The following is a 65514-nucleotide window of genomic DNA, read 5'->3' as shown; positions in this document are numbered from 1 at the left end:
TCCATGTGAATACTTAGCACTTTACTGAAAAATCTATCTTTCTCCAGTGACCTATAATGGTGTCTTATCAAATTTCCAAATATGCATGGATCTAACTCTGGGTTCTCCATTCTGTTTTATTAGTTTATTTGTTTGTTTTGTGCCAATACCATACCATGTTCATTACTGTGGTTTTATGGTAAGTCATGCTGTTACATTTTAGAATCAACTAGTCAAGTTCTATAAAACTACTTGAGATCTTCATAGGAATTTCATTTAATCTTTAGGTCGTTTTAAGGAAATTGACATGTTTACAATATTGAATCTTCCTATCAATGAATATGATATCTCTCCATTTATTTTTCAATGAAGCTTTATAGTTTTTTACATACCACTCTTGAATGTTCTTTAAAAAGAGTTATTCCTAGGTAACTAATGATTTTTACTATTCATTTAAATAGTATCTTTAAAAAAGTTACTTTCTAACTTTGTTATACAGGTATACAATTGCTTTTTTACTTCTTTTCCTTCTCTCTCTCTCTCTTTTTTTTTTTTAGGCTGCTCCATGTGGCTTGTGGGATCTTAGTTCCCTGACCAGGGATTGAACCTGGGGCCAAGACAGTGAAAGCACCAAGGCCTAACCACTGGACTGCCAGAGAATTCCCAACTTCTTTTCTCTCTTAACTTTAATTTTTACATAATTATAGATTCACAGGAAGTTGTAAAAATAGTAGAGAGAGTTCCATGTACTCTTCACCCAGTTTCCCAATGGTTCTATCTTACATAGGTATAGTACAATATCAAAACCAGGAAATGGACATTGGTACAATGCATTTATATAGTTCTATGCCATTTTATCAAATGTGCAGATTCCTATAACCATCACTGCAATCAAGATACAGAACTATTCCATTACCGCAAAGCTCTCCCTCATGCTACCCCTTTATAAAAGTATCTACCTAGCATTCCACTATTATTTCTAGACCCTGGTAATTAGTAATCTGTTCTCCATATCTGTAACTTTATCATTTCGAGGAATTTATCTAAATGAACTCATACAGTATGTGGTCTCTTTCTTTTTAATATCTTTATTGGAGGATAATTGCTTTACAATGGTGCGTTAGTTTCTGCTTTATAACGAAGTGATTCAGCTATACATATACATATATCCCCATATCTCCGCCCTCTTGCATCTCCCTCCCACCCTCCCTATCCCACCCCTCTAGGTGGTCACAAAGCACCGAGCTGATCTCCCTGTGCTATGTGGCTGCTTCCCACTAGCTATCTATTTTCCATTTGGTAGTATATATAAGTCCATGCCACTCTCTCACTTTGTCCCAGCTTACCCTTCCCTCTCCCTGTGTCCTCAAGTCCATTCTCTATGTCTGAGTCTTTATTCCTGTCCTGCCCCTGGGTTCTTCAGAACCTTTTTTTTTTTTTTTTTTTTTAGATTCCATATATATGTGTTAACATACAGTATTTGTTTTTCTCTTTCTGACTTACTTCACTCTGTATGACAGTCTTTAGGTCCATCCACCTTACTACAAATAACTCAATTTCGTTTCTTTTTATGGCTGAGTAATATTCCATTGTATATATGTACCACATCTTTATCCATTCATCTGTCGATGGACACTTAGGTTGCTTCCATGTCCTGGCTATTGTAAATAGAGCTGCAATGAACATTGTGGTACATGACTCTTTTTGAATTATGGTTTTCTCAGGGTATATGCCCAGTAGTGGGATTGCTGGGTCGTACGGTAGTTCTATTTTTAGTTTTTTATGGAACCTCCATTCTGTTTTCCGTAGTGGCTGTGTCAATTTACATTCCCACCACAGTGTGTGGTCTTTTGAGAATAGTTTTTTTTTTTTCCACTCAGTATAATGCCCTGAGATCCATCCAAATTTTTGCATGTGTCAGTAGGTCATTCCTTGTTTATTGCTGAGTAGTAGTCCATTTTCTCTATGTGATACAGTTTGTTTAGCCATTCAGCTATTGAAGGAGCAATTGCTTTTTTTTTTTTTTTTTTTTTTTTTGGTGGCCTCTCCCGTTGTGGTGTACAGGCTCCAGACACGCAGGCTCAGCGGCCATGGCTCATGGGCCCAGCCACTCCACGGCATGTGGGATCTTCCCGGACCGGGGCACGAACCCGCGTCCCCTGCATCGGCAGGTGGACTCTCAACCACTGCACCACCAGGGAAGCCCAGGAGCAATTGCTTTTTAATAAAAAGGCAAATGCCCACTTTAATCATAATTCTGAATTGCTTTTTTTGTGTTAACACCTATGTTTTTACAAAGCACAATAAACTAGGCTAGGTATTTTTAATTTTTAATGGTTAACAAGGTTTGAGACATATATAACTGATGTCTATATATGATATAAATTATAGTTATAACTAGCAGATGATTAAAATTCACACCTTTACGTAAAATACTTGTAACTCTATTTATTCATGATAAATTTATATCTAACCAAAAAAGATATTACCTGGCATTATAGTAGGGCTAACTAAGTACCTGAGAAGCACTTGCTATATTATTGATTTAATACAAAGTGATTGTTTAAACAGACACATGCACACATAGGCATTCACATAGCTTTCCTCCACGCCTTAAATAGAAGTGCTGATCTCTCAATTTCACTGTATTTCTGTTTCAGCAGATGTTGTGTTCTATAGGAATATGCTTGGAATTGTTGTAAAACATTGTACCATTTATCAAGACTTAATACAAACATTCACAAGTAGTCTGCTGCTCTTGCCACTACTTCCTGATGCTGCTGGTGGAATCTTTTGACCTCTTGCTTTTAGCTGCAGGGCTGAATATTTGTAATGGTTTCCTTATAGGCTCTGAAGTGAGAGAAACACTTTTTGGTGTGAGTTGATTATTTTATTGGCTGCTACAGCAGCCCCATCTACTGGTATCCTCAAAGTATTACATTTTAATTTAGGTGGGTTCTTTTTTACTGGGGCTTTTCCTTCACTTAAAACAAACTTTCCTTCATTTTTACTCATAGTGAGTTCTTCATCATTTCCTCACTCTCACTGAAGTCGGATCACTAATACTGGGTCTAGTGCTTCCTCTCAAAAGAATGTTCCTCTGTTTTACTCAAGCATTAACCATCATGCAAATCATCTTCAGTAATTTCATCCAAATTCAAATAATCACTAATTGTGTTACAATTAGAGAAATGGGAAAGCTTATTCACTGTTTTTGTTTTAGTACTGCCACATTTTTCAATTCCTTTACCGTGAAACCCCTGCACACCAGTGCAGTCTGTTGATGGTGCCTTCACTGGTAATACGGATGTAACTTCTAAGTCTCTCTGGTAGAGCTTGTTTAAGGATGGAGTTTTCACTTGAAGTGGAGCATCTTCAGATTTTAAATTTTGAACTTTGTTTTTGTTTCTAGCTCCAGATTATGTTTGGATTTTTTAAGGTACAGTTAAACAATATCATTATCATGGTCTCGGTTAGAGTGCCCAAACTTTAGTAAGTGTCTGGCCTAGGTTGCTTTTTCTGGTGCTCCTTGCCAGTGGAGTAAGATAAGAAAAATAAATTAGGAAATTCCCTGGCGGTCCAGTGGTTAGGACTCGGCACTTTCACTGCTGCGGCCTGGGTTCCATTCCTGGTTGGGGAACTAAGATCCCATAAGCCACGAGGCTTGGCAAAAAAAAAAAAAAAAAAAAAAGTATAAGGATTGGAAAGGAAAAAAGAAATGTCATTGTTCATAGATGATAGAGTTCTCTACCTAAAAAAGCCCAGACAGGTTTTCAGGAATATGGGAATTTAGCAAGATGACTGAATATAAGATTGATATATAAAAAAATAAGTTGGCTTTAAATGGGTGAGTTGTATGGTATGTGGATTGTATCTCTCTACATCTGCTATATTTTTAAAAATCTGGTATTTTCCTTTAGATGGGAAGTGGAGCCATCCCTGCTGTCAGTACAAGCCTGGGAACTGCAGATGCTCAGTCGCACAGTCCCCACTCACCAAAACTCACCAACCCTAATTGATTTTAAAAAATACAAGAGCTGGGCTTCCCTGGTGGCACAGTGGTTGAGAGTCCACCTGCCAATGCAGGGGACGCGGGTTCGTGCCCCGGTCTGGGAAGATCCCACATGCTGCGGAGCAGCTGGGCCCATGAGCCACGGCTGCTGAGCCTGCATGTCCGGAGCCTGTGCTCCGCAATGGGAGAGGCCACAACAGTGAGAGGCCCGCGTACCGTAAAAAAAAAAAAAAAAAAGAGCTGTGTTGAGATATAATTCACACAGTATACAATTTTCTCATTTAAAGCCAATTAATTTTTATTATTTATTTATTTATTTGGCTGTGCCTTGTCTTAGTTGCGGCACGCAGATCTTCGTTGTGGTATGCAGAATCTTTAGTTGCAGCATGTGGGCCTCTTAGTTGTGGCATGTGAACTCTTAGTTGCAGACTTCTTAGGTGCAGCGTGCATGTGGGATCTAGTTCCCTGACAAGGGATCGAACCTGGGCCTCCTGCATTGGGAGTGCGGAGTCTTACCCACTGGACCTCTAGGGAAGTCCCTCTGACTGCTATCCTTTGGAAAGCCTGCTTACAAGGTTGGCCCTGGCTGGCATCTGGAAACTAAGAATCTGGGGAGGGTTTCAACCACCCTAACTGATAGAAATACCTCACTGTGCCTAAACTGTTTATATAAACAATGTGGTTTATGCTAAACACCAGCTTTCCTCCTGGGAGTCTGGAATTTTGGTACTGCTAGACCAAGGGTGCCTACGTGACCAGGCCCAAATAAAAACCTTGGGAGCAGGGTCTCTAATGAGCTTCTCTGGTAGAGAACATTTCACACGTGTTGTCACAACTTGTTACTGGGGGAATTAAGTGTGTCCTGGTGACTCCACTAGGAGAGGACTCTTGGCATCTTGTGTCTGGTTTTCTGTGGACTTTGCCCATTTGCCTTTTTCCTTTGCTTATTTTGCTTTGTACCCTTTCACTGTAATAAATCATAGCCATGTACGTGACTACACGCTGAGTCCTGTGAGTCCTCCTAATGAATCACTGAAACTGGGGGTGGTCTTGGGAACCTCTCCCCTGACCAAATTATTATTTTTTTTAATAGACTGAATTTTTTTTTTTTTTTTTTTTTTTTTTTTTTTTTTTTTTTTTTGCGGTACGCGGGCCTCTCACTGTTGTGGCCTCTCCCGTTGCGGAGCACAGGCTCCGGACGCGCAGGCTCAGCGGCCATGGCTCACGGGCCCAGCCGCTCCGCGGCATATGGGATCCTCCCGGACCGGGGCACGAACCCGTATCCCCTGCATCGGCAGGCGGACTCTCAACCACTGCGCCACCAGGGAGGCCCCTAGACTGAATTTTTTAAGAGCAGTTTTAGTTTCAAATTAGTGTTTTTGTTGTTGTTGTTGTTGTTGTTTTTGTGGTACACAGGTCTCTCACTGCTGTGGCCTCTCCCTTTGCGGAGCACAGGCTCCGGACGTGCAGGGTCAGCGGCCATGGCTCACGGGCCTAACCGCTCCGCGGCATGTGGGATCTTCCCGGACCGGGGCACGAACCCGTGTCCCATGCATCGGCAGGCGGACTCTCAACCACTGCGCCACCAGGGAAGCCCTCAAATTATAGTTTTTATATGTCGCTGGAGTTGTTTTGAATATTTTAATGTTTTTATAGCTTTATTAAAGTATAAACATATACAATAAAATGCATATTAAAATGTACAGTTTTATTAATTTTGACATATGTATATACCCATGAAACCATCACCACAGTCAAGATATTGAGCATATCTATCACCCTGATAGTTATCTCATGCCCCTTGGTAATCCATCTCTTCCTCTGCACCCTGTCACCCCAGATAACCACTGATCTATCACTATAATTTGCATTTTCCATAAATTTATATAAATAGAATCATGCAGTATATACTCTTTGCATGACCTCAGTCACTCAGACTACTTATTTGGAGATTCATCCATGTTGTTGCATCTTATAGATAGTTGCTCCTTTTTATTGCTGAGTAGTATTCTATTGTGTGAACTTCATATGGATTATACTACAATTTGTCACCTGTTGATAGACATTTGGGTTGTTTCCAATTATTGGCCATTACAAATAACATCGCTATAAATGTTCATATACATGTCTTTGTAGGGGCACATGCCTTCATTTCTCTTTGGTAAACATTTTGGAGTAGGATGGTTAGGTTGTGTGGTTGGTATATGTATCACTTTTTGAGAAACTTCCAAACTATTTTCAAAAGTGATGGCAACACTTTGCATTCCTACCAGCGGTGTATTTGAGTTCCAACTGGTGCACATCAACAACATTTGGTATAGTCTGTCTTTTTATTTTTTAAGTCTGTCTTTTTTTTGGCTGCAGCTCATGGCTTGTGGGATCTTAGCTCCCCCACCAGGACCAGGGATTGAAACTGGGGCCATAGCAGGCAGTGAAAGTGCCACATCCTAACCACTGGGTCACCAGGGAAGTCCCTAGTCTGTTTTTTTAATTGTAGCCATTCAATTGGGTGAGTAGAGATTTCTCATTATGGTTTCAATTTGCATTTCCCTATTAACTAATTGATGTTGATCACCTTTTCTTATGCTTATTTGCCATCTTTGGTGAACTGTCTATTTTAAAATTGGGTCTACTTTGTTGGGTATGTATTTTGCAAATATTTTGTCTCAGTCTGTGGCTTGCCTTTTCATTTTAGTTAACAGAGCAAAAGTTTTACATTTTGATGAGGTCCAACTTATCAGTGTTTTCTTTTTGTGTCATATTTAAGAAATCTTTGCAAAACCCAAGGTCACTGAGATTTTCTATTTTCCTCTACAAGTTTTTTTTTTTTTTTTTTTTTTTTGGCTGCGCTGGGCCTTCGTTGTGGGCTTCTCTCTAGTTGTGCCGTGTGGGCTTCTCTAGTTGTGGTGCACGGGCTCTAGAGTGCACGAACTCAGTAGTTGTGGCTCCAGGCGTAGGTTTAGTTGCCCCACGGCACGTGGGATCTTAGTTCCCTGACCAGGGATCGAGCGGCGTCCCCTGCATTGGAAGGCGGATTCTTAACCACTGGACCACCAGGGAAGTCCCTTCATGTACAAGTTTTATACTTTAGGGACTTTCCTGGTGGTCCAGTGATTAAGACTCCACTCCTCTACTGCGGGGGGCACAGGTTCGATACCTGGTTGGGAAACTAAGATCCCACGTGCCGTGCAGCACATCCAAAAATAATAAAAGTACAAGTTTTACACTTTAAGTTCCTACATTCAGGTCTGTGATCCGTCTTAAGTCAGTTTTTGTATGTGATGTGGGATAAAGGTTGAGTGTTTTTTTGGTTTTTTTTTTTTGTATATAGCTACCCAATAGTGTTCCTGCACCATTTGTTGAAAAGATTATCCTTCCCATTGAATTGCCTTGGGACCTTTGTTGAAAATGAAATGATCATATATGTGTAGGTCTGTTTCTTGACTCTATTCTGTTTCATTGAAATATAGGTCTATATGCTAATACCACATTGTCTTAATTACTATAGCTTTATAATAAGCTTTGAAATCAGGTAGTATAATCCCTCTAGTTTTGTTATTTTTAAAGTTGTTTCGGCTATCCTAGGCCCTTTGTATTTCTATATAAATTTTAGAATCAGATTGTCAATTTTAATTTTTCTACCTGTGTTCTCAAGTGATGTTGTCCAGTACTTGTCCTTTCTTAGCCGTTCTTATCTGTTTCTAGGATCAAGGTTATATCCCGTCATAGAACAAGGTGGGGAGAACTCTATTTCTCTGTGCTCTGAAAGATTTTATATAAGATTGTGATGATTTGTTCTTTCAAATTTGGTTTAACTCACCTGTAGACATGCAAACCTTCAGGTCCCACTCCAGGCCATGGGGGGTGGGACCCAGCCATCTTTTTTTTTTCCTAAATAATTAATTTATTTATTTTTGGGTGCATTGGGTCTTTGTTGCTGTGCGTCGTCTTTCTCTAGCTGCGGCGAGCAGGGGCTACTCTGTTGCGGTGTGCGGGCTTCTCATTGCAGTGGCCTGTCCTGTTGCAGAGCATGGGCTCCAGGCACGCAGACTTCAGTAGTTGTGGCATGCAGGCTCAGTAGTTGTGGCTCGAGGCCATACTTGCTCCACAGCACATGGGATCCGCCCTGACCAGGGATCAAACCCATGTCCCCTGCACTGGCAGCTGGACTCCCAACCAATGTGCCACCAGGGAAGCCCCCAGCCATCTTTTTAACAAACCTTCCAGGTGATTCTGATGTGCTCTGAAGTTTGAGAACCACTATGAAGGACTGTTTATTATTGTTTTTATTTAAGTCTTTAAGCCATTTTGAGTTTATTTTTGTGTATGCTGTGAGGCTGTGTAATAACTTCTCTTTTTAAAAAAAATTTATTTATTTGGTTGCACCAGGTCTTACTTGCAGCATGTGGGCTCCTTAGTTGGGGCCAGTGGGCTCCTTACTGTGGCATGCGAACTCTTAGTTGCGGCTTGCACGTGGGATCTGGTTCCCTGACCAGGGATTGAACCCGGACCCCCTGCATTGGGAATGTGGACTCCTCTCCACTGTGCCACCAGGGAAGTCCCTGTTTTTCTTAAGACAAGGAAAAAACAAGCCAGAGAACATTTGAACATTTATCCTAATAGGTACTTGCTACTATCTTTCCCCTGCTTTTGGTCCCTGTTTTTGGTCAGGTGGGGTGTGTTGCTGTTACTTCTAGGACCGGAACAACCCCAGCCCAAACACACTCATGGTGTGGAATTTTGGCTTTGGGCTTATCAATGCCAGCCATGGCCTGCTTGTTTTTTTCTCTTGATCTTATTTCTCAGCCAGGGCTGAGGGCTAGCTGTATCACAAGGCTGTGGGAGTGGTTTCGGAATTTGAGAATCTGCAGTGTTGCTTCACCTACAGTGGGATTGTGAAGGTCATTGGCAAATACTTACAGATGATTCATCTGTACAGGGGATGGAAATACCTTGAGCTAAGGCCAGGGTTGGTGTTGGGAGCTGGGGGTGGGGCAGATTGTAAGAATCACAGATCCAAGGACTGGGGAGGACATTTTAAAGGCCTGATCTGGGGTGCTTGGGGTCTAGGATCAGGTGCGTTCACAATCATATCTATCAATCTTTTTTTTTTTTTTTTTACTAGTCCTGCTTTTGGGATTATGCCTAGGACACATTCTCCCTTTTCTCCCCACTTATACATCTTTTATCTGTTTTTTATTTTTCAAGTATCTCATTGGTCCACTTGGAATTTATTTTGGCTTTAAATTGTATTTAATGTGTAAATTTGGAGGACACTAACATTTCATAATATAGTGTTTCCCATCTACTACATCTCTTCATTGTTAAAATCTTTTGGTTTTGGGGACTTCCCTGGTGGTCCAGTGGCTAAGACTCTGCGCTCCCAATGCAGGGGAACCGGGTTCCATCTAGATCCCACATGCTGCAACCAAGAGATCACATGCTGTGACTAAAGATCCTGCATGCTGCGACTAAATATCCTGCATGCTGCAACTAAGACTTGGCTCAGCCAGATAACTAACTAAATAAATATTTTTAAAAAATCTTTCGGTTTTTGTAACTTTGTAAAATTTACCACACATTTTCAAAGTTTACTCCTAGGTATTTTTTTTTTTTTTTTTTTTTTTTTTGCATTACGCGGGCCTCTCATTGTTGTGGCCTCTCCCTTTGCGGAGCACAGGCTCTAGACGCGCAGGCTCAGCGGCCATGGCTCATGGGCCCAGCCGCTTAGCGGCATGTGGGATCCTCCCAGACCGGGGCACGAACCCGTGTCCCCTGCATCGGCAGGCGGACTCTCAACCACTGCGCCACCAGGGAAACCCTGCTCTCCTAGGTATTTTTGTTTTTGTTTTTACTATTGCAAATTGTATCTTTTGTCCATTATATTTTCTAACAGGTAATAGTTGGAGGAAAGCCATTGATTGTTGTAAGCAATTGCTGTATTTTATAACTCACTACTGCGCTGAACTTAGGGTTCTGATAGTTCTTCAGGTGACTTTCTTGGGTTTTCCTCCTCTCAACTGCAGGCGGTCCTTCTCCATTGCTGTGCAGGATATTGTACTGCCCTGTTCCTCTGTGAACACACTCTGTCTTTGTTGCCTGTTTACTTCTTTTCCTCTAGACCTTTTCATTCTCCAAGTTTCAGTCCTTCAACCATTCAGTGCATAGTCTCTTCCTTAGAAAGTTCATCCACTTTTTAAAAAGTTTCAGTCTCAATGTTAATGATTCCCAAGTCTATTTTGAGCCTTGACTGTAATTCTGAATGTCTGGAAGCACACTGGATTTTCCTAGGACCTTGCAAAATCTGCTTATCTAAAACTGAACAGGGACTTCCCTGGCGGTCCAGTGGTTAAGACTCCAAGCTTCCACTGCAAGGGGCTCAGGTTCGATCCCTGGTCGGGGTACTAAGATCCTGTATGCCACACAGGACATGGCCAAAGGAAAAAAAAAAACCCGAAAACCCAAAAACTGAAAAAATTGTCTACTCTAGGATTCCTTTATGCCTGTTGTGGTATCCACTTCCTAGCTGTGTAGGCTTAAAATTGAAATTTTTTCTTTGTTTCCCACTTCCACTTAGTTATCGAGTCTTTTTTGGTTTTTTTCCATCTTCCTTTCAAATGTCCCCTACTTATCTATCATTTTCCTCTAGTCACACTGAGTCCAGGTCATTTCCATCCCTTTTGGACCATTACAACCACCTGCCAACTGGTTTTCTTGCTCCCAGTCTCCCCTTCATTCATTAGTTCATCAGCATTAACTGAGCTCCTCTCTGCCTGGGATTGTGTCAGGTGCTAGGAATTTACAGACAGGGGCCTGCTCTCACCGAGTTGAGATGACTTGAGATGAGTGGTGAAAACAGGTAAGCAAACAATCACAATATTGTGTGTTGTTGGCCATGGCACAAATGTAACACCAGGTGCCACCAGAGTATAGAAAAGGAAGGACTCGGGACAGCTCTGGAGAGGAGGAAATGTTTGAGGTGAGTCTTACACGATTGGTATGAATTGGCCAGGAATTCAGCCCTCTGAGGTTTTTTTTGTTTTTGTTTTTTTTTTTTGTGGTACGTGGGCTTCTCACTGTTGTGGTCTCTCCCGTTGCGGAGCACAGGCTCCGGACGCGCAGGCTCAGCGGCCATGGCTCACGGGCCCAGCTGCTCCGCGGCATGTGGGATCTTCCCAGACCGGGGCACGAACCTGCGTCCCCTGCATCGGCAGGCGGACTCTCAACCACTGCGCCACCAGGGAAGCCCCTTCTGAGGTTTTAACTCTTTGTTAGGTCAAACTCTTCTTTGGGAAAGTTTTTTCTCTGAATGCAAACTTTCCATATATCTTATTTATTTATTTATTTATTTGTAGTAGACTTTAAGACTCTTTAAGTGCAGTCATCACATTTCAATCATTGTAATTCAAGCGTGGAATCAAATTTCAAGCTAACAAATGGGTAGATGTACTAAGAAACTAAACCTCAGGTACAAATCCTTCCCTCTGCCACAGCTGTATAGTCATATCACAAATACTATCTAGATTGTTACTATAGGATTCTGGAAATCAACAAGGCTCTCATAGATTATGATGCTGTCTTAGCCCATCCACAGACGAGTAATGTGACAAAGTCAGGTTTATTAACCCATTACAGTGAGGGAGGCTACTCACCAGAGGACCAAACAAAGTATAGAGTTAATACAGGACCTGAGGGACTTCCCTGGTGGTCCAGTGTTTAAGACTCCACGCTCCAAATGCAGGGGGCTGGGGTTCGATCCCTGATCAGGGAACTAGATTCCGCATATCACAACCAAGACCCCTCATGCCACAACTAAGACCTAGAGCAGATAAATAAATAAAAATTGTTTAAAAATACAAGATTTGAGGGAATGGTGGAGATAAAATTTAAAAGAAGCAGTGACAGGCTGAAAGCAAAACAGGGCTCATGTGGTCAGTGTCAGGTTTAAACTGTGAACTGAGCTCAGAGTGATGTTTCCTTGGAAAGTAAAAGTTTAGGTGTGGAATATTGTGTCCACAACTCCTTTTCTGAAGCTTTACACCTGGGTTGTAAATCAAGGCTGCTTCTCTGTGTCAAAGTGACTTGGATTCTCAATCAGGAATGGAATGTTTCTTTTTTTTTTTTTTTGCGGTAAGTGGGCCTCTCACTGTTGTGGCCTCTCCCGTTGCGGAGCACAGGCTCTGGACGCGCAGGCTCAGCGGCCATGGCTCACGGGCCCAGCCGTTCCGCGCCATGTGGGAACTTCCCGGACTGGGGCACTAACCCGTGTCCCCTGCATCGGCAGGTGGACTCTCAACCACTGTGCCACCAGGGAAGCCCGGAATGTTTCATTTTTATGGATATAATTTCAAATAGGAAAGTTTCTGATAATCTATGATTTTAGAGAACAAATGCTTTCAGTGAGTTAAGAAAGCAGGAGTCATGCAAAGAAGGGTGTTATTTTGATACTTTACAGCTGTAATGTGTCACGGGGAGAGACGCTTTTCTTGTTATTTTGCAGCTGCCTTTAACTGTGTCTGTTATCCTAGCCTGGGTAATGGCAAGGCAGATTTTAAATTTTCTCAGTCCTACCAAATTTTGACTTTTTCAGTGCTCACATTACAGTAAGGCAGGATCTGTCGACAAAAGGCAGAGAGGGGTCTGATGAAGACGGGTGTTCCTCTGTGAAGCCTGTGGTTGATAGGCCTCCATGCTCCCGGCCTCAGCTGCTTACCGCTGCAAAAAAATGGTATGTAATCATCTGTTATGAATCTGGGCTGTGAGCTTCTTGAGTACCGGGACTTTCAAAGATTCCCTTTGTCCTCTCAGTTCTGGCACACAATGTTGAATGAACTCACAGATGAGTCATCAGGGTTGCTCACCCCTAAGTTTTTACTGATCTGCCACTCTTTCAACACATCCAAGGTGGAGGTAGTAAGCAACAGCAGTCACCTAAGCGGTGTGTCCCTAGAGTCCCAAGGACTGTAAAAGTGCTTTTGACTCCTGGTGTTGCTTGATCAGTGGAGGATGGCAGGGGAAGTTATTTGCGTATGTGTCAAAATCCGATGACTTCACACAGAGCCTTAAGTCATGTTCTGAGCTTCTTGCAGAATCCCTGGCCCAGCCTTTACAAACAAGGTCTCTTCTTTAGCTGTGCAGGTGTAGTACCGAAACTCCCTCCAGGCATAGGCTGTCATGGGAAAGTGAGATGATGCTTTTCTGGAAGATCCTTAAAAAAAAAAATGCAAACAGGTGTGCAACACTCATGGATTTTTCAACTCAGAGTTTAAAAGGAGCCATCTCATATTTAAATGAACTCTTAGCCTCAAACTAACTTCATTGGTGTGTAATCCATCTGTGTTGTCATAGGAGTAGCTCACATGAATCTCTTTAAAGGCTTTCAAGTTAAATCATTGTTTCTTGGGTTTTCAGTTGCCTGGTGCTTGACCTGGGATTCCTATGCATGTGCAGGAATGTCAGCTTTTACAGGATCTCTAGGTGCTAGGGCCACAGTGATTTCCTTTCTCCTTTTACTGTAGTAAGCTGCTTTCTAAAGTAACTTCAGCTTCTGGTTTAGAATTATTTTATTGAATCAAATATAGCAGTCGCTGCTTATTAACCATCTGTATCCACAATGTAACCATGATATACCAGTTGCCAGGTAGTTTTCCACTATATAAAAATATGATAAATAATTCATAGGGAGAATCATTATCAAAATATAGCTTGTGCCTTCAGTAGCTTTTACCTGGAGATCTCAAGAGAACTCTACACAGATGATCCAGACTAGCACAGAAGGTACCTTTTGCCAATGTGTCTTGAATAAAAGAATGGTCTTCATCTTTAGGTAATGCATAAAGCTTTGTTCTTTATCACTGCAAATCTTGGAATTTTTTAATTTTAATTTTTATCAAGCTAATATATAACTGTTTTTTTTTTTTTTTTTTTTTTTTTTTTTTGCTGTATGCAGGCCTCTCACTGTTGTGGGCTCTCCCGTTGCGGAGCACAGGCTCCGGACGTGCAGGCTCAGCGGCCATGGCTCACGGGCCCAGCCGCTCCGTGGCATGTGAGATCTTCCCGGACCGGGGCACCAACCCATGTCCCCTGCATCAGCAGGCGGACTCTCAACCACTGCACCATCAGGGAAGCCCTATATAACTGTTTTAAGAATAAAATAGTATTAAAATGCAACAAAATCAGTGTTTCCCTCCCCTAGCCATGTTGCTATGATGCAGAGTCATCTCCTTATAATGTAATTGTTTTTTCTGGTGTCCACCTCTATCTAACTAACATGCTTATACCATGGATTCTTGACTCATCAACCTTAGATCACGGTGTTTACTTTCTCTCTGGTCAGCAAGGACCTAGAGCTCTCTCATATCCTACCATCTCTCAATAAGAATGTAGTGCAGCCTTTCTTTTTAAAGTCAATATTAGGGCCTCCCTGGTGGCGCAGTGGTTGAGAGTCCGCCTGCCGATGCAGGGGATACGGGTTCGTGCCCCGGTCTGGGAGGATCCCATATGCCGCGGAGCGGCTGGGCCCGTGAGCCATGGCTGCTGAGCCTGCGCATCCGGAGCCTGTGCTCCGCAACGGGAGAGGCCACAACAGTGAGAGGCCCGCGTACCACAAAAAAAAAAAAAAAAATAAAGTCAATATTAAATGATTACATTATTATGTCTAAACTAAGCAGTGTAGGATGGTTACATTTCCTTTCTTCTACATTGTATTTTTCCTGGAGGTATAATTTGTCTTTACTTCCTGTTTCCTGCAGTGTTGGGAGAAAGGGAAAGTCGCTTGGCTTTCCGGGGTGGTGATGACACCTGGTGCCAAACAGCTTCTTTTTTTTTTTTTAATAAATTTATTTATTTATTTTTGGCTGTGTGGGGTCTTTATTGCTGCATGTGGGCTTTCTCTAGTTGCGGCGAGCGGGGGCTACTCTTCGTGGTGGTCCACAGGCTTCTCACTGCGGTGGCTTCTCTTGTTGCGGAACACGAGCTCTACGCGCACGGGCTTCAGTAGTTGTGGCACACGGGCTTCCGTAGTTGTGGCTCGCGGGCTCTAGATTGCAGGCTCAGTAGTTGTGGCACACGGGCTTAGTTGCTTCGCGGCATGTGGGATCTTCCTGAACCAGAGATAGAACCCATGTCCCCTGCACTGGCAGGCGGATTCTTAACCACTGCGCCACCAGGGAAGCCCCCCAAACAGCTTCTTAACCAGCCTTTTAACCAATTCTCTTGTCCCCAGCCTCTCCTGTCACTCCCTCAGCCCTCCAGCAGAACCCAGGATCCCCAGTTCCTGACGCGGCCCCAAATTCTCATCTTTGGCTTTTCCTGTGTACAGGATACAAAGAGAAATGACTGAACTGAGGAAATCATCGTATTGGAAATATTTCAAGATTTTAAATACTGAATACAGGACTGATTGCTATATCTTATATTGCTATATCCTAGTTCAGAACCTCATCATCTACTACCTGAACTACATTTCACAAGTTATACCCTGTTTAACCCTAGGGTCTTACTGAGTATTAATAGATGTTCTACAACCACCATCACAGAAAGATGCTTTGGTCAGATGAGTTTGGGATACACTGGGTTGTGCAAAGTTAGGTTTTTACTGCAGGACATCTAAGAGCACCTAATACGCTAATATGCATTATGACTCCCCAGGAAGACTGTCCTCCCCCGCCTTTCTTTTTTTTTTTTTTTTTTTTGCGGTATGCGGGCCTCCCACTGTTGTGGCCTCTCCCGTTGCGGAGCACAGGCTCCGGACACGCAGGCTCAGCAGCCATGGCTCATAGGCCCAGCCGCTCTGCGGCATGTGGGATCTTCCCGGACCGGGACACTAACCCGCATCGGCAGGCGGACTCTCAACCACTGCGCCACCAGGGAAGCCCCTGCCTTTCTTTTGAGAATACCAGTGTTCCTTGGAACATGTTGGGCAACCCTCAACTTGGCCATTTCAATAAGTGCCTAAAGGGGTTTTCCCTGTCTCCAGTCTCTTTTATCCTAAACCCGTGACTTACATTGTTGCCACACTTTTCTTTCTAACTCACAAAGCCAATCTTGGCACTTCAGTTCTCAGAAAGCTTCCCCATTTTCATGAAAAATACAGTCCATCCTCAAGATCCTCAAGATCCTTCATGTTTCAGCCCCAACAGATTTTCCTACCCACTCTTCCAACCTTTCCTCACGCACCTGCACGTTTCAGCCAAATCAACCAAGAGTTTTACCTCAGGCTCACAGAGCAACTGCAAAGTCCTGTTCCTGCTCTTCCTTCACCCAGAATGTTCTGTCGTTACTTCTCATCATCCTCCACGAAGGCCTTCCTGATCCACTTCCTTCCCTGGGCGCCACACACATTGGAATGTAAGTCATTCCCTCCCCTGTGCTCCACCGTTTTGTCTGTGATTCTGATAGACTTAGTGCATTCAGCCTTGTAGCTTGTCTCACTGGTGAAATCTAAGACCCCTCAGGACAAGACAATGCCTTTTTTTTTTTTTTTTTTTTTTGCGGTACGCGGGCCTCTCACCGCTGTGACCTCGCCTGCTGCAGAGCACAGGCTCCGGACGCGCAGGCCCAGCGGCCACGGCTCACGGGTCTAGCCGCTCCGCGACATGTGGGATCTTCCCGGACCAGGGCATGAACCCACGTCCCCTGCATCGGCAGGCGGACTCTCAACCACTGCTCCACCAGGGAAGGCCCAAGACAATGTCTTTTTTATTTCATAATTCTAGCATGTGTCTTGTATTGGGTAAATATTCAATGAAAGCTTGTTAAAAAAAAATTAGAAACAGAAGCACTCTTTGGAGACCTAACCTGAAACAGTAAGAGATAGCTATATTAATATTATTGAGGAGTGGATTTCTCAATTTCTAGGTTATCTGGCACGTTATCAATTTCCCCCCATCTTTTCAGCAGCTTCATCTCTTCCAGATCAGGGTAAAAGGAAACTGACAGTGAGATTACTGTAAGATTTTCTGTATTTATTTAGTAATTTAAAAAGTAAATATCTAATTGGAAAAAAGGTTGAACTTGGGGTTTTAGGTTCCATTAATTTTATTCATGTATTCCTACCCCTCACTGGCAAAAGTAATCAAGATCTAATTTCATGTTACTAGATCTTTTGTTTATTAAGCCACTGAAATCCTAGCTCCAGACTCTTCCCTCTGATACTCTAAACTGGGAGAGCATTGTGACACTGAGGCCTAAAATGAAACTGAGATTAGGTAGAGTTTATCTTTTAAAATCTGAGTGTCGGGGGCTTCCCTGGTGGCGCAGTGGTTGAGAGTCCGCCTGCCGGTGCAGGGGACACGGGTTCGTGCCCCGGTCCGGGAAGTTCCCACATGCTGCTGAGCGGCTGGGCCCGTGAGCCATGGCCACTGAGCCTGCGCGTCCGGAGCCTGTGCTCCGCAACGGGAGAGGCTACGATGGTGAGAGGCCCGCGTACCGCAAAAAAAAAAGAAAAAAAAAAGCAAATACAGATGTTCATTTGTCACATTCAACTAAGAACTATTCACTTTCATACAAATCTAAATAGATAGGAAGGGACTAGATCTTTAATAAATGCTGGTTGAATTAAGTTACTTTCATTATATGTCAGTCAGGCATTGATCTTACTCATGAATACAGCTACACGGCTGTACGTGGATGTGTGTATGTGTGTTTCTTGTACATATGCTGCAGTGTACATTGTTTTCTTTCACACTTAGACCTAATTGTGCCGCTCACTTTTTACCTAGGACTCCTCTTTGCAGAAGCTGGAAGCCCTGAACTGTTATGTTTCCCCCTCCCCTTCCCCTGTCTGGGCAGGAGCCTGAGGTGGGCAGTTTGCACGGGCTATTGGTCACTTGTGTCAACTGCATGACCTGCTACCCCAGGACTGAGCTTTGCTGAGGCCTAAAATGACTTCTTACTAACATGAAATTGAAAGACAGGCTGCGAATGAGCAAAGGTCCTGGTTGCTGATTGGACTGCAGTCAGTGGTCGCCCCTTAGCCCTGGACACCAGTTGGGGCCTGCCGTGTCCACAGTGATGTTTCTGGAAGCCAGATCTGGAGGTCAGCCTAGCCCATCTTGTCATTAGCACTACCTCTCTAAGGTACCAATGTCCCACCTTCCCATTCTGCTCTGGCATTTCCTTCGTCTAGACACATCCTTGCACCGAGCCCTCCCTGCCGACCCTCTCTTGGGCCAGACTCTCCTTTCCCATATAAACAAAGTCTCCTCTACTGTTGAACTCAAACTCATGGTGGACGCTCTGCATACCCCCTGTCCCCTGAGGAAGGGCCCACCCCCTCCCACCATGGCGCTGTGGGCAAGGCAGGTTGGCCTTCTTCTTGTCCCCATTACTGCATCCTAAGCAAGACCACATGCCACCGGGCTTTGCCCCCTCCGTTCCACTTCTCTCTGGAGCTTTCTCAGTGCTCCCTGAAGACTTTGACATTTGGTCTGCGGACTTTTCCTCTCAACTAGTCCTGCCACCATCCTAGTTAACTTCAACTTTCATGTGGCCAGCCCTGCCAACACCATTGGCAACGACAGTCCCTTACTTCTCCACCCCACTCTGGCTGCCTGTCCCATGGTCACAACCTGTGCCCGTCCTTGCCTTGGACTGGCCCGTCTTTGTGATCTCAAGCTTTGGCAGCATATCTGTGGTTATTCTCCTCCAGGACAGAAGCTCTCCCACTCATGTACTCCTGCAGTTCCCAACCTTGCACAGCTTTTTTTTTTTTTTTAAATTTATTTTTGGCTGTGTTGGGTCTTCGTTGCTGCGCATGGGCTTTCTCTAGTTGCAGCAAGCGGGGGCTACACTTCATTGTGGTGTGCGGACTTCTCACTGTGGTGGCTTCTCTTGTTGCAAAGCATGGGCTCTAGGTGCACAGGCTTCAGTAGTTGTGGCATGCGGGCTCAGTTGTTGTGGTTCGCGGGCTCTAGAGCACAGGCTCAGTAGTTGTGGCGCACAGGCTTAGTTGTTCCACGGCATGTGGGATCTTCCCGGACCAGGGCTCGAACCTATGTCCCCTGCATTGGCAGGCAGATTCTTAACCACTGCGCCACCAGGGGAGTCCTTGCACAGCTCTTGACGATTCCATTTTTACTTTTCTGCATTTACTTCCATCTCTGATCCAATTCTCACAGCTGTTATTTCAATGATTCTCTTCCCACCAACCTTCTTGCTTCCTTGTCTCTCCCTTGTACTCAGCCAGCAAGACTCCACCCTGGAGCAAGCCTCCTAATTCGTCCTCTCCAGTTCCATACATGGGTCCTGTGGATTGCTGGTGAAATTGATATGCTTTTTCTGCCTGATGATCTCTACCCAGCTTTAGGCAGTCTCTCCCACTCCCCCTTTTCCTTTTCCAACTGTCCACGTCAACATCTTGCTCAACTCTCAACAGAAGGCCTTACTTCCTTACAGAGACTGAGGCTGTAAAGTAGGGAGTGGCTTAACTTACTCTTCCATGTTTATGTCCATCTGGCTCCCATCTTCTTACCCTTCCCCTCTTAGGAAAAGAGCTACAGATGATTCCTGTTTATTAAGGCTTTAGATCTGGCCTCCCCATCCCACCATTTGCACCTGTATTTTTACTCTAAGCTCATAAACTTGCTCACACTTTCCCCATCTGAAAATCAAACCAAACAAAAAACTCTTGTTATCATCCCCACCCCCCACTTCCTGCAAAGATAAGGCTGATCAGCTCTCTTCTTTTCTTACCTCCCTCTCCCTCTCTAATCCGGTTTCTGCCCTTATCACTCCACAGTGAATGAATCATCAGTTGAACCCCATGTGGACAAAACAAACTGACACTTCCCTTCCTCCTTTCCCTGGCCTCCCTGAGCCATTTGATTTACAGGCTGTCCCTTCCTCCCTTGGCTTTGCCCATTTGTCTAATCCTCCTTGCTGTCAAATCCGTTAGTTCCTTCTGAGTGCCGTTTATTGGCTCCCTTTGGACTCTCATCCCCTAAATGCAGCGTTGCTGGGTTTATTCTGTGCTCTGCTTTCCCCACTCTGGCTGCTTTCCCTGGCTGACCCCGTCTGCAGTCATGGCTTCAATTACCAATGCTGATTGAAAATTCACATGCCTCTAGCTCCTGTTCAGGCTTCTCTGAAGTTCCAGACCCTCATGCCCAACTGCCCCCTGGACACCTCCACTTAAATGTCCCTCAGGTACCTCAGACTCAACCTCTTCCTAACAGAATTCATATCTTTTCCGCCAGACTTCTTCTCGTGGATTCTTTGTGAATATTGTCGTTATCCAGGATCCCGGCCTCTTTTCACCATTCCTAGTCAGTCATCAACTTTAGAGAGATGGAGGGATTTATGTTCACTGGAATCCCGGGGAAGCTGAGGGATGGAGATTGGCTTGGCAGGGCTGCTTTCCTGAAGAGATGCAGTGGATTGGGGGGCTACATACAGCAGGGAGGACTACATGGTAGGAATGGCACTTAGAGAGCTGGCCCAGTGAGGGAAGGGTAGCTATGGGTGATGCTTCCAACCTTGTGTAAACTTCACCAAGCATCACCGAGGGCAGAGGTATTTGGAATTCTTGAAGAGAAAGGAACAAGGGAGCTTGCCTGTGCCCAAACAGATCTGAAGAGAGATAGCTCAAAGAGGATCAGGGACAGAGAGAAGCCCAACACAGTAAGATTCAGAAGTGGGAGGGCCAAGAGTACTTGGATCTCTCAGGGATAAGGAGGCCCCAAGTGAGTGTGGTTTATATATGTCCCATTTACAGTTTCTACCTCTGTAAGGTCTCCAACTGGACACTCTTTTCCTCCAGGCTATTGCTCACTCCCATGTCTTGTCCAAAAAGTGAATCTTATTAAGACGTTGGCTCTTTTTTAAAAAAATTAATTTATTTATTTATTTATTACTTTATTTATTTTTGGGTGCATTGGGTCTTCATTGCTGCGCACAGGCTTTCTCTAGTTGCGGTGAGTGGGGGCTACTCTTTGTTGTGGTGAGTGGTCTTCTCACTGCGGTGGCTTCTCTTGTTGCAGGGCACGGGCTCTAGAGCTCAGGCTCAGTAGTTGTGGCGCACGTGCCTAGTTGTTCCGTGGCATGTGGGATCTTCCTGGACCATGGCTTTAACCTGTGTCCCCTGCATTGGCAGGCAGATTCTTAACCACTGCACCACCAGGGAAGTCCAAGCCATTGGCTCTTTTAACTTTTGGACAGTAAGTTAAAAATTCCTTAGCTCCTCACACAAGGTCCTTCAGGATATGATCCCTGGTTACTATCTAGCCCTATCTCTTGCTGCTGCCTACACATTCTTTTTGCTTTAGCCACGTGAAATTCTTCCAGCTCTTTAAAAGCACCAGGCCTTCATATAGGGGTTCCATACTCCTGTGTTTGTAATATACTCCCCACCCTAACCCCATTCATTCTGCCATTTCTGCTTTTCCTTCAATACTCAGCTCAAGCACCATTTCCCAGAAGACTTTTACAACCCCAATCTGATTTTCTCTGGGCTATCAAGGCATCCTACACATAACATAAAAATACCCTTTACCGCATCTCACTATAATCAGTTAACTTGCTTCTCTTCCCTGGTAGACTGGGTACATTATGAAGGAAGATCTCAGTCTATCTGGATTTCTATCCCCAATGTTTTGCTCATGAACAGTACTTGATATTTCTAAATAAATAAATAGTGATCAACCATCAAAGTTTTAAAGTTTATGCAGAAGGCTACTTAACCTAGAAACCTTTTTAACATTTAAATAGCAGGCCATTAATTGTGTCATTTCACATGCTAATCGTGCATCTTCATTCCTGAAGGTGAGTGTAATGTTGCTGGCCCATTTGCCAGTGGGAAAATCTGGACTTTTAAGAGTGCATCTCCAGGAGGTATCTGTCCCACAGACGGATCTCAAGCAGCCTGTCATCTGCAGAACCGACCAGATCAGCGTCCTTCTCCCAGTCTTGACCTACACGGCACCTTTTGCCACTAAGAGAGGTGGGCAGATTGACATATTTATGGTAATCTCTCTCTTGTCTTTAGGTTAAGGAGTGCACGGGGTATGTTGGTTTATGTGGGTGTGCTTCTGTGTGTGTGAGTCCGCGTGTGGGTGGGGAAGGAGGAAGAGGGCAGTGTGTGCATCACTTCTTCACAGATGCCTTTCCTGACCTGCTTGACTGGGCGATGCTCGCCTCCCCACCCTCTCCGAGCACCTTACTCTCCCCCTCTGCACCGATCACAGCTTTTCTGGCATTTGTGTGATGAATGCCTGTCTCCTCCCCTAGATCGTAAACTGCAAGAGGTAAGGATCCTAATATGCTCCTGTTCACCCTGTAATCTCCCAGCCCAGTAGGACGCCTAAGGCGTCACTGGTATTCCACAAATATTTCTTCGCCTGGCGTTTCTGGGCCCGACTCGGGGGACCCATCGCGTAAGGGAGCCACGGCCGACCCCTGCGGCAGGACCCCAGCGGGCACTACCGCCCCCCCCCCCAACCAACGGCCGGGCGAGGCGGGGCCGGGCGGAGCGCTCTCGCGGGGACAGTTCTCGGGCTCGCGTGGGCGCAGCCCCGTGAGGGGGAACCGCGGGTAGGGAGAAGGCGCGGCGCGAGGCCGAGGCCTGGCCAATAAACGCCGGCCGGGCGGGGCTCGCGGCCGGCTGCCCGGGAGCGCGCGGGGCTGGGCGTGCCCACGGGTGACGCTCCGGGCCGGGCCGGCCAATGGGCGCGGGGCAGGCGGGCCTGGCGGCCAGGGGCTCTAGGACGCGAACGGGAGGCCGGCCGGACAGACTGACGTTTGGCTGCAACGCGGGAGGCGCGTGGCAGGGATGGCGCTGGCGCGGGCCTGGAAACAGATGTCCTGGTTCTACTACCAGTACCTGCTGGTCACGGCGCTCTACATGCTGGAGCCCTGGGAGCGGACTGTGTTCAGTATCCTGCCCGGGCCGCGGGCGCGGGGCCGAGTCGGGGCGCGGGGGCCCGGGCGGCATCCTCCCGGGCCCAGGGCCTGGCGGGCGCGGGGCGGCGGGAGGGCGGAGAGGCGGCCCCGCGGGAACTGCGCGCGCGGACTCGCCTTTTCGCGGCGGGCACGCCGGGCCGAGGTCTCGGGGCCGAGGGTGGCGCTCCCGCGGTTGGGGGGGTGGGGGACGAGAAGTCTTTTGAGATCTGAGGTCGCCGGTGAGTCACTGGACCGAGGTAGAAGCGTCTTTATTGCTGGAGGAGATCCCCTAGGGCGATGTCTGCCCTCGCCTGCACTTCGGCCGTGCCAGCCTTTGATTCAATCTCCTGTTCCCGTGGGAGGCAGGGACCGTGTAAGTGGAGCAAATCGCTCCCGGCTTGGACGCTTTTGACCTTTAACTGTCCCTGATTTAGCTGGCTTTGGTCCTAATAAGAATGCTAACCAGTTTATCGGCTTTTAAGTCAGGTTGTGAATTTGTGCTTATGGCATCCCAGTACAGTTTTTGAAAGCAGTTCGTGAATCGTACCTTTTTGGTCTTCAAGATGGTTTAAAAAGTCTGTTCTACTCATTAATTTGCTGTTTGCACAGTCCGTAACAGTCGAGCCCGAAAAGGAATATGTGGTTAGTTGTAGATAGTGTTTGAAGCTGTGTTTTCGTAGATGGCTAATAACTACTCGTTAACGACTATAGAGCATTTACTACCAGCCAAGCAACTGTGCTAAGTGCTTTGCCTGTATCTTAACTCATCTAACTTTCATAAGCTCAATTAATAACTCAAGGTTGTGAAGAGGGGCTTCCTGAAGTCTGTCTTCATTTGTCTATGTTGACATCCCTTGATATTATTCTTGCAGAATAAATACTAATGAGAGAGAACTTTTAAAAAAAACTTGAGGTCCAATATGAAACAAAATATTTTATATAGCATACTTGCTTGGCCTCTCGTCTTCAGTGTGGTTTAGTTTGGAGTAGCTTCAGAACAACTTTGCAAATACGTGGTAGAGTGACTGAGGTAATTTCATTCCAAGCCTTAATAAGTGTGTTTATTTGTCTTGAACAAATAGGATTGAACAAATAACAATAGGATTGTACTCAAAGCTGAGTCTTTTGTCTCAATACTTTTGAGGCATCTTAGCTGCTTTACAAGGAAATTTAGTTTTATTATTATTGGCATTTCTTTCCAAACCTGGAGTTTAAGAACCAGAATGCAGAGTTTGGATTTAGAGTCTGAATGTAAAGTATGCCCTAATTTCCTGCACCATTTACTTGTAGCTGCAGTTTAGTTTCACTCTAAGTTCTATAGGTTGGAGCTCATGAGGTCATCCTTGTAAAATGTATACTAAAATATAGACCACCTCTTGACTCAGTTAAAGTTATTAAAAAGTGAATTTAAACATAAACAATGTTGTGCTAAATTGAAACTCTTTAAATCAGAAGTTGAATGTAGGGCCCCACTATCAGAGTCTACACTCTAATTTTACTCTTAAAGGCTTTTGTTGGCACATAGATAAATGCTATGGTGTCAGTGGTGTTAAGGTTTTTCTGTATTATATTGCAATAGTAGTAGTGTCATAAATACCTCCGTGTTTTTCTTGGGGGGGATGGAGAAATAAATTATGAATAAATTATGATGATATGTAGTACCTCTGTGGGTTTTTGCCTTTGAAGCATTTGACTTCTCATTGGTTTATGGGACCACATGATTTCATTAAAAAAAAAAACCACACACACTAGTGAGATTGCAACCAACCTGAAAGAGACCTGCTGGGACCTGTTGACATCCACCTCTGGAGGGGAAGTTTTAACATGTTTCGAAAGTCCCCTTTCCCTATTGGCAGCCATCAGTGGGAAAGGAAAAGACCAGGTTTTGTAACCAAGACATGTTTTGTAACCAGCGAGACACTCCCTGTAGTGCCTTACTGGGTAACATTGTAATCATGCTGTTGAGGGGAGCTAGAAAATTAAAAATCTTTGTTAAAATAATTGGAAGCATAAGTAAAAGTTATTTTAGCCTTGTTCTTTTAATTAAAAAAACAAAGGTTTATTCTGTAATGGCTTCATATGTTTCCATGACATTTTATATTTGTATTTATTTTAAGCAAAATGCAGGCAGTTTGTTTTTTTTTTTTTTTTTTTTTTTTTTTTTTGCGTTACGCGGGCTTCTCACTGCTGTGGCCTCTCCCATTGCGGAGCACAGGCTCCTGGATGCGCAGGCTCAGCGGCCATGGCGCACGGACCCAGCCGCTCCGCGGCATGTGGGATCTTCCCAGACCGGGGCACGAACCCGCATCCCCTGCATCGGCAGGCGGACTCTCAACCACTGCGCCACCAGGGAAGCCCCGCAGGCAGTTTTTTTGGTTTATGCTTGGAATTAGATTCCCCCTGAAAGACAGTCCATGTTTCTTCAAGGAAAGAGTTTTTTTTTTTTTTTTCAACCACAGTGCTGGGCACACAAATAATGCTTGACAAACATTTTTTTTTTTTTTGACAAACATTTGTTTATATGTTGATTTGTCATTTCAGAGAAATTGCAGAAGCACTGATTTTAAGCCACTTTTAGAGAAGCTTTGGAACTTGACTGTTCCTGATGAACAACATTCAGTTGTAGAGAATTCAAACTTAAAGAAGTAGAAAAGGCTATAGATTGAAAGAACTTCTTTGATTTATTTTGGAGATGTTAACAACATTTGCATTGCTCTGTCTACTCATTTGTAAAACATGTACATTTGCTGAGTTCTGTATTCCACAAGTATTGTATACTTTCTAATTGCCAGATACTATTCTAGATAGTAGGGATTTACCTGTGAATAAAACAGATAAAAATATTTATTCTAATCCCACTAGATAAATAAGTAAAAAAATAGATTATTAGATTGTTATAGCTGTTACGGAGAAAAATAAAATGGAGAGGAAGATAGGAACTAAGAAAGAGTCCATGTTCTTTGATTCTTAGTTAGAGTGGTCAGGGAGGGGACATTTAGAAAGATTTAAGCAGGGGAAAAATTCCAGAGGATCTGAGCATTCCAGGCAGAAGGAACAGTAACTAGGAATGCCCTGAAGCACCAGCGTATCTGGCTTGTTTCTGGGATAGCTGAGTGGCTGGTGTGTCTGGGGTGGAATTAGTGGGGGTGAGTAGTAGGAAAGAGGGTCATATCTGTTCCAGGACAGCCTCCTAGGCATGGAGTGAGAGTTCTGGAGATGAAGGGAGGTGCTCATACCTTTTGAGTAGAGTCACTCAAATCCAGTAACAGTTTTCTCACTGACATTTTTCTCACTGACATTTAAATACAATAAGTCCCCTACATACAGACGAGTTCCGAGAGCGTGTTCGGTTAAGTCCAATTTGTTCATTAAGTCCAACAAAGTTAGCCTAGGTACCCAACTAACACAATTGGCTACATAGTACTGTACTAGAAAACAAATAAAAAAAATAAAGAGAACATTTTTACTCTTACAATACAGTACCTTGAAAAGTACAGTAGTATAGTACAACAACTGGCATACAGGGGCTGGCATGGAGTGAACAGCCAAGAAGAATTACTCACTGGAGAAGGGAGAGGAGGTGGGAGATGGTAGAACTGAAGGGGACTAACTGTATTTAATAAAGTAGGAAAATAAACCACAGGAATATACATTTTTCCTTTCCTCATGAGACTCAAAGCTCTTTTCATTTTGAATGGGAAAAAAAATCCTAGGAACAGGGTTTTAAAGTTTATTTTAATTAAAAAAAATTTCAACATCCTGAGTTCTGTTCTAAGTGTCCAAGAAGATGGACTTCATTTCTTCCAGGAAATTAGATCCAAGTTCAGGAAAAATTAGAATTGACACATGTTCTCAGGTGGATCCCTGCCCCACCCCTTGTTATTCCGCTGAAAGAGCTGGGCAGTGAGTGCTTTGGGATGCAGGGCAGGAAGAGCATGGTGGACTCAGAGAACTTTCAGGGAGGTATTTGAGTTCTTTGCTTTATTTTCTCCCAGGTGGGGAGAAGGTGTGGACTGGGGTGCAGAGATGTGTTGGGATGGTGAGTACGCCAGGCTGACTTGGCTGGAGCAGGGATTCTTTAAGGCAGAGTGGGTGGGAAATAAAGTTGAAAAAGTAGGTTGAGACTGTTTTTTAATTGAACAGACACTTCTGTGTGCGTACCTTGTGCCAGATGCTGGCCTAGATGCTTGTGATGTATCAGTGAGCACATGAGACAGAGATCCCTGTCCTTGGGAAACTTTGATAATGAGTGAAATATATAGTGGGAATTCCCTGGCAGTCCAGTGGTTAGGACTCTGTGCTTCCACTGCAGGGGGCATGGGTTCGATCCCTGGTCAGGGAACTAAGATCCTGCAGGCAGCGAGATGTTACCCAAAAAAAAAAAAAAAAAAAAAGAAAAGTGAAATATATAGTATGTTAGGTGGTAAGCATTATGGAAAACAGAAATGTAGGTCGGGGGATAAGAAATGTGTGGATGGGATGGAGTTACTGTTTTTAAAGAGGATATCAGGAGAGGCTTCATTGCAAAAGCATATTTGAGTAAAAAGATAAAGGAGGTGAGGGAGTTAGCAGGGTAGAAATCTGAGGGAAGAGCAGAGCTGGCAGAGGGACTAGCCATTGCCAAGTCCCTGAGTCCAGAGCCTGCCTGGCATGGATGAAGGCCATCACTGAGGCAGGTATGGCCAGTGCAGAGTGAGTGTGCGGGAGAGTCCTAGGCAGTGAGGTCAGACTCTTTGGAGGTCCTGGAGGTCTTTGTAAGGACTTTGATTTTTAATTTTGGTAAAAAAGGGTACTCTTGGGCGTCCCTGGTGGTGCAGTGGTTGGGAACCGGCCTGCCAATGCAGGGCACACAGGTTCGAGCCTTGGTCTGGGAAGTTCCCACATGCCGTGGAGCAACTAAGCCCGTGTGCCACAACTACTGAGCCTGCGCTCTAGAGTCCACAAGCCACAACTACTGAGCCCGCACAGCGCAATGAAGAGTAGCCCCCGCTCGCTGCAACTAGAGGAAGCCTGCGCGCAGCAACGAAGGCCCAATGCAGCCATAAATAAATAAATAAATTTATATATATATATATAAAAAAAGGTACTCTTGAAAGGTTTGATAGAGGAGTGATCCAATCTGGCTTTTTAAGTTTGAAAAGGTTTACTTCGGTTGCAGGATTTGGAATAAATTAAGGGTGGCTGGAGGAGGCAAGGGTAGAAGCAAAGGTAGATATTTTGGATTGAGATAGGCTTTGAGTGATAATGAAAAAAAGCATTCCTTTTTTTAAAATTAAAAAAAATTTATACAACTTTAAAGATTACTTTCCATTTACAGTTGTTAGAAAATATTGGCTATATTCCCTGCATTGTACAATACATCCTTGAGCCTGTCTTACACCCAATAGTTTGTATCTCCCACTCCCCTACCCCTATGTTGCCCCTCCCCAGCGCTACATTTTAAGCTGTATGTTCTTTCTTCACCTGTCAGTATACTAGAGTAATTAACATGTTTGACAGTTTATTTTATTTATTTATTTATTTATAAGTTTATTTATTTATTTTTTATAAGTTTATTTACTTATTTATTTTTGGCTGCATTGGGTCTTTGCGCATAGACGGGGGCGGGGAGGTGAGCAGGGGCTACTCTTCATTGCGGTGCGCAGGCTCCTCATTGTGGTGGCTTCTCTTATTGCGGAGCATGGGCTGTGGGTGTGCGGGCTTCAGTAGTTGTGGCACTCGGGCTCAGTAGTTGTGGCTCGTGGACTCTAGAGGGCAGGCTCAGTAGTTGTGGCGCTCGGGCTTAGTTGCTCCGCGGCATGTGGGATCTTCCCGGACCACGGCTTGAACCCGTGTCCCCTGCATTGGCAGGCGAATTCTTAACCACTGCGCCACCAGGGAAGCCCTATGCCATTTCATTTGATCTTCCTTTTGTAGAAATGAATGCAGTTTTCCATTACCAGGGAGGGCTAAATGAGGAAAGCTGAGCTAGGAATAACTGTAACTGATTATTATTTTATTTTTATTTTTAATTAAAAAAATTTTTTTTTTGTAACTGAGTCGTGCAGCACGCAGAATCTTACTTAGTTCTCCGACCAGGGATCAAACCCGAGCCCCGTGCAGTGGAAGTGTGGAGTCTTAACCACTGGACCGCCAGGGAGGTCTCTGTAACTGATAAATTAATACTTCCAACCTTCCAGCCCAGTGGTATTCAGACTTTTCATTTGTGTATTCCCTAAAAGAACAAAAAGCACATACTGTGTATCCTCTCACTCATTTAAGTTGACATCTGAAATCTTTCATAGTGAATTTAGACAATTACAAAAGATTTAATTTTTTGCTTTTTAAAAATTATTGTGTTCTTGCTAAAACCTTAAAACTATAGTTTTTTTCTTACACAATTCATAGAAAACATTCATCACATGACCTGATTGGCAAAGCTGGTCCTCACTGTGAAGCCAAATAGGCAAAATCAGTCTTAATTTCTGTCAGGAAAAGCTCGGTGTCATTTTTCTGTTCAAATAATTGTTATGTAAACACCTTCAGTCCTGTCTCACTTTTTTGTTGTTGCTGTTTTATAATTTTATTTGACAATCAGTGGTTAGTTCTCATCCATATTGACTATAGGTTTTTCAAAGTGGTGACAGGTACTTAGGTAACCAACGTATAGAGCTTGTTTGGTGAATCTTCAGCTTCATGTTTTCTGGACAACTGCACAACCACACGTGGATACAGTATGGGACATTCCATAACCCTTTGGCCGAGACAGCTTTGTTGAAACTGTTGTCACTGTGCACATCTGGAGTTCCTGTCTCCTTCATGGCAGATTTCTGGATCTCTTTCAGTGCCTGAGGGGCACGCTTCTTGAAACCCACTCCATGGGTGCGCTTGTGAATGTTGACAGTGGATTCTCTGGTCACTACCTCAGTGATGGCAGAACGGCCCCTCTCACCATCCTCCTTGCTGGAGGCATTTTGCTGGGCCCAGAATGGAAAGGTGTCTCATTTCCAAATTCACATTATTAGATGGATAGATAGGTGAGGTTTGGAGCTGTGCCAGGAGTCTGTTACCTGAACGAAATAAGGTACAATGTAAGTTAGTTACTATTCCTTTGTTTGCTGTCCCAGAGGTTATTTTATACCCTGGGGAAATGCTAATTGTAAGATTCTGGAAGTAAAGTGAGAGAAGTGAAGTTGTAAGGGGTGGGGGATGGGAAGGAGAAGTAGCAGATCACAGTTCTCAGATCAGCTTGAGGAGAGAGTACAGTGGAAGCTGAAGATTTGTAAACTGATTCCCCTTAACTGATTCTAATCCTCTGAAAAGTCTTGTTCCTCCAGGGCTCCTGTGCTTTAGTTTGAAAACAGCTGCTCTAGCCTTTTTGACACTGCCTGGATATTTGGCTGGCTATGTGAGAATGTTAGACTATCCCTTGTCTGTACTCCTTAGGATATTATAACTTTTTCTTTAGTAGGAAAATGTTCTTTTCTTTCAGGAAAGGTGGAAGAGAAAAACTATGCTACACAAGAACTAGGTGATCTGTACTAGGATGTCAGGGAGAGTCATGGGAGGTTGATGGCAGTGGGGACAAAGCACATACAGATGATCTACAGTGTATCTGCATGTGATACCAATGATTTTTCAGTAGAGCTGAATGTGGATCCTGTCTCCATTGCTTCATATTCTTAAAGACCTTGTGACCTCCTCCACCCCACAACCCGGCTCAGGGTTTGATTGTTGTAACATTTGTGGTGCTTAGGAGCAAGGATAAGATAAATTCTTTTTTTTTTTTTTTGGCTACGTTGGGGTTGGGTCATCGTTGATGTGCATGGGCTTTCTCTATTTGCAGAATGTGGGGCTACTGTTCGTTGCAGTGCGCAGGTTTCTCATTGCGGTGGCTTCTCTTGTTGCGGAGCACAGGCTCTAGGTGCGTGGGCTTCAGTAGTTGTGGCGCGTGGGCTCAGTAGTTGTGGCTCGTGGGCTCTAGAGTGCAGGCTCAGTAGTTGTGGCGCAGGAGCTTAGTTGCTCTGGGGCGTGTGGGATCTTCCCGGACCAGGGCTCGTACCCGTGTCCCCTGCATTGGCAGGCAGATTCTTAACTACTGCGCCACCAGGGAAGTTGAAGGTAAATTCTTTAGATTAAAAAAAAACCCAATGCTCAATTTTAATAATTAAAACTCTATGTTCTAAAAGATTTACTTAAGATAGGATATATACTTTTCATGAATTGGAATGCTTAAAAAATAGTAGTTATGGGGGCTTTTCTCATGGTGCAGTGGTTGAGAGTCCACCTGCCAGTGCAGGGGATGCAGGTTCAATCCCTGGTCCAGGAAGATCCCACATGCCGCAGAGCAACTAAGCCTGTGCGCCACAACTGCTGAGCCTGTGCTGTAGAGCCCGCAAGCCACAACTACTGAGCCCAGGTGCCACAACTACTGAAGCCCATACTCCTAGAGCCCGTGCTCCTCAACAAGAGAAGCCACCAGAATGAGAAGCCCACGCACCACAATGAAGAGTAACCCCTGTTCGCCGCAACCAGAGAAAAGCCCACGCACAGCAACAAAGACCCAATGCAGCCAGAAACAATAATAATAATAAAAAAATAGTAGTTATGGAATGATAGAAAGACAGTATTGTATTTATGATCAATGGTTATGAAAAGTAGAATTACTACTAATACAAGAATTTTGGCCATCAAGTGTTGTATGCGTTCCTGAAAAATTCTCAAATAAAAGAGTTTATGGGAAAATATCATTAGCCCCTCAAAATCTATGCAACTTCGTAAGCAGGTGCTAATGAAAACAATGATTGGCATCTTGGGGGACAACTTGGATAGCCTGGGCAGGCAGGCTGGGCGCTGCCCCAGGGGACATTAAAAATGCATGGACAGAGTTGACTGGAACTGCTGAAGTGATGGAGATGGTGTGGGCTGCCGTCGAGGAGGTGCAGGAGGCAGTGCAGTCCTGCCATTATTTGGGAGCTGCGCTAGCCTGGAGGTGTACCTTTCTGGAGAGGGAGCCCAGGTACAGATGCTAATTTTTAATTTTCTTAAAATAGAGCTAAAAGGACTGCAGCCGCTGAGCCGAGGGATGTTTCTTGCTGAAGATTATAATTCTTTCCTCATTAATCTGGCGCCCCTAATTTACAAAAAATCCCATGTGAAACCATGCAGCTCCTGTGATATCCTAGTCATATATGAGTTAATTGATGTTCCAGAAATGTGTTATAGCAGAACAGATTATATTCTAGAGCAGACAGGTAATTTTTCCCCCTTGACCCTGGGACTTAGATCTTCATGTGATTAATAGAAGCTCTAATTATAAAGACGTAGTGATACATAGCCTTGGTGTCTCTGGGTTCAGAGCTACAAACCATTTCTAGGATTTCAGCTCAGAGTTGAACATGATCATTGCTGGTTTCAGCAGCAGGCTTTTTTGTTTGTTTAGTTTTTAAAGAGTTCGTCATCAAGTTGTTCTAAAATCAATTTCCATACTTAAGTATGACCAACACTACAGAAAGCTCAGAGAATGGGTTTTGCTTGCTAACAGTAACCTCTGATGCTGATGTGATATCCTTTACTATAGCCCAAGAATATCAAAGTGGCTGACTTACACAGGACTATAACCATATCATTATCTTCTACTTGCTTTCATTTATGGCAACTAGGAAAGCATCAAAAGTGATATATTTGGTAAAAATAAGCTTTCTTTTTTTTTTTTTTTTTTAATTTTTGGCCATGCCACGCAGCTTGCAGGATCTTAGTTCCCCAACCAGGGACTGAACCCGTGCCCTCGGCAGTGAAAGCACGGAGTCCTAACCACTGGACCACCAGGGAAGTCCCAAAATAAGCTTTCTTAACATTTCTTTTGGTGATGGTCTCTAGTTTTTCGAGGTCAAGGGACAAAACCTGCAGTAATATGAAAGAGTCCTTTTTGGAGCATCACTCAGCAGCTGACACCTGCTTTCCCTTAGAGCTTTGATCGCTTTTCACCAAACAGCCTATGGTAATACTTTGTCAGATACTTTGTTTTCTTTTAAGATGATTCCTTAAAAAAATTAAATTTATCAAAACTTTTGAATATTTCTGAGGATAAAAGTAGCTTTTTAGAGTTAGTTTTACAAAAGGAATTTGACTAATAGAAGATTGGATTGTTTTAGATGACATTTTAGCTTTGTTTTTTGATGTGACCAGGGCCATCAGAGACTGAAAACATTGAAATTAGACTAGTGAAGAGGAATAAATCATACCCACTGGGACAAAGGCCCCTGCCCTTTTCCCAATGAGGAGCTACTTTTGGTTTCTGCAAAGTCTTGCGAATAGGTTGCTAAAGTAGGCGGTGATAGTACGGGGTTACTGGTTAGGGCAGGAAATGTTAGTTACCGTGGTCTTACTTCTGATGTACTGTATTTAACTTTAAAGCATTTCCTCTTTTTTTTTTTTTTTTTTTTTTTTTTAAGTTGCTGAGAAAAGCACTGGGGATGGCCAATCCCTTGTATGGGCAAAAAGTCTTTATTTTTTTTTTTTTTTCCTGTCTAACTGGGAACTTACCAGCTCATGATTAGCTGGGGATCCCTGTTAAAGAAAACAGCAAACAGCACACAGATATATGGTTTCACATCTATTTGCTTTTAATCCATTGGACCCATAAAGTATTTATGTTATGTTCAGGTTATAAATAACCTCTGATTGTTCACTCAGCCCTTGAACAAACAATTATCGGCAGTGCCTGCACAATCCTGGCACATTATCTGCTCAGTTCTTGAATGGTTGATGAAGTGCCTGCTTTGTCTAACAATGCACTACAACTGGAAGCAAAGAGCAGCCGAGGCGTTCACTCTCAAGCACTTAAAATTCAGTGGTAGAGACAGTTACATACACACAAAACAGAAAAGACATATTTTTTAATTTTTGAGGTTTTTGGTTTGTTATAGTCTGGGTTTCACTAGCTTTATTCTATGTTTCTTGAATCACGGTTCCCCCTCTAAAACATAAACGTGATTAATCTTGGTACAGCTGCTGATACTTATACAAACAGCAGTAAGGGCTTGGTAAATGGAAAGATTACTCTATCATTTTGTGTATTACCTTCCAATATATGTGTATTATATAACACTGAATATTTACATTTTCTCTGTGTGTGTGTGTGTGTGCCTCAGTGTCTCAAAGAGAAGATTACATTAAGGATGATTGAGAAGTGGTACTTAAATGCCCTCTCCAAGCAAGTGGGATCCTAACGTTAATCCAGGAAGGGATTTCATTTTATGGAGAAGAAACTCAGGTCCAGAGAGGTTGTGATGCCTTAGGATTATACTATAAATAACAAGTTAATAGCAGGGTGACCTTGGGCAATTTCCAAACAGAGGTCTGAGTCATAATGTTAAGTGCCCAAGCCCTCAGATAATAATTTCAATAAAGATTATATTACCTTTTGTTGCAGAATAGATTTGATTCCAAATTTTTATATCAACCCTGAAAGGTAGGTGATGTGTGTCCCTAAACCATAGATAAGGAGACTAGTGATCAGAGAGTTTTTGAAACAACCAGGGATTGGCAGAATTGCAGCTCAACCCTAGGTCTCTTCCAGTGCCATGGTGATTCCAGTATCCATTTCTTGTACTTCAGTGTGTCAAGGATACTTTAAACTTTGAGAGGTGTGTTAAAGAGCGCAGTGGATTGAGAAATCCACTCAAGTACCCAGATAGCAAATAATAGCTGTTATATTCTAAATGGTGTACGCTTAGCTCTGTTTGTGAGAACATTTCTAAGAAGATGAAGGTCACATGTTCCCCAACCTTGCAAATGTCACAATAAAACTGCTGTTTTGAATGGTGCCAAGCATAATCTCAGGGAGTATTCCACTCAGTGTATTGGAGCTATTTCAGCTACATGGCTAAAATTGCTTAAGTCGCATTTGTAGAAAGTTACTTATTAAAAGGCACTTTTTTGCATGTTTTGCAAGGTGATTATTAAGGCTAGTAGAAATTCCTCATGGTCCCATTGTTTACTTGTTCATTTAATATGAGTTTCACTGTATAGTTAAGTCAGTTTTAAATAGTCTCTTATTTGGGGGGGAGGGATTAATTGGGAATTTGGGATTAACAGATCAACAACAAGGACCTATTGTGTAGCACAGGGAACTATAATCAGTATCTTGTAATAACCTATAATGGAAAACAATCTACAAAAGAATATATGTATATCTGAATCACTTTGCTGTACACCTGAAACATTGTAAATCAACTATACTTCAGTAAAAAAATATTCTCTTATGGTTGAGAGCTTTAGGATAATTTTGGGGAATAATTTTGAAATTTAATTGTATAGAAAACTTACTTTTAGAGGCTTCTTTAATTATTGTGTTTCTGGAAATACTTAGGAGAAGTGGGATCAGAATACAGAAACTGTTTTTTGAGGGAAATAGAATTAAAAGTTAAATTTAATAAGTGGCTCTGGGTAAAAGTTTAGGTTTATTGTTATTATTGTTATTATTTTGAGTAGCTAATAATTGGCATTTGCATCTAGGTGCAAGTGACTTTTGGTAATTTTCTGTTTTCTTGGTCAGAATTGAGAGTTGTTTATTCTGTTTCTGAGAGCTAAGATTTTCTGTTTATTTCCTAGTAGCAAATTAGATCCAGTGATGCCTAACCCAAACTTTGCCAGGGAAAAAGATCCTTCAAATAAAACAGTTTTTAGTCTAGTACTATATGCAGTTCCATTTTCCTTTACAGTTCTTACTTATTAAAAAAATAAGTAAGACTTATTAACTATTCAGGCATGCAATAAAAAAACCCATAAAGAATAATATAATGAAGTGTGCCCATACCACCAACTACTGATGAAAAACATGCATTTGAAGACCCTTTGTGCCCCTTCTCACTTGATCTCCCTTCTTCCTCTTCCCATTTCACCCCACTAAGTAACCACTATCCTGAATTTATCATATATAATTGCCATTTATTTGTTATTACTCCACATGTATGCATCACAGCATAATGCTGTAGAAAGTCATGAACTCTAGTGTCTAATATTTTAACCAGGCAAAACATCTTTTCAAGTTTTGATAAGTTCTAGGGACTTCCCTGGTGGTCCAGTGGTTAAGAGTCTGCGCTTCCATTTCAGGGGGCACAGGTTCGATCCCTGGTGGGGGGACTAGGATCCTGCATTCCTTTGGTGTGGCCAAGAAAAAAAAAAGTTTTGATAAGTTCTTGTTTCACTTGGAAAGATGTCCTGATTTTATATGCATATAAAAGATTAAAGGTTTGACAATTTAGTGTTCACAAAATTGAGCCTAAGTTTCAGATTCCTGTCTTATAGTAGAACAATCTCTGTTAAGCTAATTTATGCATGTTAACTGATACATGCTCCATACTAAATAGAAGAATTATAGTGCCATAAAGAGTACGTAATATAATCATTCAAATGACTGTTTTTAGTAATTCTTACTTGAATTTGAGCCAATGACCTGAAGATTATTATCATACCATTTCATTTGCTTTGTGTATACATTCGTAAGTCTTACCTAAAAGCTGTTAAAAAACCCAAAAAGCATCTTGAAAATATAGTATTGCTTAGAAACAGATTTTGGTTTTCTTTGCTGTAGTTGCTTTAGAGTTTGTTGGTCACAGTAATATGTGGAATACGTAGAAAGCACCACAGTGAATCTAGAGTCAAATAACATTTCTTAAGCAATTCCTTTATTCATCAAATATTTATTAAGTGTGTGTTATGTTAGATGTTGGAGATACAAAAATGATTAGACATTGTTCCTATGTTCAAGGAGTTGATAATCTGGATGAGATAAATATCAGTACATCTACAAATAGGTAATGTCAGGTGATATGAGTAAAGAACTTGATGAGCATTAGGGAATAGTTAATTCTGCCAGGACGTTGGGGTAAGAATAGAAAAAGTATGAGTGCTAGGGAGAGCCTCATACGAGAGGAGATGACTAGCTGAGCTCTAAGAATGTTTAGGTTTTACTTGGAGGAATAGGACTTTTCGTACAAAGGAAGATATTATAGTGTAATGGTTAAGAACACATTTTAGGAGTTTGACTTGGTTTGGAATTGGCTCCATTGCTTACTCTGATTTCGGGATATTACTGAAGGGCTAAACACAGTGCCGTGCGCACACTAGACAAAATGAAAGCTGCCACTGCTGTTATCCTTAGTCACATTATTAAACCGTAATCAAAGGCAGAGCAGTATGAAAATATAGAACATTGTTTTCTGAGACTCGTGTAATATGGCATGAGTAGGATGTATGTTTGTTGGGGGATGACTTGGAGTGTTGGGAGGTATGATGGAAAAGCAGCATGGTACAGTTGACCCTTGAACAAGCAGGGGTTAGGGGTGCTGACCCCTGCATAGTTGAAAATCTGAGTATAACTTTTTACGGTCGGGTCCTCTGTATCTGTGGCTCCACATCTGCAGATTCAATCAACCATGGATTGTGTAGTGCTGTAGTAGGTATTTATTGAAAAGAATCCACGTATAAGTGGGCCTGTGCAGTTCAAACCCATGTTGTTCAAGGGTCAACTGTAGATGCTTTTGGTCCCCACCTTGATCCCCTTTGCCAGCTGATGTACTTCTCCCTTGCTGCTGGGAGTGTTGTCTGCTACAGCCTTCTAGCTTCCCCCTTCTCCAGACTATTGTCCTTGGCCAAGGCAGCTGTCTCGCCCAGGTGGTTTTTCCTCAGCCTATCGCACAGCCAGTGATTGACAGATTAAGGGATACAAAAGATCAGGCCTGTTGCCTCAAAGCAACACCAATATGTGGTACAATTCATGCTCCAGAGTGCCCTGTGAGAGCTGAGCTCCTGAACCTCCTCAGCTTTTCCCCCTGCTCTGTTCTGTTCTGCTCACTCCCCTTCTGATAAAACTCCCTTCAGAATAGCTTATACAAGAATCCCTGTTCCAGCCTCTCAATTCTTGTCTACTTCTTGCACTCCAACCTAAGACCAGGTACTTGAGCTAGATTGGAAAGGTCCTCAGATTCTTGGCTTAGAATTCCAAGTGCTATCCTAGAGGCATTGGGAAGCATGCATTTTAAAATGTAAAGAGAGACATGGAAAATAGCCAGAGGCCTAAAGTGGGAGCTTTTAAGTGATTAAGTAAGGAATGATAAATACCTCAATCATTTATCATTGATAAGGGTAGGGGAACATGAGATAAAAGTCATTTGTTGTGTGGTTGGAAAGAATGGAGAAGTCTTAAATAATTTGAATTTGGGGAGAAGGAATCAAAGCAATTTTTAGATTGAGTGACTAGGCAAATAGTTAATCTATAGTTATATCAGATAGTGTGTCAACAATTTTCAAATCATTGGAAAATAGGACCTATAGGAAGAAGTAGTTTTGGAGAAAGGTAATGAGTTCAGTTTTGACTCTGTGAATTTAAGCCTGTCATAGGTGGAAATGTCCAGTATCATAGGAAATACTTGTCTGCAGTATAGAAGGTGGGGTCAGGTCAACAACATTAAGGTGGTTGTTTAAGTTATAAGTGTGTGTAGGCCCAAGACAAATCATTGGGAACTCCATTTATCATTTAGAATCCTTTCAACTGCAAGTATGACAAAGAATATCTAAAGGTGGTTTATGGGTAAAGGGCGTATGTATTGGCTTATGTACCTGAAAATCCAGTGGTAGGGTGGATTCAGGCCATTTGATCAGGGTTCTAGCTCCATTTTTCTGCGATTATTTTTGTTCCGCCACCTTCATCTGTCAACTTTGTTCCGAGTTTTGATTTCCTCATGGAGGCAAAGTGACTCCAGTGATTCCAGGATTCTATCAGCAAACTGCATATTTTAGAAGGAGAATCTGTGTTCCTGGATTCCTGGCAGAACTCCTAAACTTTGAGCTGGTTGATCAGATTTGGGGGGTGGGCATTTGTAAAAAGAGAAGATCTTAACTGGTTCAGATCAGTCAGGGCTTATCCCTGGAGTTGGGATAGGTGTTAGGCCCACCCAAAGAGCACGGCTGCTGTACTAGCAGGAGGGCTGGAGTGGATGTTTGGGAGAAAAGCACAAAATTAACTCTAATCATCTTACACATTAGTGGCAGACAGGGAAAAAGAGCCAGTGAACTAGGAAAATGGTGCGAGAGAAGGGAGGAGAGCACCAGAGCAGTACCTCAGCCCAGAGGTGAAGGAGTTTTGAAGAGGAAAGATGAAAATAGTGTCAATTCAGATAGCCATTGGATTTGGTAGGAGGTCGTTTGTGCCCTGAGAGCAGTGTCTATAGCCTGGAGAGGTAGAAGGCAGATGGTTGTGTGGGTGATGAGTAATGATATGGAAGCAAGTTTGTACTTTTTTTTTTTTTTTTAAAGAAATTAAGTGGTGAATACAAAGTGGTTGTTTAAGAAAGAACTGGATTAAGGGAGGCTAAAAAGTAAATTAAAAAAATGGTCATAGGGCTTCCCTGGTGGCGCAGTGGTTGAGAGTCTCCCTGCCAATGCAGGGGACACGGGTTCGAGCCCCAGTCCGGGAGGATCCCACATGCTGCGGAGCAGCTAGGCCTGTGAGCCACAACTACTGAGCCTGCGCTCTAGAGCCCGTGAGCCACAACTACTGAAGCCCGCACGCCTAGAGCCCGTGCTCCGCAACAAGAAGCCCGTGCACCGTAACAAAGAGTAACCCCCACTCGCTGCAGCTAGAGAAAGCCGGTGCCCAGCAACAAAGACCCAACTCGGCTAAGTAAATTAAAAAAAAAAAAAAAAAAAAAAAAGGTCATGGGAGAACTACCCACATCTGACGTCTGCAACTCTACCAGTGCACATCTCCTTCCTGCAAACACCCTCCCTCTTGTGAAGTTCTTCACAGGGAGAGCAGCACCAACCCAGGTACCCCCAACAGGGTCATCGGTTTCGCCCCAGATGTGACACTGGCCTCTGCCGCCATATGCAGTGACCCATTTCCAAAGTCCTGTCCATCTTCTTCATAAATCCCGCTTCAGGATATCCCTGTGTCCAAATTGTCCTGGTCACCATTCTGGGCACTGTGAGGGACACTGAAGGACTAAGAATGTCCACTGTGGCTGTCTCCCTGTCACCAAGGCCCTTCCTCCTAACCTCCTTACCCATCACCCAGCTGCTCCTCCTACCCCCAGAAAAATGTAACTCACCAAATAATGGTTGTTAATCAGCAAGAACTTGCCCTCGCCACCTTGGGACCCACACTTGACCAACCTTAGCTTAAAAGCTAAGACTGAATGCAGGCTGACCCCTCCCATGAAAACTGTAAAATCCCACTATAAAATCAATATGATTTTTTTTTAAGGCCGTGCTGTGCAGCATGTGGGAATCTTTTTTTAAAAAAAATATTTATTTATTTATTTGGCTGTGCCAGGTCTTTAGTTGCGGCATGTGGGATCTTCATTGCAGCGTGCGGGATCTTTAGTTGCAGCATGTGGGATCTAGTTCCCTGACCAGGGATCGAACCTGTTCCCCCTGCATTGGGAGCGTGGAGTCTTAACCACTGGACCACCAGGGAAGTCCCCAAATCATTATGATTTTAATTTCATTTAAAAAAAATTATGGGAGACTTTTCACCCATGTTTGCCAGATGAGGGGAATGAACTTAGGGTCTGAGTCAGGTTTGAGCTGTGGCTCTAAAGACAGCTTCTTGTGTGACCCTGGACAAGTCACCTCAGTGTTTTGTCAGTCTCTGATGAGTACTAGTGAATAAACATTTCACAGGAAAGCCGTAAAGGTCAAGCAAGATAATACATAAAAGAGGTTTGTCAACTAAACTGTTATACAAATATTAGCTGGTAGTAATCACATTGTTTATTTAAACCCTATATTCTCATAAAGGAATGTAAGGTATTATAGAACTACTAGTATGTAGAGCTGAAGGTATGTAAGACAGGAGGTGGGGGAGGAGGGGAGAGAGAGAATATGAATGAATGAATGAATGAATGAATGCATAAAACAGTCCCAGTTCAGAAGGAGTTATTCCCCTTAGCATGACTCTGCAAAGCAAAAAGCCCTCAGGTTTTACATAACTTTTGTTAGCAGTATTTCTTGTGGCCCAAGAGGAGGGCTCCTTGTTGACTTGCATATATACAGTTTATTTATTTTTTATAAATTTTTTTATTTTTATCTTTATTTATTTTTGGCTGCGTTGGGTTTTTGTTGCTGCATGCGGGCTTTCTTTTGTTCTGGGAAGCAGGGCTACTCTTCTTTGCAGTGCGAGGGCTTCTCATTGCTGTGGCTTCTCTTGTTGTGAAGCACAGGCTTTAGGTGTACGGGCTTCAGTAGTTGCAGCATGCAGGCTTCAGTAGTTGTGGCTCACGGGCTCTAGAGCGCAGGCTCAGTAGTTGTGGCGCATGGGCTTAGTTGCTCCACGGCACGTAGGATCTTCCTGGACCAGGGCTCGAACCCATGTCCCCCACATTGGCAGGTGATTTCTTAACCACTGTGCCACCAGGGAAGCCCCCTATACAGTTTACATTCCTTTTGGAATGCGGAGAAAGGACCACAGTGCAGAATGTTTATGGTTTAGGTTATCAAGGTGGCTTTTATTTGATGTTGTTGCAAAGTTTAGTGATAATAATAATAATGAATGTTTAATAGTAGCAGCTATTATCAGTTTATGTCACTAGTATATGATTGATCTTATCTTTGGCTCTAAAGCCAATATCTTAGCCACATTCTAGTTTAAATAATTCTAAAATTCTTGGATCAGACATTCTTATTGTTCAAGCTTGTAGACCTTTTGCAGTCATTGAATACTGTACAATTTTATTCCTATACGTTTCTGTTTCTTAGATTGAACAGAGTCACTTTCTCTGCTTCATTTTAAGCAGGCTGATGTTTTGAAATGTAATAGGGAGAATAATAGTATGCACCATGTAAGGTGACGGTGAAGACAAAATGAGCTTAAAAAACTTAGAATGGTGTTAGGCATAGTTAAGGTTAGTGGCTGTAATTATAGTTATTAGTTCTTTATAAATACTTGGTAGGTATGAGAAAGCATTAAATGAATGGGTACTTCTACATAGAACAATTGTTGAAAAAATGTGGGGATTTAGGTTTGGATAAACTGAGAAAAAGTAAATGAAGTTTCCTTAACTACAACTTAGATTCCATGCTGGTTTCCATCGTGGGGATGGCACTGTACACAGGATATGTCTTCATGCCTCAGCACATCATGGCGATACTGCACTACTTTGAAATTGTACAATGACCAAGATGTGACCAAAATCAAGAAGTTCTTTAGGGAAGAGCCACCGTCTGAAGTTGGAACGAGACTTCATCAGATGTCATAAGAAACTCTACTAGATGTCAACATAACCAACCCAACCCTCTGCATATAAAGACTAAAATTTATGAGTAGAACAGGAAAACAATCCTGACTCATGTGTTGTGTTCTTTATTTTTAATTTTAAAAGAGGCTCTTGTATAGTAGTTTTTGTCTATTTTAACATTGTAGTCATTTGTACTTTGATATCAGTATTTTCTTAACCTTTGTGACTGTTTCAATATTACCCAGTGAAAGCTTTTCTTAATGTAACTTTGAGTACATTTTAATTGCCTTCTATTTCTAAAACCCAAAGTCATTAGTTGGGCTTTACCGTTCTTGCTATCATATGGCATACATACCTGCCTGGATATATTTCTACTCTTGACCAAAGTTTTGTAAGAAAAAATTCAAGATTTGGGACAGGGGGCTGGGGAGGGAGGATATTTTATTGAGAACTATTTACAAAAGACTTATCTGTAAGTTTGAACTCAGGAGTACAGTTTTAGCTATCTGGACTCTACTCTTAACAGCTTTTACTTTAAAACTATTAAAGTGTTTCTTAACAATGAAAAAGAAAGATCTTGCTGAAGTTAAAATAAGGAACATTTCACCTTTTAAATATTTAATTTGTGTGTGGACTCATTTCCAGAAAACTTTGGTGATAGTTCTTGTGACAAATGGTGGTGAAGTAGCATTATTATGTAATGCTTATATATTGTAGAGTTTTTAATAGAAGGTAAATCAGTTTTCTCTGAGGGCCATTAGTAACAATGTACTTCCTTAAATTTAGTGTCATGATTGTAATGGGTGCTGCAAATGCATTTGCACATTGTAATATGATGAGATGAATTGTTAAAAACTATAGCAAAAAGAAATGTAAACTTGGTTAAAATCTTCTCACTCTTTGTATTGCTTTTTTTTTTTAAAAAAGATTTTTATTCCTTAAATGTAAAATGACTACCTAATTTTTTGATGTAAACTCATTAAATTCAAAGAGAGAAAAATCAGCTGATGTAGCAGTATTTTTTTTTTTCTCGTTGGTTAGATGTTGATCTAATATTTATACTTCTGGGTTGATTGCTGTGGACAGATAAGCAGTAAGTATATCTTAACATGTCTTTCAACATAAAAGTATCGCTAATTTTAAAAATTAGACTTTTTTTAACATACCTCCCAGAATGTTTGCTATTTAAAAAAACAAAGTAAGTACTTTTGGCCCCAAATTGTATGGATTAGACTTTTGAAGTGTTTTCTAGTCCAGAGGTACTAAGTAATATATAAAAGTCTGGTAGTTTTAGAGAATCAATTTATATCATTACTATTAGGGAGGGTGAGAATAATATATAAGTATTTAGTTTTGAAGTGCTTAAAAGTAGTTGGATATGGTTATGTCTGTTTATGGCATAATTATAGTATTCACACTATCTCAAGCAAAATAATGAATATGAGGATTTAAGTCTGGATTTGTTCAATTAATGCTTAAATTTGGCTTTCCTCCATTGACATCCCTCCTCCCCTCCTTAACCACTGACAAGTAGATTCTAAGTCTGGATCTCTGGTGAGTTGAAGACAGGAAAAGTCAAGAATCACTAGTTTAGATGTGTATCCAGATTATCTATGCTAGCCCTCTACTCAGAAATCTTTAATTCATCCTAACTCTGCTGAAATCCATTAAATCACTGTTGTATTTAATGGTTGTTACAAAACACTGGCCTGTGAGATAGATAGAAGATAAGTTCAGCCTTACAGAGAATCTTGAGAAGAGTCAAAGAGAAATAGGAGCAGGTCCACTGGTAGGTAATCAGGGAAGCATATCCTCACCCACTGATGCAAGGGTCTGGTCTATTTGTCAGTAAATAACAAATGGGGAGATCATTTAACTTTATCTGTTTACAAGTGGGCATTAGACAGTTCTCTATAGGTCGCTTATGTTTCAGTATGTCTTCTGAACAGAGATACTGACTGCCTTTTTTCTGGAATATTTTTCTAGGATGTTTGTATGATAGAGAAGATAGAGAAGAGATAATGTCTCCCTCCAGAACAAAGGGCAGGTTTGCTTAGAGCCTTGGAATATAAAGATCATCTCCTTCTGAAGCAGTGGGCACTATAAAAGATTTGGGTTCCCTGTGCTCAGGGTTCCTCTCCTGTAAAGTGACCCTCTGCATGTATAGGTGTCACCTGGCCTTCTTTACATTGTCCTGAGGGAATTGGAGCTTGGAAACCAAAACAAGAAAATGGTACTTTGACTATTTCTTTTTTTTTTCTTTTTAAATTAATTATTTATTTTTGGCTGTGTTGGTTGGGTCTTCGTTGCTGTGCGTGGGCTTTCTCTAGTTGCGGTGAGCGGGGGCTACTCTTCATTGCGGTGCGCAGACTTCTCATTGTGGTGGCTTCTCTTGCTGTGGAACACAGGCTCTAGGTGTGCGGGCTTCAGTAGTTGTGGGATGCGGGCTTCAGTAGGTGTGGCTCATGGGCTCTAGAGCGCAGGCTCAGTAGTTGTGGCACATGGGCTTAGTCGCTCCATGGCATGTGGGATCTTCCCGGCCCAGGGCTTGAACCTGTGTTCCCTGCATTGGCAGGTGGATTCTTAACCACTGTGCCACCAGGGAAGCCCCTACTTTGACTGTTTCTGTAAGTAATTAAGTCCTTTGTGTCTGACCTTGGAATCTCATGTCTTCTGGCAGTACCCACAAAACTGTGCCAGACTAACTTGTTAGCTTGCAGACCCTTCACAGTTCTTGACAGTTTTGGTGGTGAGAATGTGACAAAGAGACGTGGTCTCCTAGAAGAGAAAGGATCATAGCCCCACAGGGCAGATTCAGAGATGAGACATACCCTGGTATCCAGCAGTAAATGCTCTTGCTCAAGTATCAGGTGGGTTAGGGGAACCAGGGTCCTCCGCTGTCCTACTTGTTAATTAATCATTAGAGTCTGAGCGGTGAGAAAGATGATTGAAACAAGCTGCCTGCACAGTGCCTTAGTGGTTGGGCATGCTCCTCAGGGCAGGTGGAAGAAGGAATCTTAGAGTAATGGGATGGCTCTAAAGATAATGTAGCTGTGGCTGCTAAGCCAAGGAACCCCCAAAACAGAAATAAATGGTGACAGCAGTGAGGGGCATGTTATTCAGTAGAGACCTTTGGGTGGTCTGAAACACTCCACATTTATTCAGGTGAACTGAATGCAAAACCTTGCTAATGGGCTCAGAGCTGCTCTCTCCCTCTGTGCCCCCTTCTCTTCTATCCTGGCTTCAGTTTCATTAAGGAGGAAGATGATCAAAGGTGAGACTCAGTGCATCCTGCCTTAGTATGCTGGGGAGCTTCACAGAGGGGAGAGAGTCAAACTTTCATGGCTCCATTGGATGTAGTTACCCAAGTCATTATCCTACCCATTCCTGTGGGAGGAGGGCACCAGAATTCAACTAGTAGAGTTTGGGCAATTTTTTGCAGTGGAGAACGGAAATTTATGTGACCCTGTTGGGTGCAGCCGTTTGGGCCTATTCAGTGTACTGCTGTAGCTTACACTGGTGAATGTGTAATGAGTATTGATGTTTACAGGTCTGTGCTATCAATGCTTGTCAGTGCCAGAGGTGACACTCATGTTCGGGAAGAGATGTATGTAGAGAAATACTAGTACCTTTGGATCCCCACAACCCAAATGACCCCTTTGAGCTACAAGTCTCTATGACTAATGGTCTAACCATTTAGAGTCTGGCAAAAAGAGGCATCTTCCATCTGAGGTGCTCCTTGGATATTTGGACTCCTGGGCCCTCTTGTCCCCTGGTAGTGGCTCTCCTTTCGTAAACAGCTAGGAACTTGCTACTGGGCTGTTCTTGGAACCGACTCATGGAAGCCTTTTGACTCTCCGGCATGATAGTTTCATTTCAGGGTGAGTCAGCTGGACTCAAACAGGATGGGGAGGCCAAACCAGCCTCACTGTCAGAGGGAAATGCTGTATTCCAGCGTGCAGCTGACCGGGCTCCAGTAGCGTCTCAGCTTTACATGTAAAAGGGGCAGCCCTCCCTCTGGGAATACTTTACCTCTTGTTCTGCTGCCTGAAGCAAAACTGCTGGTTCAATGGGGACCTCGGTTCACAGAGATTACCCTGAGTGCTAAGGTCTACTTCACTGATGGTTTGGCTAAGCTTAAACCTGATGGTATCTGCTGACCTTCTGCTACTATTCAGCCTCAGTGTCAGCTCTGCAGAACCAAACATGGGCATGCTTGTTCCATTTGCTGTTAAAACTCAAGGCTGTTCTCACAGCCCTGGCCAGTACTCTCCTTGATACACCTTATCTTTTTACTGACCCCTGGGCTGTAGCCAATGGTCTAGCAGTTTGGTCTGTCACTTGGAAAACTACAGATCGGTAGGTTAAAGACATCCTTCTTTGGGGCTGCAAAATGTCATAAATCACAGCTGCTGATCAAAGTGTCTGTGTCACTTATGTAGATGCCCATAATATGGGCCAGTTCTCTGGTACGAAGCTACTGTTCACGTCAAGACTGCGCCACCCGGATTGCCACCATTACTGCCTGGGTCCATTTTTGTACTGGACGTGGCAACACAGCTACCCTCGTAGGCTCTGTGCAAGGTGAAGGACTCTGTTTCTGATGCAGAGACTACCACTACAAGCCAGACTTGTGACTCCTGCCAAAAGCATTTTGGTGAGGGTGGTGATGTAGCATGGGCTCTCACCCCAACTATGTTGCTCTTGGCCAATTGAATACATCAGAACTTTGACTTCCTCTTGGGGCTGTCTGTTGTGCCTCATGGCTGTTGGCATTTTCTGGGCTTATAATATTGCTGTTCCAGCCTAATCAGCTGATTCCAGCCACACTGTTGTGGCCCTTGAAACTGATCTGTGCCATATTTTCATGGCCCATTTGCAGCTTGACAATGGTGTGCTTTTTTTTTTAATCACAAAAGCTACTCAACAGTGCACTGACAGTCAAGGTATTCGAGGGCCATTTCATGCTCCCTGCCATTCACAGGTATCTGATATCATTGAGTATTGGAATGGCCTCCTGAAAAATCAATTTAAATATATTTTTGACTCTTAATCCCTCATCTCTTCCTGGTGCATATACCTTAATAAGGCAGTTTGGTCACTGTATGTGGCTGTGCTCAGAAAGGGACCGTCTCTTCTCAACCACTTTCTGGTTAGTGATTCGGATGATCTTTTATTATTTTACAATTTGGGATTCCTCCCTGACCATTCCTGGGCATGATGCTTTCCTGTTCACTCATGGCAACCCCAGGCTGGTAGGTTGGCCGCCCAGCCAAAAGGGCTTTCAAACCGGCTCAGCCACCTGGCTTCTCTTGTTGGATTGATATAGCTCCATATCATAAGACTAATCAGCACTTGGTTGAGTACACTACCTCGGGATTCACCCAGTGGTTCATGCAGGCCAAGGTCAGTGGCATCATGAGTTTCTATAAGTTTTATAAAATGCCTTATCTCTTTTGTTCCTGACTCTTCCAAATGAGAGGTCTGGGTGAGTAGAGATGATTGGAAAAAAGGTGAAGTTATAGCTACTGGAATGGAACAGACTGATTTTGTGGTGATGGAGAGAAAGAACGACTCCAATGCTTGAGGTGAGAACACTTTAAACCCCAGGACAGGGAGGAAGGAACTCTAATGATCTTTTGTCTTTCAGAGCCACCCTGGATCCTTCCTCAGGAAGGAAAATGCCCTGATGTGGCTCTCCCAATGGTGCAAGCCCCTTGAATGGAACGGACTGCCGAATCTGCCATCCCCCCCCTGCACCTCCAGATGGCTCTGACCATGATTTTGATTGCCATTCCCTTTGACCTTACCAAGAAATCTATCAAATAAAGCAGAGGATAGCCCCAGCTTCTGCATCTCCCATGCAAAACACCGGTTAACACCTCTGGATATGTTCCATTTCCATAGCCATCGCTCAGTCTCCAGGGGGTGAACAAATGCCACCTTCCTGCTGGCACTGGACAGACAGGACAGTTTGGACTGTCGGCCCTCAGGCAATCCCTCCATAAATAGTTACTAGGTTCAACTATTTAAACTGAACTGGGGGGCTTCCCTGGTGGCGCAGTGGTTGAGAGTCCGCCTGCCGATGCAGGGGACACGGGTTCGTGCCCCAGTCCGGGAAGATCCCACATGCCACGGAGCGGCTGGGCCCGTGAGCCATGGCCGCTGGGCCTGTGTGTCCGGAGCCTGTGCTCCGCAACAGGAGAGGCCACAACAGTGAGAGGCCCGTGTACTGTAAAATAAATAAATAAATAAATAAACTGAACTGGGAACCCTAACTAAGGTATACCGGCTTGCCAGGAGGCCCCTTGGAGGAACTGTCAACCTACACCCTTTGAATAATGGAGGTCTCACTTGAGGCCAACAATTGTAAAAACATTTCCTTTCCAGGGACACCACATGTGACCTCTGGACTTTATTTCTTGTGTGGAAGTCAGGAGTTAACTTGTCTACTGAAAAACACCCTTTGGGGCAATCATGAGAGACCTGCAAGTGTTTAGAAATACCCCTGACAGATCATGTGGCCCTCAGATGACTGCAGAGTTCTCTCCCACAAGGCTCTCCAGAAAGGTAACTGATTTGTTATTCATGTACACCTTATGGGCAGTGATCCCTATAACAGGAGTCATTCCAATTAGAAAAGGTGGTACAGAATTTCATGATTTTAGCTGAAGTGATCCATGGCACTGCCTTGGCCCTAGAAGGATTTCAGGTCAGCCTCAACTAATTAGCCAAAGTTGTTACGGATGAGAGAATTGCCCTAGACTTCCTCCTTATGGGCCAAGGTGGATTTTGTGCAATCTCAAGTACACCTTGCTGTGCCTGGGTTAATGCCTTGGGCCAAGTGGAAAGGTCAATACAGAAACATGGCTTTCTAAATTAGACCCTGATAGTTCTGGGGATTTGTTAAGCTGGGTTGGTTCTAGGATGCTGGGGCCATGGTTGAGATCAAGGTAGGATGGCCTCATCCTGTTGTCAGAATCCTATTTGATAGTAGCCTTAATTAAATGCTGTGCTAGATAAGTTGATTTGGTTCCAGCCTCTGTTGGTTAGATTAATTAGAGTGGCTGATGGAGCGGCATAATGATGTATAGAAACTGGGACTTCCCTGGCGGTCCAGTGGTTAAGACTTCACGCTTCCAATGCAGGGGTTGTGAGTTTGATCCCTGGTCAGGGAGCAAAGATCCCATATGCCAAGCAGCATGGCCCCAAAAAAAGAGATGTATAGAAACTAATGTGTACGTGGAGTGGATGTTGTTGGGAGATAGTTCTCTGTGGGCCTCTCACATTTTCTGCATGTCTTATAACAGTGGTTCTGATTGCCTTTGTTCCCGACTATCTTTCTAAGGATGTTTGTTAAAGGAACAGCTTTGGAAGATGTAGTGTCTCCTTTTAGGGTGAATGGTAGGTTTGCTTAGAACCTTGGAAGATACAGTGTTCGTCTCTGGAGCAAAAGGCAGAGATATGCTTACTGTCCAGTATAAAAAGATTTGTGTTCTCAAAGTTCAGGGGTTCTCGCCTGTAATGAAACCATTGTATGTATAGATGTTACCTAGGCCCTCTTTATGTCTCTCTGTGAGAATTAGAGCTTCAGGATCCTTAACAAGAAATGCTATCCTCTAGCTACTGCTCTTGCTGAGGGCAATAAAGATCCTTGTCTCTGACCCTGGAGTCTCCTGTCTTTGTCAGCATCTGTCAAACAGTTAATAGGCTAACTTGTGAGCTTTCAAGCCGAATGAAATCTCGGTCCCTTTAAACTTCTTTACTTCATTTACCTTGAGTAATAAAATAGTACCATGGTTTTATTAAAGCATAATATTTTTTCTTGGTATTTGTTTTCTTGATTTGTCAGCTTTCAGTCTTTGGAATATATACAAAGCCTTGATCTTGTTGTTATTTTATTTTACTTTATTTAATTTAATTTCTTTATTTTTAAAATTTTTATTTATTTATTTATTTTTGGCCGCGTTGGGTCTTCTTTGCTGCATGCAGGCTTTCTCTAGTTGCGGCGCGCGGGCACTACTCTTTTTTTTTTTTTTGCGGTACGCGGGCCTCTCACTGTTGTCTCTCCCGTTACGGAGCACAGGCTCCGGACGCTCAGGCTCAGCGGCCATGGCTTATGGGCCCAGCCGCTCCACGGCATGTGGGATACTTCCGGACCGGGGCACGAACCCGTGTCCCCTGCATCGGCAAGCGGACTCTCAACCATTGCGCCACCAGGGAAGCCCCAAAATTGAACTCTTTACTAATGGTTGGTCAAGCTATTCATGAGAACCATCTACTTTGCTCCCTCCTCAATGAGGAAAGGCTAGTTTAGTAGTGTAGGTGAGAAAAAGAGGGTAACTTGGACCAAGGTGGTGGCACTGAGGTAGAAGCAAGATATGGTGACTAAGTAGATATAGAGAGTGAGGGGGAGGAGAGAGTCCAGTTTTCTGTCCTGAGCAACTTGGTAAGTGGTGACATTCACTGACATGGGAACTTGGGGGAAATGATCAGGTGTAGGGGTGATCCTGCAGGAGTCACTGGGTTGTAGATGATAAAGGGCCTTGTTAGCCCTAGAGCAGTGGGAGTCATTGGAGAGTTTTAAATGAGGGCGTGATATCAGATTTGCTTTTTTTTTTTTTTTTTTTTTCTGGCCACACCGCGTGCCTGTGGGATCTTAGTTCCCTGACCAGGGATTGAACCCATGCGCTCGGCAGTGAAAGCACGGAGTCCTAACCACTGGACCGCCAGGGAATTCCCCAGATTTGCATTTTGGTAAGATCATTCTTGTTACAACGTTAAACATGGATTGGAGGGGATAAAAACTCTGGTAGGAAAACTATTTAAAAGGCTGTTAGAGTAATTCAGGCAGCACATGGTGGTCAAACTAAGTTTGTTGCAGTGGAGATGAGAAGTGGATAAAATTGAGAGATGTCAAGGGTAGAGGAGATTTGGAAGTCATGGTTGCTGACCAGATTTTTGGCTGACTCAGTTGAGTGGTTATCGAATTTTTAATGAATTTTTGATTCATTAAAAATTAATATAAAGAGGTGAATGGCTTTGGCATAGGAGAAAATGATTTAAGTTTTGATGTGTTGAGTTTGATGTTGATGAAATATTTGAGTGGAGCTGTTTAGTAGTCTGATGAATATGGAGAGATAATAATCAGGAAATGGATCTGGGCTGAATGTATATATATATATATGTATGTCATAGATAGATGATAATTGAAGTCAAAGGAAAGGATGAAAGTTCCTAGGAAGCGCATAGAAGGCAGAGGCTGTTAATCTGGTGTCTAAGCTTATAAAGCTCCTGAAATTATACGTAAAATTTCTGGGGAGCTTTCCCATTGCTTTAATCAGATTTTCAAAGTCATCATTTACTTGAAAGGATTAAGAGCCACTGTTATAATCTATATTTGAAGCTTTTTGCAATGAACATGAATTAATAATTTAAAAAACCTATAATACTATACGATAGATTGGAACATGGCAAAATGGGGAAAAACTGGCAATATCTATGAAAATATGTTTACTTTCCTAATCTACAAAAACATTTTGGAAATCAATAAGAAATAGAGTTCCATAATCCCTATTCAAAAACACTTGGGACTATAAATATTTCAGAATTCCGATTTTTAGGGGCTTTAGAAAGGTAAATGGTGTATATTATTTAATATTCCTAGTGAGGCCCAGGGCAATATGCAGTTTATCAAATATATTTTTAGGGCTTCCCTGGTGGCGCAGTGGTTGAGAGTCCGCCTGCCGATGCAGGGGACACGGGTTCATGCCCCGGTCTGGGAAGATCCCACATGCCGTGGAGTGGCTGGGCCTGTGAGCCATGGCCGCTGGGCCTGCGCCTCTGGAGCCTGTGCTCCGCAACGGGAGAGGCCACAACAGTGAGAGGCCCACATACCGCAAAAAAAAAAAAAAAAAAAAAAAAAAATATATATATATATATATATATTTTTAGTTCTGCATTGAACTATATAAATATTCACAGTAAATGAGGTAAATAAAACTATAAATAGTTTTGCATCAGTCCAGAAAATGTTTTGCTGACAAAAGAGTTCATATCAAGCCAGATTATGCTACCAAATGGGTTGTGAACAATTTAAGATTTTCAGAGTTTTTTTGGTTTTGGGGATTGCAAATAAGAGATTGTTGATTTGTACCAACATTTCAGTAAAACATTGGGCAAGAGCAGAAACATGTCACAAAAGAAGAAATAGGAAATAACCAGAAAATATATAAAAAGGTATTTAGCTTCACTGGTGATCAAAGAATGCCAATAAAAATAAGATATTTCATTACCTGTCAGGTTGGCAGAGGTTGATAACCTAGGATTGGCATGCGGAGCTGGGTGGGAAGCTTCACTGTGGGAAGCACCATTCTAAGATGGTCCCATGACCTCTGCCTTCTGGTGTTATGTCCTCTAGAACCCCCTCCCCTTGATAGTGGGTAGGACATGTGATTTGCTTCAGTGACGACAGTGATGGGATGTCACTTTCATGATTATGTTACATTTTTAAAGACCCTATCTTGGCAGACTGGATAGGAGAAATTCTGTTGCTGGCCTTGAAGAAGCAAAGTGCCATGCTTTGAACTTATTATGGAGAAGGCCATGTGGCAGGGAACTGTGGGCAGCCTCTAGGCGCTGTGGGCAGCCTCTAGCTGATAGCCGGTAAAAAGCCAGATTCTCATTCATATAGCTACCAGGTAGAAAATTCTCCTCTAGTTAAGTGTCCAGATGAGAACACAGCTCAGCTGACACCTTGGCTGCAACCTTGTGAAACTCTCAGTGAAGGACACAGGGAAGCTGTACCTACACTCCCCAACCACAGACACTTTTATGCTTTTAAGTTTGTTTATTATGTAGCAATATAATACCAATACATTCATGCAGGCAGAAGTGTATATTGTCTCAAGGTGTATCAATATTTAAAAAAACAAAAAACACAACAAGCAAACAAAAATATATATAGGACTCCCCTGGTGGCGCAGTGGTTAAGAATCCACCTGCCAATGCAGGGGACACGGGTTCGAGCCCTGGTCCAGGAATATCCCACATGCCGTGGAGCAACTAAGCCCGTGCGACACAACTACTGAGCCTGTGCTCTAGAGCCTGTGCCACAACTACTGTGCCTGCATGCCTAGAGCCCATGCTCCGCAACAAGAGAAGCCACCGCAATGAGAAGCCCGCGCACTGGAACGAAGAGTAACCCCCACTCGCCACAACTAGAAAAAGCCTGCTCACATCAATGAAGACCCAATGCAGCTTCCCCCCCCAAAAAATATATATGTCTTTTGACCCAGCAGCTCTACTCTTAGTCTATAGACAGTTAAATTATATGTTCAAGGATATTAATTGAGATGAGGCTTAAACAGTAGAAAAGTGGTAACAAGATGAATGGCTGTTCATTGAGGACTGGTTAAATTATGGTGTATTTATACTTAAAAATGATGTACACATTTAGTTTATGTTATGGAGAGATAGCAAATAGTAAATGGTATGTACTAGATACCATAATGGGCCAAAATCTCCACCTCTCCCCACTTTTTTACTGTCAAAGGGCATGATATTCTTTAGGTCTGTTATTCAAAATGGTTTTGCTCATCTCAAAGCCCAGAATTTCCCTATCAGTCACAGGCAGTGCTGGACCAGACCAGGGTATGAGAGGAAGAGCCAGCCTCTGGAGGAGCAGACAAATTGGTCTCCCGGTGGGTGGCTCATTCCCAAGAAGATAGGTGAATATCTTGCGTTTCCAGTTCTTTCCAAATTTCCAAGTAGGTAAGTCATTTTACGTCCCCAAATGGAGAGGGGCTAGGAATGCACTGAAGGAAAACCTTTCCTCAAGGAAATCAGGAGTGAGAGCAATTCTTCCCTCGATGGCAACACTGGCCCTTGATTTTGCCATCCAGGAAGAAAGTGCTGCAGGTGACCTGTACGCTTGGCCACAGAGGGGTCAGTGGTGGTGGAGACCTGACTTGAGGGGCATGTCTGAGTCCTCTGCCCTTGCTGTGGTGGCAGCAAGAGGCACATGAGGATTGGGAGAGCTGGGCCAGTGTGAGCAGCCCTGAGAATCTTTGGGTATTTCTGGAGGAGAGCCCTGGGAAAGGATGAAGCAATTTAGATGTTCATGGAGATGTGGCCTCACTTTGCAGTTGGAGGAGATGGGGTCTGGGGACGTATTGATTACACATTCCTGGGGTGACCACTCCCAAATTGATAATGCAGTCCAGACCTTGCTTCTGAGTGCCTATTTCCTGCTATGTACTGGACACTCTAATTTCCTCTTCTTGGCCCCTAGGACCTGATCCTGGTTCAGTGCTTGCCATCTCAGTAGATGGTACCCCCAAGCATAGTTATCCAAATCAGAAACCTAGGATTTACCCTTATTGCTTCACTTTTCCTCATTTGCCATTTCCAATCCACCATCAAGTTTTGTTGATTCCACCTCCTAAATAATTGGTGAGAATTGTCTATTTTTCATTTTTACCTATACTGCCATTTTCCCATTAATTCCTACCTCCCCTGAATCCATTCTTAAAGTAAAACTCTTTTTCTGTACTCACAACACTTCTGAAACCAAATGTATGTTTTTCTTCCCCACACCAAAACCAATTTTCTCACACCAGTTGGGTGTCCTACAATTCAATTAAATTCTGACACTGTCTACCTGGAGTTAGTGTCAGATCCCACAGGCTTAGGGTCCAGTCCCACAAGACTGCCCCTGCTTCAGACACCAATGGAAAGTCTGGACCATTGTATTTCTGACCTACTGGCTGTAAATCAGGGGTTCCTATGATCCTCTCCTGGGGATTGATAATTTACTAGAACTCAGGAGAACACTTAACTTATTATTACTGGTTTATTATAAAGAATACTTAGAGGGACCTCATGGTGACATGGTTATCATGCCTGACTCCAAGAATACTGAGGAGCAGCCAAATGGAAGAGGTGTATTGGGCAAAGTATGTGGGAAGGGGCAAGGAGCGTCCATGTCCTCTTCAGGTGTACCACCCTCCCAGCACCTTGATGTGCTCACTAACTCAGAAGCTCTCCCAACCCCATTGTTTTATGCTGGTTCCATTATGTAGGCATGATTGACTAAATCACTGACCGTTGGTGATTAAACTCTGTCAGTGGACTTTTAGGTTGCTTCCATGTCTTGGCTATTGTAAATAGTGCTTCAGTGAACATTGGGGTGCATGTATCTTTTCAAATTATGGTTTTCTCCAAATATATGCCCAGGAGTGGGATTGCTGGATCATACGGTAGCTCTATTTTTAGTTTTCTGAGGAACCTCCATACTGTTCTCTGTAGTGGCTGTACCAATTTACATTCCCACCAACAGTGTAGACTGTCTGTAGACTTATTGTTTGTAGACTTTTTGATGAGGGCCAATCTGACTGCTGTGTAGTTTTGATTTGCATTTCTCTAATAATTAGTGATGTTGAGCATCTTTTCATGTGCTTTTTGGCCATCTGTATGTCTTCTTTGGAGAAATGTTTATTTAGATCTTCTGCCCATTTTTTGATTGGGTTGTTTGTTTTTTTGATATTGATCTGCATGAGCTGTTTGTATATTTTGGAGATTAATCCCTTGCTGGTCACATCGTTTGCAAATATTTTCTCCCATTCTGTGGGTTGTCTTTTTGTTTTGTTTCTGGTTTCCTTTGCTATGCAAAAGCTTTTAAGTTTAATTAGGTTGCATTTGTTTATTTTTGTTTTTATTTTCATTACTCTAAGAGGTGGATCCAAAAAGATATTGCTTCGATTTTGGTGATTAAACTCAATCTCCAGCCCCTCTCCTCTCCCTGGATGGGTGGGGCTGAAAGTTCCCACACTTTAATCACATGGTTGGTTCCCCCAGCCCCACCCTGAAGCTATCTAGGGCCCTATCAAGAGTTCCTCATTCAACTCAGGTATGGCTGAAAACGACTTCTTATGAATAACAAAAAACACTCCTGTCACCTCTGTCCACTCAGGACATTCCAAGGGTTTTCGAAGCTCTGTGCCAAGAACCTGGGATGAAGACCAAGTATGTATTTCTTATTATATCACAACATCTCAGTGCTTCACAAAGCACCCAGACTGCCCTATGAAAGAATAGGTCATATGATATCACTTCCACCTAAAACCCACCCATGGCTTTCCATTGTATTTGGGATCAAGTCCCAAATCCTTAACATTTCCACAGGCCTGGACGATCTGCCCCTCTGTGCTTCACAAGGTTTTTCTTATGATTCTCAACCAACTACCGCTCTCTCTCCCACTCTTCTTTCCACCTCAGGGAGTTTACCCAGGCTCCTTCCTCTGCCTGGTGAGTGCTTCTCTACTCTTCTTCTAGATTTTCTCTTTTCTACCCAGCACAGGTATCTCTTCCTCAGGAAACCTCTGTGACCCTCCAGACCTGGTGAGGGGCCTTGTGACACAGTGTCACTTAGCACAATTCCAGTGATTTCTGTTATAAGTTGTTGCTTTCCTACTACTCCATAAAGACTTTAAGAGTAGATCTTATGTCTGTCTTGTTCATTTCTATTTCAGTACCTGTAAATGTAACTGGGATAAAAGAAGTTATGTTTTTAAGAGATGGAAATTATTTTTTTCCCTAGTTCCTATTCCATGAAACTGACCCACATTCCCCCTCCTCTGTAAAATTTTAATAGCAGATTCTATAATGGTACTTAAAGCCTATGCTGTTGAAAAAGCAGACCGATTAAAAATAAAAGGAGCGGGCTTCCCTGGTGGCGCAGTGGTTGAGAGTCCGCCTGCCGATGCAGGGGACACGGGTTCGTGCCCCGGTCTGGGAAGATCCCACATGCTGCGGAGCGGCTAGGCCCGTGAGCCATGGCCGCTGAGCCTGCGCGTCCTGAGCCTGTGCTCCGCAACGGGAGAGGCCACAACAGTGAGAGGCCCGCGTACCACACACACAAATAAATAAATAAATAAATAAATAAATAAATAAATAAATAAAAGGAGCTTAATTTTTTCCCCTAAGTATAAAAATAATATGAGCTTATTGTAAAAAAATTCAGAAAAATTGGATGGCACTTATCATCTTGTTAAAATCATTATCTGATTATTATCATAAGTACTTATTGTTGAGAGCTTATTATGTGCAAGTGCTTTACACACAGAATCCTTAAACTAGCCCTTTGTGGTAGGCATCATCTCTGTCATACTGATAAGAAAAGCAAGAGTCATAACGACTTTCAAAGTCACATACTAATAAGTGATGGGCCTGTGTGTGTCTGCAGATTTATGCCTTGGGATGTTAGGCTGAACCTGTGCCTCCTTCTCTTAAGTGGCTCCTAACCAGGAGGATCATCCTTGATGAATCTGATTCAGGAGTTCTTCAGTGGAGCCTGGAAACCCCTACTAGTAGGATATCCTGTTCTGTAATCATAGTTCCACAATACCAGACAGTCTCTTTTTCTTACTTCAGAGAAAAGTACAAGCAGGCCTGAATTAATTACGGATTATTTCACTTGGGGGCCGAGTTATTTGTGCCCATGTTATTGACTCCTGCTAGCAAATAAGCACTAGATGCCCTCCTCTATAGATCTACAGTAAGTCCCCTACATACGAACAAGTTCCGTTCCAAGAGCATGTTCGTTAGGTCCAGTTTGTTCATAAGTCCTACAAAGTTAGCCTAGGTACCCAGCTAACACGATCGGCTATCTAGTAGTACTTGCTAATGCTCTGGGTAAGTGCTTCTGTGGTTAAAATCTCAATTTGTCTCCAGGGTTCCTTACTTCTCTGTTGCCCACCTTTTGGTCCTCGGGCATCTTGCCTCTGGGATTCTCAGGCTGTTGCAGAGCAAGGAAAGAGAGATCAGAACTAAGCTAAGCAATGTTGGGAGAGAGAAGGAAGAGGAAAGGGAAGGAGGAAAGAGAGGGGAGGGAGAGAGAGAATAATCTGACAAAGGAGTATTTTGTGATTATAGAGTAATAGGACTCATTTTTCTTACGTGGCTGATAATCCATCTCTGAAAGCAATTTTATTAGAGGAGTCCTAAACATATATTCTAAACATTTAAGATGTCACATAAAAGGAAACAGGACTATAATGCCACTAGAGGAGAAAGTTTGGAATAGTGCCAAGATGTAAGATTTTTTTCAGCCTGTGGAATCAAGATCATCTTTGGCTTTGAGGTCTTTGCTTTTGGCCACCACTCAAGCCAAAGCTTGAAAGCATGAAAGCCCTGAGGCGAAGTATCAAATGCTAACATGTTTAGTCAGAATGAAGGCTGGTGTAGGCACTTTCAAGCAAGGCTATTTCAAATATTATCTAGCTGCAGGGTAAAGCTGCTAGTGCAGGGCAATGGTAACCCAAGAACACAGGTGTCCCATCTGCTTCAGAGGCACCAGAAGGACCACCAAGCTGATTGTTAGTGCCTACATGTGCAAAAGGAGAACCTGTACTGAATGGAATACTTTGTAATTTCTTGAAATAGTCATTGAATGACCCTAACTCTTTAGATATCTTCTTACACATACCTGTCAAAAATGTCCTAAAATTGGGCTTCCCTGGTGGCGCAGTGGTTGAGAGTCCGCCTGCCGATGCAGGGGACAGGGGTTCGTGCCCCGGTCCGGGAAGATCCCACATGCTGCGGAGCAGCTGGGCCCGTGAGCCATGGCCGCTGAGCCTGCGCGTCCGGAACCTGTGCTCCGCAATGGGAGAGGCCACAACCGTGAGAGGCCCGCGTACCGCAAAAAAAAAAAAAAAAAAAAAAATGTCCTAAAATTGATAAAACCCAGTGTCAGTAAGTATGTGGAGAAATGGGAATTTTCACTCGTTATTGGTAGGAGTGAGAATTGGTATAAGCATTTGGAAGGTAATTTAGTACTATTCAATGTTTTAATGTTTGTATCATTTGATCCAGTAGTTACACTTCTATAAATTTATCCTTCAGAAATACTTGCTCAAGTTTATAACAATAAATTACAAGAATATACATTCAGCATTTTAAAAATTTATTTATTTATTTATTTATTTATGGCTGTGTTGGGTCTTTGTTGCTGTGCACGAGCTTTCTCTAGTTTCAGTGAGCGGGGGCTACTCTGTTGCGGTGCGTGGGCTTCTCATTGCAGTGGCTTCTCTTGTTGTGGAGCACGGGTTCTAGGCATGTGGGCTTCAGTAGTTCTGGCATGTGGGCTCAGTAGTTGTTGCTCACAGGCTCTAGAGCGCAGGCTCAGTAGTTGTGGCGCACAGGCTTAGTTGCTCTGCAGCATGTGGGATCTTCCCAGACCAGGGCTCGAACCCGTGTCCCCTGCATTGGTAGGTGGATTCTTAACCACTGCGCCACCAGGGAAGTCCCTACATTCAGTAATTTAAAAACTTTTTTTGATGAAATAAAACACATTTTAAAAAGCTCATAAAGTTCGTATTATGGTTTAATGAATAATTATGAAGCAAACATTCATGTAACCAACACTCATATCAGGAAAGATAATAATGCCAGTTCCTCAGAAGTCCCCAGGGTCCTTCCCAATTACAACTTTACTTCTTTCCTATAGGGATAACTTCTTTCCTGATTTTTATATCTGCTAGAACTGGGTTGTCCAGTATGGTAGCCACTAGCCACACATGGCTAATAAGCACTTGAAATGTGGCTAGGTGGAATTCACATGTGCTGTGAGTATAAAAATCACACTGGATTATAGAGATTTAGTATAAGAAAATGTAAAGCACTTCATTAATAATTTTTAATATTGATTACATATTGAAATGACAATATTTTGAATGTATTGGGTTAAATATATATTAATTTCACTGTTTTTTAAAAAAATAAATTTATTTATTTTATTTATTTATTTTTGGCTGCATTGGGTCATTTCTGTGCATGGGCTTTCTTTAGTTGCATCCAGCAGGGGCTACTCTTCGTTGTGGTGCATGGGCTTCTTGTTGCGGTGGCTTCTCTTGTTGCAGAGCACAGGCTCTAGGCATACGGGCTTTAGTAGTTGTGGCACAGTAGTTGTGGCTTGCAGGCTCTAGGGCACAGGCTCAGTAGTTGTGGCTTGTGGGCTCTAGAGCGCAGGCTCAGTAGTTGTGGCATGTGGGCTTAGTTGCTCTGTAGCATGTGGGATCTTCCCAGACCAGGGATTGAACCTGTGTCCCCTGCATTGGCAGGCAGATTCTTAACCACTGTGCCACCAGGGAAGTCCAATTTCACTGTTTTTAAAAAATATTTATTTAGGCTGCGTCGGGTCTTAGTTGCGGCACGCGAACTCTTAGTTGTGGCATGTGGACTTTTAAAAAATTTTATTTATCTATTTTTTTGCTGTATCAGGTCTTAGTTGCGGCTCGCGGGATTCTTTGTTGTGGTGTGCAGGCTTCTCTCTAGTTGTGGTGCACGGGCCCGGTTGCCCTGTGGCATGTGGGACCCTAGTTCCCCCACCAGAGATTGAACCCAGGCCCCCTGCATTTGGAACACGGAGTCTTACCCACTGGATCACCAGGGAAGTCCCTAATTTCACCTCTTTTTTCCTTTTGTTTAATGTGACTACTAGAAAACATAACATTACATTTATGGCTTGCTTTTGTGGCTCACATTATATTTATATTGGGCGGCACAGCTCTACAAGTAACCACTATCTTGACTTTTTGCTAATAATTTTTTTCCTTTTCTTTAAATTTTTATCACCTGTGTATGCATCTGTAAAATAATATAGTTTTGCCAATTTTTGAAATTTATATAAATGGAAAATGCTTTAAGTATTCTTTCATGTCTTGCTTCTTTTTCTTATGTAATTAATCCTGCTCTTACCTATAACTGATTCATTCATTTTCACATATAGTGAATATTCCAGTTTATGAATATATGCTACAATTTGTTTATCCATTCTGCTATGCTAATTTATACCCCTACGAGCAGTGTTTGAGAATTACAGCATTGTTTTTAATATTAAAAAATGGGAAACATCACAAATGTTCATTAGTAGGAATTGATAAATTATAGCACATCTACGCAGTGAAATGCCACACAATTATTGAAAAGAATGAGCTAACTCTGAAATGACTTGGAAAGGTGTCCAGAATACATTGCAAATTAAAAAAAAAAAAAACAAAGAACACATAAAAAGTTGCAAAATAGATTTATAGAATCATCCCATCTAGGCACACAAGTGCAAAAGTCTAGAAGTGCAAAATAAGTTTTTGCAGCAAAACAATAGGCTGGAGAGCCGTGGATTGTAGGAGAGAGAAGGGTGGAGAGTGAAGCGGTTAGAGGAATGTCCTTAGAGGCTTTGACCTGGAGACGGGGAGACATGTTAGATCAGCCGAGGGGAGCATCGAGGATGGGCGGGCTCTGGGAGAAGACCTCCTCTCAGGCTGTGCATTGCCAATTTGGGGCATTGCCACAACGAAGTATACTCAGCAGTGAGCAGCAGAGGGAGGCCTTGAATTTGAGTCCTTAGGAAAACATCTTCTTTTTTTTTTTTTTTTTTTTTGCTGTACGCGGGCCTCTCACTGTTGTGGCCTCTCCCGCTGCGGAGCACAGGCTCCAGACGCGCAGGCTCAGCGGCCATGGCTCACGGGCCCAGCCACTCCGCGGCATGTGGGATCCTCCCGGACTGGGGCACGAACCCGTGTCCCCTGCATCAGCAGGCGGACTCCCAACCACTGCGCCACCAGGGAAGCCTCATCTTCTTTTAATGCCATTGTTTATATTGGAAAATCAGATTTAACTTAAGGCAAAACTTTTAGGTAATAACCTGCTGTAGGAATAAGTATTACATGCATGTTTACTTTATCATAATCTACTTTCAATTAGTATCAGACTATTTCATGAAGAGTATAAGGACATTACAACAGCACAATTCCATTGACCTACTCCGCCTTTTATGTTCTCATTGCTTGTATTTTACTACTCTATACGCCATAAGCTTCTCAATTTCTTAATTTTTGCTTTAAAAATCGATGGTCTTCTATAGAAATTTGAAAAGAAAATATATAAAATAAAGGTACTAAATTTTTAAAAACATTTACTCAGATAATTTATCCTCTCTTTTGCCCTTTATTTTTTTTCTGCAGTACTAGATTTCTGTCAGTTTTATTTCCTTTTAGGCTGAAGAACTACCATTCACATTTCTCATAGTAAAGCTTGTGGAGACATATTCTCTCAACTTTTATCTTTCTAAGAATATCTTTATTTCCTCTTCAGTTTTGAAAGATATTTTCACTGAATATGGTATTCTAGGTTGACCTTTATTTTTCTTGTATTATTATACAGAAATTTCTCCATTGTCTTCTGACTTGCAGTATTTCTGGGGAGAAATCAGCCTTTATGTGTGTCCTTTCCTGCTTGTATATAATGTATTGCCCATCCCTCGCTCCTCTGGCTGCTCTTTTTAAGATCTGCTTTTTATTTTTTATTTTTGGAAATTTGATTTTGCTATGACTAGGTCAGTTCTTTGTGTTTATTCTGCTTGGAGTTCACTGAGAGTCTTAAATCTTTAGATTGTTTTTTATCAGTCTTGGGAAGTTCTTGGCCAGTGTATCTTCAAATATTTCTTCTACTTCACTTTCTCCCTCCTCTGCTTCTGGGACTACAATTACATTAATGTTAGACCATTTGATATTTTCCCACAGATCTGTTCTGTTATTATTATTATTTTTTTCTCTCTCTCTTTTTCCTCTGTGTTTCAGTTTGGATACTTATATTGATCTAAACTTGGCTATGTGATACTATCCTCTACTTTGTCTGATCTGTGGTTACACCCATCCAATGAATTCCTTCTGATATCATATTTTTCATTTCTGGCATTTCCATTAGATTCTTAAAAAAAAAAGTTTCCATGTTTCTATTGAAAGTCTTCATGTCTTCAAACATATTTTCATCTTTCCCATTAGGTACTTCAGCATTTTTACCATAGTTATCTTAAAGTCCTAGTCTGATAATTTCAACATTTGGGTAAGGCCAGGGTCTGTTTCTACTGATTATTTTCTTTTATGACCATGGGTCCACATTTTCTTGTTTTTTCCACATGTCTTTTGATTTTTAATTGCATTCTGGGCATTTAATATAAAAGAATAGAAGAGACTGAAGTAAATATTGTTCACCTTCAGAAGGGTAAATACCAGGCTACTAGAGTGGACGAGTCAATCTGATCTGTCACTGAGCTGAGTGTGCACTTTTACTGCAACTTGCTTTAGTTCATCACTGGCCTCAGATGTTTTCAGAGTGGGATCTGGACTTTCTCTCTAGCAAGGCCTGTATGTATCTGAGTCCTGGTGAGATTGCAGGGATTTTCTGGGGCCTCATAGCTCACCTCTCATCTTGTGGAACCACTGGATATCTCTCCTTGCTTTACAGACCAGCTGCCCAACTTTCGGGTTGCTGGGAATGTGCCTTCCATTCCTGACATCTCTCATACTTAATTTTTTAAAAAAAGAGTCTTCCTGAAACATCAGTCCTTCAGTTAGGAGCCTGGAAAGAAAAAGCTTTATTATTTACCTTGAAAGTTTAGCTAGCAGAAGAATCTACATTTCCAGGACAAGTTTCCCCTTATAGTTACTAATCTGTTTTTGCTAAATCCTCAGCATAAATAATGTTAAGAATGTAATTAAATCTAGAAAGCTTTTATACTTCCCCAAATCTTCTAAAACTTATTATAATTAGCAGTGTAACCAGGGTTTTGTTTTATTTTTAATTTGACACAGTAGTGGAGGATCCCAGTATTTTGAAGTACAAGATTCTGGTAAAAAATTATACTTAAAACTGAAAGATTACTAGAACAAACAGATTGTCACTGAGTAATTGCAACTATGTTAGGCTAGTGAGACTGAGATGTAGTAGCAGATGATAAATCTAGCATTTCCAGTGGATCATTTTAGGAGATAATAGTGTCCAATAATAGTGGGAGAACAGTGGGAGATTGTAAAGTAATACATGTTTAACCCTTGAAAGTTGTCATACCGGTGTGCGCTGGAGCTTAAGTGAGGTGGGAGCGTGAAAATGGCAGCGGCTGAAGAGGAGCCAAAGCCCAAAAAGCTGAAGGTGGAGGCGCCTCGAGCGCTGAGGTGAGCGCTACCTGACATAGGGTGGAGGGTGACAGTGCCTGCCTCTAACCAGGGACCACGTGGGGTTACGCGACCGAGGCGCCGGGCGGTATCCTCACCGCTGGCATGGGGCCCACGCACGAGCCCGGCTGCTCGGGTAGCTGCGCGCCTAGCTGCGACGCTTTGTCCAGCGCCCGACCACTTTGGCCGAGTCGCTGCCGGCTCCGGAGACGCTCCGCCGCCCTTGGCCAATCAGAGCGCCTGCCGAGGGTGCAGAGCCGGCTTTGGGCGGGCTACGGGCACCACGTGGGAGCCCGCACGCGCACGCGCACGCCACGTGGGAGCCCGCCCACGCCCGCGCACGCCACGTGGGAGCCCGCGCACGCCACGTGGGAGCCCGCGCACGCCACGTGGGAGCCCGCGCACGCCACGTGGGAGCCCGCCCGCGCTGGGCTGGTGTGACCTGGGAGCGCCGGACCCGCCCTGAGCAGAGTCACTCGCGGCCACCTCCTCTTCCCTGGGGGGTGTCAGGGAGAATGCCCAAAGACTGCTCCACCCTGGGGCAAAGACAGAATTCTTGGGAATTTTTCGTAAAGGTCGCGGAAGGGCGCCTTGACCTTCCTTTTCGTACATACATCGAACTGAATGGTGGTACCTTTGGAGATCCTCTACCAGGGACCAAGACCCTGCCTCCGAGGTTTTGCGGACTTGGCATTTGCCTGAACGGTTAGGAAAGCTTGATTTTTCTTTTTTTCTTTGCACTTTTGGCAGCAGTGGAGATAGTTCTGCACCTAAGATTTGGTTCACGTATGATTTGATGTTGCAACTTTTACTTACAAAAAGTTATTGGTTAAAGTATTCCTTCCTAATAAGTATAAAGTGCAGTATGCACATTCCTTGATGATTTTGAAATGTTCCTTGGAAGGCAAAGATTTTTCTATCTAAAAATAGACATCAAACTGATTTAAAACTATTGGGACACTCCTGATTATACAAGACAAATCTCATGTCTTCCAACATTACCCTTCTTCACCTCTGAAAGAACAAATCATTCATAATTGAAAAGGAGAGCTCACTTAGGGGTTTGGTGGTGTGTTAACGGTGTTTTGAATGGATGGTTGACCAAATCCTTGCCAGTACCTTTAATGTATTCCTGTTATTTTCAAAGGGTCAAAGGGTTAGTGTGCCTACCTTATATGTGAAGAAAATACTTTCTTTTTTTGAAGTTTAAATTGTCATACCAATGTGTTTCTGAAGCTTCCTGCTTTTATCTCTACGGTAATCTATAGAAAAATTCAGTTTTGATTTAAGCTAAATTTGATTTAGTGTCGAGGATTGTTCAACTAGCTGAAAATCCAGAGACAGCTTTGGATTTACATTTTTCATGTTTCCATTTCTGGGCCTCTAGAATTTATCAGTTTCATTCTCATTACCCATT

At 42.9% G+C, this 65514-nt stretch overlaps 1 protein-coding gene across 1 annotated transcript; it reads left to right on the top strand.

The window, feature by feature from the left end:
- Positions 1-22757: 22757 nt before the first annotated feature.
- Positions 22758-42026, top strand: SPTSSA (serine palmitoyltransferase small subunit A; the record flags this gene model as incomplete). Its single annotated transcript, XM_079699563.1, has 2 exons — positions 22758-22860; positions 41923-42026. The coding sequence occupies 2 exons, from the start codon at positions 22758-22760 to the stop codon at positions 42024-42026; spliced, it is 207 nt and encodes a 68-aa protein (XP_079555689.1).
- Between the last annotated feature and the right edge of the window lie 23488 nt (positions 42027-65514).

Source organism: Hyperoodon ampullatus (assembly GCF_949752795.1).
Source record: "Hyperoodon ampullatus genome assembly, chromosome: 3".
In the NCBI taxonomy this organism is placed as follows: Eukaryota; Metazoa; Chordata; class Mammalia; order Artiodactyla; family Ziphiidae; genus Hyperoodon; species Hyperoodon ampullatus.
The sequence above is the reverse complement of the archived record's forward strand: the minus strand, read 5'-3'. Positions and strand labels throughout refer to the sequence as shown.